The 71,112-nt window shown below is 43.5% G+C and overlaps 5 protein-coding genes across 5 annotated transcripts; all 5 read left to right on the top strand.

The window, feature by feature from the left end:
• Positions 1-3,389: 3,389 nt before the first annotated feature.
• On the top strand, positions 3,390-4,400 carry LOC6553061 (serine protease grass). Its single transcript, XM_001980044.2, is given in 4 exon segments — positions 3,390-3,609; positions 3,662-3,707; positions 3,766-3,935; positions 3,994-4,400. Coding segments are annotated over 4 exon segments (843 nt in total).
• Positions 4,401-5,421: 1,021 nt separating this feature from the next.
• On the top strand, positions 5,422-6,437 carry LOC6553062 (serine protease 7). Its single transcript, XM_001980045.1, has 4 exons — positions 5,422-5,635; positions 5,690-5,735; positions 5,797-5,972; positions 6,034-6,437. The coding sequence occupies exons 1-4, from the start codon at positions 5,422-5,424 to the stop codon at positions 6,435-6,437; spliced, it is 840 nt and encodes a 279-aa protein (XP_001980081.1).
• Positions 6,438-35,764: 29,327 nt separating this feature from the next.
• Positions 35,765-58,109, top strand: LOC6553064. Its single transcript, XM_001980047.3, has 5 exons — positions 35,765-36,250; positions 41,467-41,886; positions 48,943-49,055; positions 54,650-54,884; positions 56,213-58,109. Exons 2-5 carry the CDS (start codon positions 41,665-41,667, stop codon positions 57,563-57,565), a joined length of 1,923 nt encoding a protein of 640 aa, XP_001980083.1. The 5' UTR covers positions 35,765-36,250; positions 41,467-41,664; the 3' UTR covers positions 57,566-58,109.
• Positions 58,110-62,633: 4,524 nt separating this feature from the next.
• Positions 62,634-63,699, top strand: LOC6553065. Its single transcript, XM_001980048.3, has 3 exons — positions 62,634-62,821; positions 62,879-63,333; positions 63,471-63,699. The coding sequence occupies exons 1-3, from the start codon at positions 62,681-62,683 to the stop codon at positions 63,571-63,573; spliced, it is 699 nt and encodes a 232-aa protein (XP_001980084.1). The 5' UTR covers positions 62,634-62,680; the 3' UTR covers positions 63,574-63,699.
• Positions 63,700-64,691: 992 nt separating this feature from the next.
• On the top strand, positions 64,692-66,041 carry LOC6553066. The gene is made up of 3 exons (XM_001980049.3): positions 64,692-64,916; positions 65,107-65,540; positions 65,606-66,041. The coding sequence occupies exons 1-3, from the start codon at positions 64,797-64,799 to the stop codon at positions 65,691-65,693; spliced, it is 642 nt and encodes a 213-aa protein (XP_001980085.1). The 5' UTR covers positions 64,692-64,796; the 3' UTR covers positions 65,694-66,041.
• The last annotated feature ends 5,071 nt before the right edge of the window (positions 66,042-71,112 follow it).

Genomic DNA, 71,112 nt, shown 5'->3' with positions numbered 1-71,112 from the left:
CATTCATTGCACCCGTATGACTCAACTCGGGCCAATTCGCTCCTCGAGCTGTGATTCATTCCATTCGGCCGGCGTATCCCAAGTATTGTTCCTCAATCGCGATAAGCAATAAGCTTTATCGCCGGCATTTCACATTTGGCATTCAAAATTGATGGCTTGCAAAATGCTTTTGGCCTCGGCCAAGTTCGCTCTGCTCGCTGCCCTCAAGTGCAATCAAATAATTGTAATCTCTTTCAAATTGCAGTTAAGTTCTGCTTCCACTTCTTACTTCCAGCCACCCACGCCCACTTGATTATGCTGATGAGCACGTAGCTGTGGCCCGAAATGCACTTCTGGTTGCCCCAAAGAAGAGTGCTTGGCAAACCGAGTTTTTCGGCAATCTTAATTAGAGTAGATAATGCTGATGGCTTTGGGTGCTTTTCCGGCTTGGATTTATTTGCCCAATTCGATTATAAGTAAGTAAGTAAGTGTTGGTCAGCGAAGCGCGCGGCAAAGTGATGCTTAATTCGAAAAGTTTTCCAAGTGCGCTTTTAAGGAAACTGTGGGAGCGTGACAACTTAGATTCTTGAATACTATCTTTTTGAACGCACTTTTGTGACGTATGTTGAGCAGCGTTGTAGTTACGTGCGCTTTTCTGCACCCAATGGCATTAATTTGATCATTCTTCTATAGAGCACTTCTGGAACTTGAATGTTAAACATACCTAGTGGATTTATCGGCGGAAGATTTTCCCGAGAAGTGATCTGGCCTGCTGCAAGCCGCCAGTGGAACGCAGTTGATAAATTGTTTACTTTGAAATTAATTACTCCGCTCATTGTTTTCTTGGCCCACGGAAGTTGCTGCCATTGTCCGCCAGGCAGCGCTGTGTTAGCCACGTTAGCCGAACTCCATTGTGCCGCATAAATCAAGTTCGCAGCGCCCTTAGCAGCGCTTTCAACACTTTTGCGTTTATGGTCAGCCCTCCACCTATTTTTTGTACGGCCCGCCGATCGCGGCAATAAAATTGCATTTAATTACACGAGTGCAGTGGCTTAAGTGGGCGAAAAGGGGGCGGGGATGCCTAGCTGGGCGATGCGGCATGCCGCGTGGGGTTGGCCATTTGGGACTGGGAATTGGCCTTGGCTTGGAGCTCGGCCAGCTCTTCATTGTTGCGCGCATTTTTGAGCTCATTAAACCGGCTGCAATTGTTGCCATGCGTTGCGTGAGTACTCCGCTGCAGTTTCTGCCCTTTTGTTGGCCGGCAATCAATTTGCAGTCAGCAGACTGCAGTTTGCAAAAGTTGCAGAAATGCAAAAACGAAATTATATTTGCGGGGCCCAGGCACATCATTAAAATGCATCGACCTGCAGAGCAAACAAGTCGAACACCTCTCGGCATAAAGCCTCGCCAGCACCATTCCTCCAGAGGAATTTCAGAAATCTCCCAGCATTTCGAGCAGGAAATGGCCCGAACCGTAGTCCATAATGTTTATAATCAGGTTGCGGCATGCATGAGTTTTCCTCCATTCTGGAAAACAAACTGTGCACAAAGAAGTGGGCAATTCTGGCAGAGGTGAGTGCATTAAAAACAAACGACTGCCCATGGGTTTTAGCAAATTTTCAAATGTACATAAATCATACATCCAAGCCAATTTGAAGAAGCAAACGTTTACCCATGTATTTTTTAATCTTTGTGCACTGGCTTGCCTAGAACGTGCTATGATTGGAAGGCGCCCGAACTAATGAAATAGTTAGGCCAATTTATTTCACTCAAAACCATATAATTCCCAGAGAGTTTGAAGTTCTTTCGTCAGTTTTGGCCATGTTTTGTTTGGCTGATTGACTTCAGCATGCCATTTCCATGTTTTTGCTCAACGCCCCAATGACTGCAATGGCAATGGCGGCAGAAGTAGAAATCCATCCCGTACTTCGGCCAAGATGGCGTGTGGCGGGCCCATAAAACGGCCTAAACTGCTAAACAACCGTCCTTCGGCGATTGTGAAAAGGGCCAGTCACACACTCGCAGCGACTTTTTCTTGGGAATGCGCTAAATGGATGCAATAAACCAACTAGAAGGGTCCCCAGTCATTGTTGATGGCCACGCTTCGCTGAACTTTGGGGCAGCTTCGATGCCCCGTCTCTTTCTGGTGGGCTGCGCTCGTCTCTCTCCCACTTATCGGTCTCCGATCGCCGGCAAATGGCAACAATCAGCGTCTGGGAATTGCAACTGCAGCACTGAAAGCTGCATCCACTCCGCTTGGACCTCAGCTTGTCCGACTTTATTGCTCCCGAGGAGCGGGAGCCATCAGCGCTTTGTCGACAGGTGGAAAACTTCATGGCCAATGAATTGCAGTTGCCATGTTTCACATTCCCTTTTGCGGGTATTTAGATTTGGGCCTTGGTATCTCATAAGTTGCACAGCATTAAAACTCAATGTATAAGTTATATAACAATTTATACATTTATATATCGATTTCAGCTTATTTGTTCCTTCTGCTACATGATCGCCCCTGCCAAGGAAGGGTATATAAAGTTCTGCTTCTTTGTTTTCCGCTTTATTTCGTTGCTGGTGTGTTTTGCATGGCCTGAAGCTGATTTCGCTGTTGCCGCAGACTGACAGCCACAGTTGTAACTTTTTTTCTCCGTGTGTTGACGTGGCCAGTAATTTGTGTTGTTGCTGTTTGTTGGTTGGCTGTCGGCTGAAGGGAAACGCCAGCAGCAACAACAATGGCCACGAACACACATGCAATTTTGTGCATTAAAATTTCACACTGCGTTCGCATGTTTGTTTGTTTGTTTGTTTGTTCGTTTGTTTGTTAGCTTGGTTCGGTTCGGTTGGTTGGTCGAATGTTTTTTGCTTTTCGCTCCCTCAACTTTTTTGGTTTTTGGCCGGAGGAGGGCTCCTTTGGCCTGATGCATTTACTGTTTAATTTGGCATGCATTTTGTAGCCGCCTTCGTCCTTTCCCAGCAGCATTTCCGCCGATGTCGCCTGCCAAAAGCAGCTGACAACAAAATGGCGATAGTGTCGTCCACCGCTTCCCCTTAATCCTTGCACCTGGCTGAAAGCGAGGACATCATCGTCATCGTCATCGTCATCGCCTCCTGTCAACAGCCACGTGGGCGTGGCCATGAACGGCTGTGATGGGTGAAAACGGGTTAAAGCGGCAAAGGCACCTTTAATTTGCCTCAAATCTAATTAAGGCAACTCACCTGTCGACGAACACGGGCTAAGAGGAAAGGGACAGACTTCGCAAGTTAGCAAAAATAGTGGCGAGGAATCTTTTACAACAAGCTGAGTGCGCAAGTACATAAGTGACTTCACTCCGTTGATAACCCTCTCTTAGTTGTACGTATTAATAAAGTCGCACGATTAGCCCAGAGCCCAGTCCATTTTATTTCTTTGAGTCGCGATGAAATCAGCCGCCGTTCTCCTCGCAATCTCCGTGTGCCAGTGGACTTGCCACTTGGGAGAAGCTGCACTTCTGGAGCCGAATTGCGGAATGTGGACGCAATCCGCTTACCAAATAAGAATCATCGGAGGCAGTGATGCTGATATCACTTCCTTTCCCTGGATGGCCTATCTGCATGACGACAATCGATATTTCTGCGCTGGCACACTCATAAATCATCGTTCGTATGCTGGACATCCTCTTCAGCACAGTACTAATAATCCTTGCTATAGAATTCGTCCTGACGGCTGCGCATTGCATTGGTGCGGTTCCGAAGATGTGAGTAAATCGCGCTAGAATGATTCCTCAAATGGGAACTGAAATGTTCCGCTTGCAGCACGGTTCGTTTGGGAGGAAGTGAGATTACGCCCAGTGCCACATTAAGGTGCCAATCCCAACCCGAGGACTACCCTGTTAGCTTCATCATAAGCCATAAGCACTACAATCCCTCGATCATGCTAAACGACATCGCCCTACTTAAGCTTGCGAGAAGCGTGAACTTTGAAGGTAGCTTACGACTCCTACACAGCGCCAAAATAAAAAACACGATCCATTTCATTGCAAGACCACATCAGGCCGATCTGCATTATCCTAGAGCCGGAGATCAGACTCTTGCTGGAGGACGGCATGTCGCTCACGGCCACCGGCTGGGGACTTATGGATAACAAACTTCCTGCCTAAACCCTCCAGCAAGCCTTCATCACAGTGATGAACAGGAGTGTATGCAGCAAGCTGTATAATGTCCCGATTATACAAGGCCACATCTGTGCCGGTGACAAGGAGACCAACACTTGCAATGGCGACTCGGGCGGACCACTTGCGGGCTGGGTGAACTACTACGGGGATCTTCGGTTCGTCCAATACGGGGTAGCAAGTTTCGGGGATTTTGCCTGCCGGGCTCCGAGCATCTATACAGATCTGAGCACCTACTCCGGATGGATTAGTTCGGTTGTGAATAGGTTTGGCACATAATTACTGCATAAGTATTTTATGAGAGGTCATCTCAAGTCAAATTAAAAACTAAATCAAGGCAACTAGCAGATTTGATATTTTAGGCGTTGCAGTTCTCTCTGTCCTTTCCTTGGCTTTTAAAAGAACTCGGAAACAAATGAGCTTCATTGGTAAATTCATTTTCCGATAAGTGAAACTTAATCTTGATTCCTGGAAAGGCTCATATATTTTTCCTACAAATAAACGCCGTTCCAATGAATATGCAATTTCCCCATATCCCTAGTAGGGATTACGATGAAGCGGATAATCAAGTTGAGACTATGGTGCAGGGAAGCACTTTACTGCCCCATGAATGAATGAATCGCTCTGCGGGAAAAGTGGAGTTCACATGTTGGTTTCACTTGGTAGAAGATACTCGTACTTCGTACTTTTATAGCAAATTGGAACCGCTATCTTTATGAACGCTGAATCCGCGAGTTTCAGGGGATTTCCAGCTTTCCTGGAAAATGATTCAGATAATAAATTGTTTTCCAGAACCTTCATTAGAAGTAATATGGAACACCATTGCTCTTAGTTTCCCTAGAACTAGTTCTCTTCTCGGGGAATTTTAAAATCGGTGCCACGTATTTTCATCATGCAAAATCTTGGAGAAAAGTAAAATTCAGGAAACTCATTAGTTACCTATTGATATTTGGTTGGGGAGCTGTGGCCAAAACGATGCCACAAACCTGCAACTGAGCGTAAAAAGTTCTTTTAAAATTGTTTTTCAATTATTGCTATGTTAGCGTTATGATATGGTAGTCCGATCCAGCCTGTTCCGATTTATATGTTGCGATATATGTAGTAATGGTTGCTAATGGCTTAAAAACCCTCTGTTTTCTTTAGAGCGATTTCTGAGAATTTTCTTATAATAAATTTTCCAGCTTCCCATTAAGTTTACACTCGCATGTGGTTTCAGCGAATAACAAACTCCCCATAATCGAAGCCTGATAAGCCCGACCTGATGTGGCTCTTAATGCAAAAGAGTGAAATCAGTAGCAAAATGAGTTCCGTTCTGGTAGGGTTTACGTTTCTTCTACTCCCGCTTCTGGGATCGGCTCAATTTCTTGATATGGCCTGCGGGATTCGAGCTCCTAATCCCTTAACTTGGCGGGCCCAGTATGCAAAGATCGCCGGCCTAACTTCGAGTCCCTGGATGGCTTTTATCCACTCTACTGACAACAGATTCATATGTGGCGGAACTCTGATCACAAACCGTAGATAAGGATACCTATTCGAGCAGCAGTTTGTAATTGTTATACTATTTGCAGGACATGTGCTGACCGCCGCGCATTGCTTCCTCGATGATACAGAGCTGTAGGTTTAAACTAATTAATTATTCAAAACATGGTTCATGGAACATTATGTTACCCTGTAGCGTTGCTCGGCTAGGAGAGTATGATAGGGAGGCGAATGATATGTGCCACGGTAGTTACTGCACCTATCGAATAGAAGCGTATGTGGAGACTGCCTTCAAGCACCGACTGTACAATAATGTGTCGATGATCCACGATATAGCCATTCTCCGTCTGCAGAAGAGAGTGCAGTACACAGGTTGGTATTACGTGGACCAGGAGAATACACTGAACCATCCCAATCCCCTAATCCTGCACAGACAGCTTGAGGCCCATCTGCATTGTAACAGATACCAAGTGGAGGAGGCACATCGACGCCTTGAACCCACTGACTGGCACTGGATGGGGCAAGACGGAGAAGGAGAATGACAGTGGCAAACTCAGGACCGTCGACTTGGTTCGTCAAAGACCGGAGGTGTGCGAGCTGTATGCCCAACTAACCCTGACGAGCAAGCAGTTTTGCGCTGGGAACGAGTATAGAAATCTGTGCAACGGCGATTCCGGCGGTCCGGTGGGCGCTTTGATTTTATTCGGAAAAACGAAACGCTTCATCCAAGTTGGAATCGCTAGCTTCACGAACAGACAATGCCTGATGGCCAGCTCTTTCACGGATGTGCTGAGCTATGTCGACTGGATCCGCGCTGTGGTCAACTACCACCAGTAACCACTTGCCTGGCACTGACTTACAAGTGTAATAAAATAATAAATTGCCTTCCGCAAAATAAGTACGTATTTTCAGATTCAATCGCCTGTTCTACACTTGCATCATGTTCAATGCAAGTGCCTCCATTCTGAGCCACAGTAAAACGCTGGGTACTCGAACACTTTTCCCGATCTGTGGGCCAAAAAGGAATTTTCCCCTTTGATGTCCCTAGGGGAATGCATTTCGCTAATTAATTCCTGATATATGGCTGAGAAGCTGCGGCCAAAACGAGGCCACAAACCTGCAACTGGGCGTAAAAACGAGACGTCGGCAAAAAAGCGACAAACAATAACGCAAAAAATGTGAGTTACAAAATGGAGTTTCAGTTGCTCCACTTCTTGCAAATGTACCGCGCCGTTCCTTCTGGATCCTTCCGAAAATTCGCGAGGCAATTAAAATTTAGCAGGCTTTAAAGCTGCGCTCCGGTGACAGATGCCGCGGTAAAACTTTAATGGCGAAAAGGAAATATGTGAAAAAATATGAAAAAGCCAGCAGGCGGGGAGGAAATGACGGGGGAGCTGGGGAGACAGTGAAAGTGAACAGTTGCCAGGGTCTGGGCGATGTATCCTGGCAAGGATTCCGCATCCTCAGCCGTAAGTTTCTTGTTTCTTTTTGAGCGCCACATGTGTCCACGCACACACAGCGCATTGCCCATTCACTCGTCTTAAAGTTTTTCGAAGGATTTTCTTATAAATTTAAATAAAGTTAACTTGTTAGCACATTAAGCACATTAAAAACTGTGACAAACTTTTGTGTAAAACTGCAAAGTGAAATATGTATTTAACAAATAACCATATAAATGTGTCCTTTGAAAGAGTTGCCTAAGCTTTAAATAATAGTTTTAGTACCAACAACATGAAACATAGCCATATGTTAATTGGGCCTTTTAAACTGGTATAATAACACATTAATTCCAGGTTCATTTCTTGCAGTGCACTTACACACTTGTGGCAACGTATTTCCGCCAGGAAACCATTCGCAGCCACCGCCAAAATGTGGCAACAACGCCAGAGACAACGGAGGATGAAGGAAGCTGACTTCCTATTCCTATATGTAGAACCGCGCCTGGAACTCCTCATGCTCCTGCTCCTCCTCCTCTGGTACTCCGCTAACCAACTGCTAAACGCACTGAGAACTTTCCCACACACACACTGTACTACGAGTATATGCCACATTCTGCCGAAGCGAAAGTGCGCGGAAGTAATAAAACATGCGGGAGGCGCGGGGCTGCAACTTTGCGACGCTGTTGCACTCGCTACTGCAATTGTCTGGAAAGTGTTGCGACATTGGTGTTGCACGACGAAGAAGGGGAGGCCGGTGGGTGGCAGCATTTGTGCTTAAGTGCCGCAATATTTGTAGAGCGGCAAATATTTTCCATGTAATTTATGTCTGCGGTTAGAAAAGCATAAGGAACCCATAACTACATAGGATCATCACGCTAAATCACGACTACATTTTTTAGAATCATGCAATCCTACAAATGTATAAACACTCAAATTAAATTTAGAAACCGTTTTCATAACAGAAAGTAAGTGAAATCAACCTTTTTGAGTACCTATGCATAGCTGGAGAAACAAAATAAGTCACACAGTTCCTCTGGCATATTAGGACCTTTGAAATTGGCATCTTCCAAGCGATAATTTGCAATGAGGCAACTGCATCAGGTGCTATTCAGCACGGCTTGTGTTGGTGTGTGTTTGCCAAAACTAAAGTAGAAATTAAGTCATCGAAAGTGAAGTTAATGGCTGGCCGCAAGAGTCAGGATACACCTACAGGCGATTCGAAGGAGGAGCAACCTGGACATGCACAACAGCTGCCGCACAGGCACCCGAGCACCTCGATCCCGATCCCGATCTCGATCTAATTTAGGCGTATTAGTTGCCCCGCAACAAAGGGCAGGGTGCAGTCGAGTAAAGGCAGAGACAATACTTAGACGGACCTTTTGTGCTCCGACTTGTTTCGTTTCGAGGATCCTTGAGCTCTGCGATAAGGCGCTGCTAATGGCTTCATTAGGCTGTGCAGGTTCAAGTGAAGGTTCATCTGGAGGTTCTCATCTGTTTGCCACATGCCGGGAGGCAAGAGCCCTGCGATCCGTGGATCTCTATGAGGACTTTGAAGTAACCGCAGCTGAAGATCCTACGTCTTGCGTCTGTTTAGATGCAATGCGATGATTACAATTCGTTTCGTGAAATCGCTCAAGAGGCAGCGGCTAATATTTGGCATCGCTTGAAGGGTATATGAGGAAAACGGGGCGAAAGGGAAGGGATTTCCTCTTAGAAAGAAATTCCCATAAAAAACCTCCGATGATACAAATCAAATTGCCAACTCATAAAGTGCCATAGATGGAGTGAAACATTTAATGTCGGGAAGTTTTTATTACAATTTTCGTATTCGTCTTCCTTTGCTCCTTGAGCTGGGTGAAATGCCCGGAAAATTCACACCTTTTGGCCACAACAAGGGTCTCGGGCCTGATCTCGCCATTTTATAGCCCCCACTTTCGACTTTAATGGGCAGTTTTCCTATGAAAAGAAATTAAAATTATATATCCACATATACCAAATATAAATACATTATCCAATAAAGATGTGACCCAGCGGAGAAGTCATTTAGGGAAAAATGCACAAATTGTGTTTTTGATTTGAGGCGAACGAATTCCTCGACAAGTGTCATTAAAAATGTTCTCGACTGCGCCGCACTATAAATGTACGAAGATATAGATACTTACAACCGATTCACCATTTGTATGCAAAAGCAGTGTCCGGGGTCTCGTAAAGCATCGTCTGAAGTGAGTGCACATAAAATGTGTAATCACTCGGAGTACTTGCATGCATAAGAAATGTTTCTTTTGTTTGAAGGGTTTCTCCAACCAAATATCTCCCTGCAGTTTTTGGTCATGTTACTTGATTAGACAGAGGAATCGTTAGGACTGCTCATGAACTTGAATCGTTAAATCGTATATCGGAGCAGATATGTGCAGCAATGGTATTCGTTTCATAGCGTTATGATTGCTCTTTGGGTTATGAAAATGAAAATTGAAATTGAAACTTGAGGCGAAGTGAATGCACTTGTAAGTTAATAGGCAGGATATATATATCATTGTTCCCTCATAAAGCAGATGTAACAGTTTTACATGCTTTCTGTAACAATTTACTGCTTTAGTGTTACAAAAGTTATCAGTCTTATTCACAAATCAATTCGCATAGCAATCAACACTTGCGATCCGAAACTCGTTCTTCCTTCCCAAAAAACGATGGCATTTGCAGCTTGGAATCACATTGCTAACAAATGTTTTCTTACAAGTTCACACCAAATGTTCACACTTCACAACAGAAGGCGGCGCCTTCTTATTCTAAGCAACAAAGAGGGAAAAGGTGTTAGAAATCAAAGAACTTGGCGCCGTCTTAAAGATGCAACAAGCAACCAGCCAACGGAGTGGCATGTGTTGGCCACATACATAATTTTATTGAAGACTCCCTTTATGGCCTTTAATTGCTTTTAGATGGCCAATAAAACGTTCAGATTCTGCCAAATTAACGACGGGAAGTTGCAACAAAGCCCTCATAGCTGGAACATAATTAGCGTCTTCTGAAAAATCGGGCCCTTTGAAGTGCTGAAGTCCAGGTGGCGCCACAAAAAATACCCATTGGTGGGAGTATGAATGTTGTGGAATGAAACCACTGTTGAGATTACAAATGCAACCATTTTTGCATTGCAAATCCCAGTCGATTAATTTGTAATTTCAATCTCTGCTGCATTTGTGCAATGTGTAATGCGTAAAATGCCGAAATTCAGTTTACTGGAAAATTATAAAAATTATATTTCCACAATTCGAATTGCACTCGGCCTATGCCTAATTGAATATTTATCAAATGGATGGTCTGGGGGCCAGTTTATGCAAATAATCATGGCAAATGAGCAGCGAATGCCCGGCATTAAATGAATAAATTGTTGATTTCGATTGGGGAATTCCGGCCTGGGGACTTGAAGTGTAGAGAGGGCATGTAAACTCTCGATGACAATTTGAGGCTTATATTGATTATGGGATGCGTATCGCAAGCCCTGCTACTATCTCCTTCAGCTGCTGCACATGGATAAGCATCGCAATTAGTCTGTAAATGGTAATTGTTTACTCGATAAGTTACCTTTTGCCGTCTCTTCTAGGGCCCAAACTCCCTCGATTACCGAGTGTGTGGCTCTAGCTCATTAAAGTGCCGGTCTGTAATGGTTGCAATCTCCTTAAACGATTTTACATACATGTAAGTGTGTGTGCCGACAACAAGTGTGCCTGGCTTGGGTTACCTCTGCCACTTGAAAGTAATTAAGAATCCTTTAACATATTTTCTTATCGCGTTAAATGGCCTGATGATAGAATGGCATGGCACTCATGGTTGGCGCTTAAGGGGGATCAACTGTTTCCTGCGCTGATTAATCTCACATCACTTAAGGATGCACTATTGAAATACTTAGTATTAGCTTCAAATGTGATAACCCTCCTGGCTTCCTTTTCGCGATCCGTCTTCAGATTGCTCCCAAACACGCACCAGCACCTGCCTGAATTATCGCAACCTCTTAACTGCTGTGTTTGCCTTGACCAGCCCACTCGTTCCGAGTTCTACCAGGAATCCCTTTTACAAACAACGCCCCTTCTCGTGGACGAACGTTCAAGTGCTCAATTGTGCAAACTCCCTGAATGGCCAAAGATGGGGCAGACCCGCCTCTGCTTGGCCAGCTGCTTTGCCACTGACTCCCGCGGCACAGTCTCCGATCCTGAGCTCGAGCTCAGACCAAGGTGACACTGGGAAAAATAAATGATGTGTAAACAATATTCAAATAGCAATGAGTAAGGCTTATTCGTAATGGAGCTGGCTTATTGTGATATCATTTCTCGTGCTTCCTTACTGCCTAATATTACGTACCTTCATAACATATGTGTATTTTTTGCAGTGCACCTCCAAAGTCAGAGGCAGAGGCAGAGGCAGAGGCGCAACCCAACGCATTGATGTCGTTTGTCGTCCGTCTGGCTTATCGCCACGCACTTATCTTCCTGGCTGACGACAGGCGGATAATGGTGGCGGGATCGGGATCGGGATCGGGAGGTATGGGATGGGATGGGAACCAGGAATTGGGACTCGGAGTGGGAAAGGCAATGGGAATGAGAATGGGAAAGGCAAGAAGGCTTGAGGAGCCGCGAGGAACGCCTGAGCGATCGCTGCCTAGATGCGATCTTCCTGGCGGAGGCTCCTTGGGCATGTTTGTATCTTAATTTCCAGGCGCGCATACGCGGAATTCTCGTGGGTTGTTGTTGTCCGGCGGCGTCTGAGTTACGGGTAGATGGCGCTGAAAGTGACACAAGTCATAAATTCCTTTTGTTGTCCCTTTTTGTTTGGTAATCGTCCTACTTGAATATTTACCTTCGCACACATGCAGCCGTTTATATCGTTGACAATTTCGCCTGAATGGAGAGCTGAATCAGTTTGGTTTCGGGTTCTTGGCTTTTGGGAATGTTCCTCTTATCTGCAATGCATTGCTCACCGATCTCAGCTGGGCTCTGGATGGGATTACCCAAGGCGATCGATCGGTAGCAATGTCACTTTTCTTTATTTTATTTGTACGTTTTTATTTTTATACCCGTTACTCGTCGAGTAAAAGGGTATACTAGATTCGTTGAAAAGTATGTAACAGGCAGAAGGAAGCGTTTCCGGCCATATAAAGTATACATATATATTCTTTATCAGGATCAATAGCCAAGTCGAACTGGACATTTCCATCTGTCCGTTTGAACGCCTCGGTCTCAGGAACAACAAAAGCTAGAATGTTGATTTCAAATTTAGAAATATATTTTTTTTAATTTTTTTTTTGATGTTATGATGTTGTACAAATTCAATAAAATTTAAAAATTTCCCAAAAAAAAAAAAAGATTTATTCACTTGATCATTTTTTCCCCAGTTTCTACCGATATTGCAGAAAATGTTGAAATTTCTCGTTTGCACTTCCACTAGCTGAGTAACGGGTATCTGATAGTCGGGGAGCACGACTTAGCATTTTATATTGTTTTATCTTTCTTCTGAGGACTTCTTTTGGTCAATATTTGAATTATTTGTTGGCGCCTCGATCAGACAGGAAGTGAGTCTAATAAAATCATTTGTGTGGCTTGATGTGTAGCTAGACTTAGGTGTTTGATGGAATAGATTGACTTGTAGAATAAGATAGGGTTCAAACGTGAGGGTATTGGAAATTATCCCAGGAACTATTCACCCTGCTTCGCTCTGAGATATAGTTGTGGTCATAAAGAGATACTATTTTATTACCTTCACAAGCACTGATGGAATGTCGTGTGGTATACATTTTTAAATAGATGGAATACCCGTCTCTCTATTGCTTTTCCTTCGGTCATTATTCATATCTACACCCCAGCATCGCACTCATAAATAAGTATAAGCCGGGAAAATGCATCCCATTGGCACCGGCTACTACTACAACTTGTTTACAATATCCAATTACCCCCAGAAAGGCCCCCCGAAGTGACAACCAAACAAAGCAAACAAACACGAATCGATCCGCGGAGATCCCAAGGAGAGATCCCAAGGAGATTCCAGCCAGAGCCTCGCATGCAAGGAGTAGATGTCAACAAGTCGCCTGACTGGCAGCTCAAGAAGTAATTGTCGGGGGGAGTGGGGAAACCGACTTCACCTGACTGCCTTCTATAAATTATGGAGAGCAAGTCCCGAGCCCCAAAGAGCCCCATCGCGTGTGTCTTCCGAAGATCACAGACTCCCTCGACTGCAGAGTCCAGCCATCTCACTTATCTGATCATTGAGTGACTGCTTCCAAGTACGCTGAGCTCTCTGTTATCGACTCGGAACCATCTGGGCATCAATAATGTCTTTGTTTAGGACAGCGAGCCTCGTGACAGGTCCACAGGTAACCTGTGCTCGTACCGCCCCCTTGCCACGTCCACGTCCACATCCACGTCCACGTCCCCGGATCTGAACTGCATCTGCGATATTCCGACTTGGCTGGGGAATAAAAATTCAGTGTTGACATTGCGCCATAAAAATAGGAACAATAAGACAGACTCGAGTTCGGTGCGGTTTCCAGGAATTCTAAGGTCTGTGTAGCAACTGCGGCATAGCTAGCCACTGGGCCTCTTCCTACACTGGGAAAATGAATTTCAAACTAAGAAAATTATACTGCACAGTTGGACAGGTGAGCCAAAGGGGGAGGAAGAGCCCTCGTTCGTCTGTCGTTGATAAATGTGAATGTTGACATGTTTGTTTACAGAAACTAATTTCTGGCTCCGTCTGCGGAACTCTCTCCACCGGCAGTATTACCTAGATGTATCTGTATCTAATAATCGGTTGCTCTTCGCCCTCGGAATATGCCTGTCTCTTTCGACATGTAAATTGCTGGGGCTGTCAAGTTTTTCCTTGCTTATTTTCCATTTTCCAGCATTCGCGTGTCGTCCTCCGGTTGAAGCTATTTTTTTGCACCCTACATGTTGTTGGGGGACTCTGCGTACTCTGGTTTATTAATTCGGGGATTTGGGGAATTAGCTTGGAGAGCTTGCTGGCAGTTCTGTTTTGTTATTTGTTTGCATTCGAAATGGACATAAAATAAATTTTGCTTCATAAATATGCATAAATTTATGTATCCGAAATAAATATATTTGTCCAAAAATGAAGCCCCGTCTCCAGGGGATCAAATGAAGCGCATAAACAAAATTAATTGGACCAGGGACTTCGGCCAAAAAAGAAATTGGGCTGAAAACCAATGAAACAGATTCTGGTCAAATTAATGCAATCAAATGTGAAATTGTATTAGGCCTGAAAGTGACCCACAACCAGTTGGCAGTCTTATGAGATTAACTATCTTTCTTTGACTGTTTTAGGTGGCTAACAACAAATTGGCAATTGGCAATTGGCAAACTCAGTAAATTAATTGAATGCCCTGTTCATTCAATCATCCCACTGAACTGGGCCACTTAAATGAGAAATTAGAGCACGATTACAAACAACTTTTGCCACAGCCAAAATTAAATATGCATACAATTATTATGCTGTAAAATATTTATTGGTGCACCTATCGGTTAGGAAAGGATACTTCATAATTGTTGAACTACCAAATTGAAAAATTAAATTCAATGGGGCTTAATTAGATTTGGGGGTCCTGGCTTTGGTTTCCTGATTGCTTAATTCAATCGAAATTGCGGATTGTGGTCCACTCGCAAACTGTGTGTGTGTGTGAAATGCAATATCTTTCCAATTTCCGCCACCAACAGACCACAAATGACACAATTACTGCAGCAACTTGTCAAACCATATGGGGCACATATCAAATCAAATGGCAACTCATAGCTGAATAATTGCCACGAGAGCTCCACTCCGCCAGTTGCGCCTAATTTAGCAAGTGCAATGGCTGAGAGTCGGAAAACGCCACAAGTGCCGCATAAATGTCTTGTCAAATGATGCGACTTTTTCAAGGAGCAGCCAAGGGCCCAACAGCAAATTGCATTATTAGCTGCAGCCGTAAAATGCCCGGGCCAGGCACCCAAGCCATCACCATCATCATCATCATAGTCATCATGGCCATATTCTGAGGATGACTTGAAGACGCGCGGCGGAACCCCTGGATCCTCAGCCCCATCCTCCTCATCGGGGCCCATTCAGTTTGATGTCTGCCTTTTAACGGGAATGTCATGCAAAATACTTGCAGATACTTTGAATATTCTTTCCGTGCTTCACCCGCCGCACTCCTCGATTCTGCCGACGCTTTGACAATTTGCCTCCATTGAGGCCAACAATGGATGCAATTGGGTAGTGGAGCGAGTGAGTACTAGGGTACTAGCTCCAGCTGCATCCACCAAAACACGTTCCCACTGAGGAGCAGCGGGGCATTGTCAAATCATAATTGGTTTGCTCTGATCATGATGGGTGACATCGCGATGGGCAGCGATGGGATGGAACTCCTGGAATTGCAAAGCAAAGCGTTGAAATTACCATTAAAAGTGATCACAAATTAATTCTTCTTGTATAGAAATCATTAGTCAGTCATAAAATGGATATCCAATTTGATGAGAAACCAGATATTGAACCAGAAACGAAGACCAGCTGCTGAAATTTTGCAAAATCATCTCAAACTCCCCCAGAACTCATTCATCAATCAGGCTCAATCCAAAATTGCACGTGCTGGAACGCACCAATGGGAAACTGAACAGTTTGGTCTCGAATCTGAATGTAAGCCACCGATAAGCGATGTGTACATCCCGTTGTGCCCCTGTGGACTGCGCCCAGAGAAACTGTTCCCTGCTGACCATCAAGTGCATCCTGCAACATCTCAATTTCAATGCAAGACGCAGCGGGGCAGTGGCAGGGAAACGGGAAACTGAGGAAGGTGCTCGGTGCTCGATGCTCGATGTTCGGAGCTCCCTTTGCCCAAAAACCCGCCCAGAGCTAATGACAGGTTATCCACAAGAGATGCAAAAAAGAAACTGGGAAGCCACTGGGCAGGCAGGGAAGCTGTTCCAGAGGCCAGAGCTGATCGGCAGCTCCTGGCTACCTGCTAACAGCAATTTTCGGCCATTCGGAGGGGTCCTGCCCCTGTTGCCAATAAGTGTCTAATGTCTAAATTTCTGTGTAGCCCCGAACTCAATGGGACCTTTTACTGGAAATTCTCCCCTTGACGGCGAGACTTCTTGAGTTGCTGTTTCGATTTTCCTTGTGTTTTTTTTTTGCCATTGCATAACCCATAATTACCCAGGGACTGGAAGTCGGATAGAGTGAGTGATGTGATCCGACGCCTTTTGTTTTTCGTTCCCAACTTTTGCCTGGTTTGGCTGGTTCTGGGCGCTGGGCTGGCTGCTTGTCTTGTTTTTCGGGTTTAACAACTAAATTTGAAAATTTGACACAAACAATGTCCGCCGCAGTCGGGACTCTTGACAGCATCTGAGGATGAGTATGAGGATGAGGATCGAGACTCTGCCTCCGGGGAGCCCGATGATTCCGCAGTCGGAGCAGGTCTGGGCATATTTAATTAATTTATTTCCATCCGAGAGTCTGGCTGGCGTCGTGCCTGCTTTGAAGTGTTTCGAAATTAATTCGGATCGTCAGATCGCCGAGGATGAGGATGAGGATGAGCATGAGTATGAGTCTGAGGTCCAAAGATGAGGATGCCCTAACCGCAGGGGTGCTAAGCACTCCACTCCAATTTCTGACTCTGGACAAAGGCTTCCTGCGAGGCGCGTGATTTCTCGGCTCTACTACGCATCTGATCCCTATATATATATTTTTTCGATTGAATTTCTCGTGATTAGCACACGAATAAGAGTTGGGTTTTTGGTGGGGGCGTGTCCAGTGTTTCTGCTGCCTTGCAGCGGGTTTCATGATCACACGAGTATGCATCCGATTGCCTGATATTTATTTGGGTTTGGAGCAGCAGCATAAGTCAGGGTTTATTGGTGTTATTTGGTGGGGCACAGACTGGCAGGATTCAAGAAGCATTTTCTGTATTTCAGCCAATTTAAATCCAATTTGTTACAAATGTTAAACGCTCAACAACTTAATTGGGTCTACTTTAAATGGGTTTCCAACACGCTGGCTTTCCCTAAAGTGCAACTCGGTTTTTAAGATATGGCTGTTAGACATTTTTATCCTTTGAGATTCCCAGAAGTGACACTTTCATTCCCTGCGACACAGCACACACCTCCCAAAATTAATCCCTGTCATCTAGAATCCCCAAACTAATGCACCAAACGCCCTAAAATGATCCCCCTTTGGGTGAATAAGCCCCCATTGCCAGCTTGCACATCTGCTACAGATTATATAATTATACAATTATATTTACATTAAAAATCTGTTGCTTTCAGTAATTTGTTACACAAATCGAGAGAAAACACACAACATCCAGAGCTCATTGAGTTCCGAAGAAGTAAACACATGTTTCTGGGGAATCCACCCCAGCAGAGGAACTTGCGGTCCACGAAATGGACTGTAAAACAATTCTTATTTTGTATTTTCCGAAATTCGTTCTGTTTTTTGTTATTTAACTTTCGAGCGCGTTGACAAAGAATTCTGGACAAACAAACAGGAAACAACGCAGAGGAGCACCTCGATCGCCCCGGGGCGACATTTGTTATGTCAATTCCCCGTGACAGCCATCAATCCAGTATCCAGTGTGCAATGCTCGACGGCTGTCAGCGCTTTTCCTCTCGGGGGACCTCCCTGAAAAGATCCCACCTTGTCTGAGGGAACCGTTGAAGACCTTGTCTTAAGTGCTTCTCCCTGGCTGCGCTGAAAATCGATTTCTGCGGTTGCGAAAATGCATTAGTTCCGTGCGGCATGCCTAATTGCGTCCCTTCAACGCGGGTCTGACTGTACTTTTATCTCCGGCAAACTACTCAATCATCCTTCAAACCGTAGCCAGTGCATATTTCTGCCAAAAATTGCCACAGGTAACTGTGGCCACAGTGGCCGACTACCTGCAGCACTCACTAGTCAATTGGGAACTGCGAAAATTGTACGGAATCGCTTGGGTTTTTCGGCCCATTGTTGCGGTTTTCCCAATGCGGATATAAAATAATATTTTTCTTATTTAATTTTTAACAACTCGGAGTTTTCATTTGCTTTGGTCGATTCTGCTCCAGCCTTAACTGCTCATCAGACCAACTGTTATCCTTGGCCCTCCACGTTTTTTGGGATCCTTGCAACACATGTTGTCCTTTTAATTTTTGTTTTGTTTTCCCCTTTGCTGATGACAATTTCTGTTCTAGTTTTCATGTCCCTGTCGTTCAGATTGTTATCTTAATGACTATATACCTTTTTGGACGGGAGACCCACCGAATGTTTAGTGAAAAATATTTCATTTCGTATTTTATTTCAACAACTGTTCTGCTCTCGAATCCTTTTGTTTGGCACACATTTTCCACTTGGCCAGGGATCTTGAAAAGGAAAATGTTCAAGTGCTTCAGCGTTTCTAGGGGTTTTCTTTTGCGCAGTGTGGGTTTTCCGGATTGATTTATCAATAGGCTTAATGCAATAATTTGTTTCTAATACGTGGTTTTTAACAGAAGGCAGGTAGTCAAAGTCTGGGATTTTTCGAGTGGTTCTGGCGACCAGATGGAAGAGATCAACTCCGATGGTCTCTCCATGGCTTAATTCTGCATGGATTAACTTTGAGCAGAAATATTTCTGGTTAGATTCTTACATTCCGGTGACCTGTCTGACTTTTCATGGCGCCTTCTATCCTGGTGGCAGCAATTAAACCCATCTCCGAGACACGTTTATTGCGCACCATTGTTTGACTCTGGGGGCCACACACATGGAGCAACCCATTCAAGGTGTCCACGAGTGGCGTCATCCATTGACGCACACGTACGGATTGAGGAAACCCAAGTTCAGCCCCAAATGGGGAGACGCTCCCTTCAAAAGTTGCGAAGGGGGGAAGCGTTCAAATCCCAAGCTGCAGTTCCCTTCAAGTACTCATTCCCTATCACTCACAGTCCCTCTCACTCATTCATTCATTGCTTTACATTTAGGTTTTATGCAGGGTATTTCGAAATAGGGGTATACTGTATACAGCCATTAAAGGTTTATTGGTATTAAAATTATTTCAAATTTTACTTCCACCAGCGCGATTTTATAAATCATTGCATGCATTACTATATGATTACTATATTCAAGCATCTTAAAATGAGGAATAAAATACATTTAAATTTGAATATAAATAAATTTCTTGGTAAAGCTGATGAACAAGGGGTATCTGGTAGCCAAAATCCCCAACCATTTCTTTCTCACTTGTTGTTACTGTTTTCATTTCGCTTTCAAAATGCGCCTCCCTATTCCCCCCGGGGCGGCAAAAACTCGACGCACTTTTCCAGTGCGTTTTGACAAACGACTGACATTCATCAGTGTCAGGCGAGTCCCAAACCCCCCTCCGCCACCCGAGTCCCTGAAAGACCGTACCCCCAAATCCCCTCATCCACCACCGCATTGCGGAGCCCCAACAAATCAAAGGCGCATTCCAGCCGCACTCCTCTCGTTTTTGTGCGAGTGTCTGTCAGAGCATCTGGAGCGCATTAATCGACACATTTTGTATGAGTTGATCAGGCGGCACACAAGGGCAGGGGGTGGCGGGGGGTTTGGGGTTTGGGGCTCGGGGAGGCACTAAAAAAACCAACGCACATCCTGTACAAACGCTTTGAAGCCGCCCCCCAAAAAACAGAAAAAAGGGAACCGAAACAAAAAATTATAAAACACTGCCGCATGAGCCGCACAAGCAACTTTTATTATAAACAAACGGGGGCAGCACCTACCGCCCCCCCGCTCTTAGGAGACACTCCGCCACCCCGCTCCCCCGCCCGCACCCCTCGCAAACGCGACTTGGAGCGGCAGTAAATTTTTGCATGACAAATTGCCGATAAGATCAGCGGCAAGCAGCCAGCGACAACGGCATCACTTCCACTAGCATCCAAAAAAAGGGCAAGAAAAACTTTACATTGTTTCGGTAATTCTCATATACCCTTTCCAAGGACAATTAGGACTCAAATAATTTGCAATTATACTTAGGCGTAGCGCCTTATATTTTGGGATCCCTTACAAAGGATTCCGTCATAGCTTATCAATGTATAATAATAAATATTATCTATCTTAGCCCCATTTTTCCGATAAACGGTCCCAGCTTTCGTGAGTTATGATCGTTTTGTTTTAATTTATGCTGCACTTGCAGTATTTGCGAAAGCCTTTGTTTTTATCACTTTGGTCCTTTGTTAACCAATTTTTAAAATCTGGCTGGTCTCCATGGTAAATCAGAAGACATGCCTTACAGTCTTCAATAGAACTAGTTGGGCATTATAGGGCTACAAGAAAATATGTTTCCTAAACAAATATTAAAAGCGGCAATAACTATGTGTTCCAACAGTAAGTTAAACATTCTTCAGGCAATTTTTACTACTTGGTGCAAGTAACACATACACTAAATACATACATACATATGTACATACATAGATGCATACATACATACATACATACATGCATACATACATACATACATACATGCATACATACATATATACATACATACATACATACATGCACACATACATACATACATACATACATACATACATACATACATACATACATACATACATACATACATACATACATACATACATACATACATACATACATACATACATACATACATACATACATACATACATACATACATACATACATACATACATACATACATACATACATACATACATACATACATACATACATACATACATACATACATACAAGCATACATACATACCTACATACACCGGTACATACACCGATACATACACTACACTCACTGCTCGACCGCTAAGAGAGATTACTTGAACTACTTTGCGACTCAAAATTGAAGACATGCCTTACAGTCCTCACTAGAACTAGTTGGGAATTATAGGGCTACAAGACAATATTTTTCCTAAGCAAATATTGGAAGCGGCAATAACTACGTGTTCCGACAGTAAGTTAAACAGCCTTCAGGCTTTAATTAAGACAATTTTTACTACTTTGTGCAAGTAACACATACACTACACTACACTATACACATACATACATACATACATACATACATACATACATGCATACATACATACATACATACATACATACATACATACATACAACAATTTAATAAAATGAATTAAAAGAAGGTGCAAATTATATCGAAAAGCAATAGTTAGAAAACTAGCTTAGTTGGGGAACATGGAAATATTTTATATTTAACATTTATTATTTCAAGTCGACTCGAAGGTCATATAAATATACGACCCCATTACAATTGTAATGTCCTCCCCGTGGTGTTCCCTGGGCACCAAAAAATACATATATTACAGATAATTAATAATACAAATATTTTTATGTAAACGGTAGCTAATTCGAGCGGCGATTTTAACTAAAGAATATTAAAACAACTTCTTAAAAAAAAATTAAAATCGGGAAGAGAGCAATTACTGCCGCCACCAAACAAGTGGCTGCATAGTGCAAAACCAATGTATGGCCGTTACGCATCTTATTATTCTAGTGTCTTCGGTATTACCCTTTGCTTTAAAGGGTAGCGCCAAATTAAAAGGCCGGAAAACTTTGAGCGGTGTGACGAGTGATGAGTGCAATGTTCTTCTTTGGCCATCCATCTATCTCTTTTAGCTCGCTGTGTCTTTCTCTTTCTGCGAGGGCTTTGTCGTGACGTCGTGTGCTGTGTGGGGGCTTTTGATGCGGAGTTTCTGCTGCGTGGTGCGGTGCGGCGCGGTTGTTGTTGCACAACGCAAACAATTTGGCTGCAGCTCGTTGAAGCACAGTGGTTGTGAGGTTAGTGCAATTGTGAGGTTACTAAATTATGGAGATCCATCATAAGATTTCGCTTTCCTGCCTTCCATGGTGACACCTCAAGTAGGAGGTAATAATTCCCACTATAAATATGTTTCCCTTGACGATGTTGCCTGCGTTGTGATAGCGTTTCTGCGAAAAGTTTGTTGCACCGTTTTTCCAGCACCCGACCCACTGTGCTGCAAGAACCGCCCATCAGAGGGGCACGTAACCGTTTTCGCCCCGGGCTGGCGTTGCAAAAGAAGGGAGCTCGCCTCCGAAGACAAGACTCAAACTGAACTCAAGCCAAGCGAGTCGCGATTCGCGATTCGCTATTCGCCATTCGCAATTCCTTTTAACGATCGCTCATTTAACGCGTTTTGCTGTGCATCGTGGCTTTGATGAAGACATTGAGCCCCTCTTCCCTCTTTTCTCTTTCCTCTTTTCCGCGATTCCCCCCTCCACGTATGCAGGCAAATTGAGACATTAAAAAGGCCAGTTTCGCTGGTTTCCTTGGGCTTCGTGCTGATCTTCGTGTGGCCAGGAAATTTCACGGTATCAAAAGGGGGGGAAATAATATGGGGGCAACCTGAGCGAACGGAAGAAGGAAAGCAGAAACGAAGGGAAATTTAATTAAGGGCGTTTTCATTTCATTTGTTTTCATCGATGCGAGATCCTCGCGGAGTGAATGCCACTTCCAGCTGCATCTTATCTGTGGTCAGAGGCGGTTGCATCATCCAGGGTCTTTTGGACATCCTCAACGCAGCGTAATCATCATCAGTTGGTCATCAATGCGCTATCAATGCTTACGCATACATTTAAAAAGCATATTAAGTTACGCCACCCTCTGTTACACGGGGAGAAAAGGTTGTAGATTGGTTCGGCCCAGGCCTATTGGGATCTTTTACGCTTTAATAATATTATAGTTCTACGTTGTTCCTTCTTAACTTCAGAAATGGCATTTTGTTTAGAAGAGACTTATATGAGACTAATCTCCAAAATATACAAGATATTTTCTCCCAGTGCATAAGCCGCCCGCAGATCTCGCCTGGGTCCTCCCTTTCACAGGGCTAGACATTAACAAATGATATTTGATTATGAGACAAATTGTATGAAGCGCCGACAGAGTGTGGATCTGCTCTCTATCTCTTTCCCCGCACATACAGCCATCTCTCTCGCTTATCAGTGGCCCGCCTGCTCATCCTCGCACTCCCTGCCTCCTGGGGATCATCAGACACTAGATGTTTGCTTTTAATTAGGCAGCGTGAAGTGATAGAGGGGGGTGGGAGGGGGATGGCCACGTTAACGAGAATTTATGGGAAATTATTTTTTGTTGTTAATTTTTAATATTTCCCTGATAGCAGCCAGCGCTTTTCCAACACCCCCGTCCCCGTCACCGTTCCCGGCCGCCATCCTTTGTTTGTCGAACTCCTCGTTTTGTTTGTTATCGCATTAGGAAGGCGACGGGGGCGTGATGCACTCGTATTGCTTTTCTTTGCAATTAAATCAATTAACGCCGGCCTGGGTCAAATGCTTGCAACTTGTTCTCGTTGTGGTTTCGAGTGGGTTTTGTGCAATTGAATTGATATTAATGCTGGATTAATATCGCAATAAATCACAAATTAAGTGCACTGCCCGAGCAAACAATAAAACTGCGAGCATGATGATTGGAAAGTGTATGGTTAATCCATTCGAATTCTACTTTTAAACTGGGCTTAAATTGGTGGAACGTATTGGGTTAAGTTCCTGTGAAGCGATCTTAGAAATGGCTCACCTCAAAGGTGCATTTAGCCAACCTTCGAGTGATGTACAGCCCAATCTTCTGAGCACCAAGCCCCACAACTGTGTGACTAACGCGAATTTGGCTAACCGTAGAACCAAAGACATTTGGCAGAACCTTAGGGTATCTTAGGCTGTCTGGCTGGGAACTTGACCTTGACACCTCTGGAGAGGTCGGTGGAAAGCCGAAACCAAATCGGAAACCAACTACCCAGCTGACAGCTACGCCATATGATATCACACTGTTTTAACCGTCGATAATTTGTTTATGCTCGGTCATCCCGGCATTAGATGGATTCCAGAAACCAGCATGCTGGAATCTCTCCAAGGCTGCAGTTTAGCAGCATCCCAAGGTCGTAAATGTGCAAGGGCAGTACGAATTGGCAACTAACTGGGCTCATAGAAAACGGGGACAAGCTCATACTGTGGTGGGTAGGTTCGAGGGATTTACGATCTTTGCCACGTCATAAACCATTTGGGCTCTTCTGCGACGAGGCCAAGCAGCTACAATGACAAAGACCATAAAAATCAATTACGACACGTTTGTCCCTCAACTTTGACATGACCATAGAAGCCATAGAGTTCCGTCTTCTCTGCTAGCTGCCTTTCCCTTCGACTTCGACTTCATCTTCATTTTCGTTTTCATCTCGGATGCTGACTGCGACTCTGACACTGAGGATTTTATGACAACTCATCATAGCGTGACATGCCTAGGAATACATGGCATCGGCTAGTCCATAGAGTCCGTCTATTAGTCATTAAAGCGTGCATTGTGGTCGGTGGAGGGAGGGCGGAGATCTCTTGCTTTCGGTTCTATCGGAGATCTTGGGTGATTAGATCGGATTGTGGAACCAGAGGGACAGAAATATCAAAGTCACTTTCGGCGTAGAGAGAATAACACCAGTACATAGCATTGCGCGTTCCCAGTGCATAAAGACAATTTTAAGATTACGGACTGATTGGAGTTACAGCTAAAGGTCTTATGGCATATGTATCTTATTTTTGAATGCGTATCTTGTCAGGCGATGCAATGAGGGCCAAGTTGGGGTTGGGCTCAGCGTGAGGTTCCGTTGCGTGCTGCAGATTGCCGTGTAAATTTTTCACGCTACCATTATCTGGGCATCGACAAGTTTACAGCTCAATTGGCGTTAGTCGATTCTGGGATAGTTTAGCCATGCTGGATTGAGTTACCAAACTCCGTTTGAGTTCTGGCTGCCCATGGGTCGTTTTTTCCAAATTTTTGGCCAATATCCTGGTGAGTGGGTCAGCGACACTAATTTGCAGCTAATGACGTCGGTCGACCGTCGATAATTGAGTGTGAACATTTGCCCAGGTACCCGCTCGCGGTCAAGGACATTCAAAATGTTTCCGAATTCCCGAAAATAACCCGCTGCTAGACCAGCCTCGAAAACGCTCAGAAAAGTGGTTAGGAATCATTCTCGCCCATTAATTCGTTGCGGTAACGAGGTCGAAACGGAACCGACCCACCCGCAGCTTCTTCTGCTGCACTCGGGCTCCTAATTTCATAAATCCTGCGCCATAAAGTTATATTTAAACATTTTCGAATATCAAACTAAGTCCCAGGGAATCCCCGGCCCGTTGGGAGCCAAATGTTCATGGCTAATGCCACTTCCATCGGTGCCTCGCCGGCCCCAAAGGGGTGTAATTACGAGCCATAAAAAGCGACCTGACCGAGAGTCGACTGAAGCATGCTCTGGGTATTTTGCGCCTCGACTGCGTCAAAATATTCCAAATATTCTGACACACTCATGGACAGCACGGGAGTGGGTATGCTACACTTGCCAAAAAGGTGAGCGTACCCTGGAACAGATACCAACTCAAGTGAGCCAATTCACAGGCAACCAACAGCTGGCCACGCAATCTTGAATGAATGGAAACCTTACAATTGGCTAATACAATAATATACTGCAGAGGCTCAACTCTTTTTCCAGTGCACAACTCTCTAGCTCACCTTGCAACCTCTCGTCAACGCTGTTGGTTACCTTTGACCCCCTTTCCGCGCCAGGATGCTTTAATCAAATTATGCTACTGTAGTGAACAGCGGTGGCCTTGCAAGCGGAATTTTCCGCTTTTCGCAGGCCACACATTTTTGCCAGCGCGGACATCAATTTTAATTATTTGAAGAAGGAGCAGGTTTCGCATTTCACACGGCCGAGGTTAAGGTTGTGGTTTAGGAGCTTTTCGCGGTTTTACCCGCCCGATTAACGCAGACTAACCAAAATCTGCTCAAAGAGATGCCCCAGTGGATTTCCCAGGGAAGCGAAGCGGCTTCTAAGATGCCGCCCCAAAAATAGTTTTGAGGTAACTATTGTTTGTTTGTTTCGCAGTCAAGCATAAACATTTTGTGACAAACAATCAAACAATTTGGCCTTTGATGTTGGATCGGTTCCTCTGCTGATTTCTGGCGAAAATCTCCAACCTCAGCGGAGCCTCCTGAGCCGCCTACGATGTGACTTGGTCTTATGTTTAATTGTGCCAATTGCACAATGAAGTTTTCGGCGTCTTGTGTCCCTTTGTGCACTGGCCTGTGAAAGTGTCCTTTGAGGTTTGGTTTCTCCTGTGTTTGCTCCCTACCTGTGCGCCCAGCCCTCTGGCCTCAGATGAACGCCGCCCCAGTTGAGATAGGAATAGTAGAACGATGATGACAATGTCTGAATGTCTCAATCGATGCCCTGTCGGTGGCTGCCTTTGACCCCAGAATTGAGTTGTCTGTGCGGCAGGTTAAAGGATTACCTGCTTATGTGCCGACCAGCTTCCAAGTCAGCACTTTTTCCTGCCCTCTTTGGAGCGAACCATCATTTGTCAGCGGCCCAAGCAGTCGAGCAGCCTAGTCGCCTGTCACCTCCGCTGTGGTGACACCATAATTTCTCGGCTAACTCTGAATTGCGGCCTTAATTGTTTGACTGACTTGTGGAAATGGGTAACAGAATCAATGCGAGCTGCCCGCCGATTGTTTATTGACCTTTGAGCCAGCCGACAAAGCCGATCGGCTGGGATGAAACTGCCGTTTAATGGGCTACTTTAGGGCCCACAAAGGATTACGGATGGAGCGAAAGGAGCTGGAGAAGCTGGAGGAGCTGGAGGAGCTGGAGGAGCAGGGCCATGTACAAGGCACCGATAAGGTTGCCTAATGAGAAGCGAAGGTGTAGCCACCTTTATTGTCTGTCCCGACAAAATTAAGGCGATAATCAGACTCGAGCCGAGTACAATTAGTCGACGGACTCAGGTGGCAAATCAATCGCGTATAATTCATGGATTATTTTGTCTGGCATTTAGGCGAGCAAAATGGGTGAGAGCGATTGGATGAATGGGAAATCCTGGGTGTTATCGCTGGATATTTCACAGGAATTCCACGATTACGCAGGCAGTAGAAGTCTGGATATTATTGTATGCATAATGGGGGCTGAAAGGTTTTGACCCTTATCCAAAATTTGCTTCAATGCACGAAGAAATTCTCAAGATGCATATCCAACTGTGTAACTCAGCGTAGGTTGGTCTAAATAATTTACGAGTGCGAAGTGAAAAGGCTTCGAATGAGTATGCTCATGAAAGCAATATCAATTACGGACTTCAATTCCATTTTACTTGAAGCAATTAACGCAGCCAGCAAATGCGATTCCATTTCCCCAAGAGACTTTCACTTTCATTTCCTCGCCCCCCTCGTTTTCTCAAAGGGGCAACACTTTGTGCGAGACTGTCTCAATTTGACACTTTGCAACTTTATTTCGCAGTGCCAGCCCCCCGTTTTGGCCCACCTAGCACCCCTTTTTTTTGACGGTGCACACACCATTTGCCGGTACAATGTAAAGTGCCGTTGGAAAAATGTTCGAAATTTAATTAAACTACGCTACTTGAAGAGTGTTTGCCTTGGCACTTGCAAACAGCCCGCTGCTCGCTGCCCGCTGCCCGCTCGCCCACTTTTCCGCTTTTCCAGCTGTCAGTTTTCCACACCCCTCCCCACCTCGGCAGCTGTTAAGTGAGCGTTGCCAATTTCTGCATGCGTCACTCAAAAAGCAGCAACACCAACACCAACAGCCAGCCAGCCAACAACTCAACTCAACTCAACTGAACCCAACTCTTTTTTGCCGCAGCTCGGCCAGGAACCCCCTGGATTTTTGCCTCTTTTAGCCAATTTGCCGCGCTTTTGTTGTCCAATGCGACAGAAGTGGCAATTTCTAATTAAATTATTCAGTTTTTGGCCCCGCCAGCAAAAAACCCAACTTTGATGGCGTCCAAAGGGGGCGGATACCGCTGCGGGTGGTCCGACTTCCATGGCGGCCTTCTCACTTGCATTTGAGAGACAGTCGGCAGTCCAGCTGTTTGCCAAGTTTCCTTATTTTAATTTGGCGCTCCTCAAATTTTTATGAAATGGCTTCGTGAATATTTTCCTCGATTGCCTTCTTCTCTGTGAGTTGCTGAAGTTTTCTTTGTTAAATCTTGGCATCCGTTGCTTAAATTTCTCATGGGTAATATATTTTTGAGTCTGTCAAGAAGTTTCTGAAACTCCAAATATGCTATTTTTCGTGCTACTTAAATACGAACTAAATATTAAATAGATATTGTAACTAGGCTCAAATCTCGACTTTTCAGAATAAACTCGAATTTTCTCGATGCTTAAAGAGCTCGAAGCAAACCCACCGTTTAGTCAGCTGCAAAGGAAGCCATCATTATATCCTAATTAGATTGCGATATCTAACAATTTCACCGCAATCCGTTTGCAGCAAATAAAAAGACTAAAGAAACTTTTCTTATCACATTGCCAAAAGGGGAAAAAACTGGGAAAATGCGGAAAATTACATTTGAAGGAGGGGTGGCGAGGTGGGGCTAAGGGTAGAAATGGCGAAATAAAATTGCAGACGCAGTTTGAAATTGAACAACAAAAATGCATTTAGAAAATATGAAAAGAAAGGACGGGGCAAAAAGGGAGGATTCCAAGGCAGGGAATGGCAGATAGACAGGCAAACTCTGGCTGGAAAAATGTGGGAGGAAAATCAGGAGAAGGGCGAACCCACTGCCAGTTGTCAGATGTTGGGCCCGAAAAGTGTTTTCCACTTCTGCTGGCTGTTGTCTCGCCCTGGTGCGAATATTTCCGTTTCCGCATTTGCCAAATATGTTTGCCTTGGACCCTGCCACGCCCTTGCCGCCCTTACCGCCCCCTCGCTCTGGTGAGACAACAAACACTCGCACTTTCGAACTTGCTTCTCTGGATTTGAGGCACAAACTTTTATGGCCATGCATCGCACATAAATGAAAGTTTTCCTTTTTTTGCCCGATCCCGGGTCCTTGTAAAATGTTGCCAAAGTGTCTTGCAAATGGTCATGTCGCAGTTCCCTGATGAGGGGAGGTGTTTGCCGGGCAGTTTTATGTTGGTTGCACTTCAGCCCAAGGGTCAGCGGTCAAGGGGAGTGAGTGAAATCAAAGCTTTTGTCAGGCAAAACAAGGAGACCGGGTGTGGAAATAGTCGACTGAAATGGGAATGGAGTTAACTGAGGATAATATGTGGTGGGGCAGCAAGTTTAAGTGCGGCCTAATGTGGTTGTGCATAAAATAAAATTATTCAGGCGCAAACTCCTTGTGGAACACACTTTGCTTGAAAACGCTTGCTTCCAACATCAAGGACTCTTGATTAGATTCAAGGAAGTATGAGATAATATAGTTATAGTTTAGAACGTGAAACAGGTTTTAAGTCAAGAGTATAAGTTACGTTTCTAATGAAATGATGACTTAAATTAGTTAGACGGGATTGGTTATTGACCCTCTCTTAAGTGCGAACTAATCCATCCAGTTGATTGGCAAACTTCGCATATATCTTCCCTGTCCATCGACGCCTTCTCCCTCAACTGACATCATGGCACCCGCATCGGGGTCATAATTCTTCGCATTTCCCGCTCTTTGCCCCACCGAGTGCACTTCAGTTACACGCCTGCTCCACCCTGTAAGTTCTTAACACTTCCTTTCTGGCCAGGCCAAGTCAAGGTGGAGAGGCCCCACATTGCCCACTTCCACTCCGTGTTACTCCCCCAACTTAACTGGTTTCCCCATTGAGACTTAATCGTTTAATTGCCTGGCATAATTACGAAATGCAGCTCATCATCAGATTTCAGCTTGATTTCTTTTCACTCCCTCCTTTCGCAGGCTTCTTTTCCGCTTCTCTTCCGCTCCTTTTTTTCCCCATTTCCAGCCAAGTTTCTCGGATTGCAAATTGACCCCACAACTCTCACTTAAACCCGCCCATTCGACCATCCACACCCCCGAAATAGTCATCGAGCTAAATTGTCCTGCCGCCTGTGGGCTTTCCCTTCAGAGGAAAGATAGAAAAGAAGCTGACGGAAAAGAAGCTGGAAAAGTCGGAGGTTCATAACTCACGTCGATCGGAAAAGGGGGGCAATGAGTGTCGCATGAGGGGAGCTGGAAAGCTTATCTAACTGCAACAACTATAATTCGCTTTCAATTGATTTTGTTGGCACTTTTTTCACTCTTCAGCTCAACACATTTTTCTTCATTGATTTTCCCGTTTTTCTGTTGGACATTTTCATAAATCGTTGCCATCCCCAGTGTTTTTTTTTACAGGGTGGGGCCTTGACACTTGTTACAGTGTGTCCAGCCCACACCAGATTTCCCGGCCTGGACAAATGTGCATTAACGCCTTTGACCTGCATTTGCCGGCTATCCATTTTGGGGGTGGCTTTCCCTTCGCTGGGGGGAGTGATTGAATTTTGGTTGTTTTCGCAAATATCCTTGTGCCTTGTAATGCACAGCTGACAGCTGCTTTTTCTTCATTAGCCAAGTCAACCCTCGGCCGGAAAACCGTCCTCCCCCCCATTCAAATGGAACCCCCTTTTCCTTTTCGCTGGCCAGCGTCTTTTGTTATTTCTTTCGGTGGTGATTTTGAGGCGACCTTTTAAATTAGTTTACATGGCTGCTTGTAATGGGTTTTTCCTGCGCCTGCTTCACACAGTTGGGTGGCAACTCTGTTCGATTTGCTGTAATTTCATATGTCTCAGCCACAGGCGGTCTTTTCGGGCGGGTGGATGTGGGGGCGGGGTCACTGGAACCGGGGGCAATGAACTGTAAGTAGTTTTGTGGGCAAGTGGCCAGTTGGTGTGGCATTATCTTGCGGGTAGAGGTGAACGGGGACGGCTTAGCTATTTATGCTCAATAATTTGCAGCCAACTGGTTCATAATTAGGGATCAACTTTATTATAGCTAGCTTACATATATTTATTTGGGAAACGTAGCTTATTAGTAAGTTGTGTGCTTTAATTGTAACCTTGGAACGTACAAAAACAGCTAAATTGCCCTTAAAGCTGCTAATTCAACAATGTGGAGCTGCAATCCTCGATAGATCAGGCTTTTAGCAGTTCCGAACCGCCCATAAACTGCTGCCTCTGGATTTCTTTACAGCCAAGTTCGCCATAAATAGCCACTACTTACAGGACATAAAACACACCTCTGTGTGTGCCTGACCCCGAACAATTTATGGCCGCCACGATAGCAGAGTCGCCACAAAAGGGGGTTTTGGGGCCGAGTGGCGAGTGTAATTATCAGCGGCATTAACACCTTTAATTACGGCCAACTGCAGTGTGGAATGTGGGCCAAAACCGGCAATGGCCAAGGTGGGCGTAGTTGAGAGTTGGCTAAAAATGGACCAGCTGAGTATGCAAATCACTCCCCACAGCCGAACACACCCACTCGCATTAAGGTCGCAGATCGGACAAAACAATAAGGAAGCCCATTGCCCCACATGGACATTAGAATAATGCAACAAAAGCGTATCAAGGATATGCATGCGAGTGCAGAAGGCACCGGGTTGCCAGCATGGCAAAGAAAAACCATTGGCAAATATGCTGAATACTGGACACAGTTGGAGAGATTTTTGGACCAGTTGGGAAATCCCCTCGACGCCCCACAAAAGGTGCCACAGTTGGGCGCTGATTTACGAGCCATATACATCTGCAATATATGGGGGACTAACAACTATATAGGTATGTTGCTATCTTTGTAAAATGCAGAGAAAAAATCAGAAGTAGAGAACCGATAACTCAAACATTCAGTATACAAACGGAATGCTTTTTGGAACCTATAGTTAATTGAGTTCTGAACTATGAATCACCGAAATATGTTGTTATAAGCCACATTTATGATTTTCTCGATTTGCGTTTGCAGTATAATTATTTGTTCAGTGCACCTATGCTGCGTGTGTCTTCCGCTCCTGGTGACTTTGCATATTCCACTTGGCCGGAAATTTATTAGAAGAGGTCGAAAAACTGTAAAGTCATGTGCCGAAGGACGTGCAGGACACACTTGCACACCTCCAGTCGGCAACCTGTCCCCAGCTCCACCCCTTGCTTACCCCTTGCAACCTTCCGTTTCCCGATCCCGATCCTGACCGCACCGCATATACATACATATATCTTACCGCTCTTTGTATCTTCCTGCCACTCATGCATATGCAAATTGCACTGGCTGGCCATGTGACCCAGTTTGATTGTGGGCGTACAGCCCTCCAACCCCTGCCCCTCCTCCGCCTCCGCCTACGCCTACCACCACCCCCTCGTCCTTGCCACAGCGCCACCCAGTTTTCGTGCCTCGTTTTGTTTGCGTATTTTTCCCCATTTTGTCGCTGGAGCCTGCCGCTTCCCATTGTCGATTGTTTTTGCCTGTTGATGTTTTTGCATGACAAACAAAAATTATAATTGCACTTGAAATTGGCACATTGGGGCGGGATGGGTGCGTTTGTGTTATCTCACACGGGAATTGTGCGAAATCATTCGAGAGATTATTTCAGAGTTTCATTTCCCTGCTTGCTACATGCCACAAACGGAATGTGTAGAACCTTGAACTACATAGATTGGGAAAACTCCCTGCGAAGGTCAGAAAGTTTGTGAGTGATAACGATAAGACATGAGTACTGTCTGTATTCTTTAGATATGGATACTGATAAAATCCAATCTTTTCAATGATAAATCAAAACAGGCCTTTAAACGTTTCATTGAAGTTTAGGTAATATACTTTCCAGTTTATAAAAGATATTCGAATTTTTTTAGGCCCAATGAATTTATGCAATCATTGACTGTGAGTTGTATATTCGGAGAAGCATCCTTTTGTTAAACAACTTTGTGGGAAAAATAATATTTTTCTTAGACCTAATGAAGTTGCAGCAATAAATGTCAAATGTGGAGGGCACATGAACAGCTGTAAAGTAAGCAAAATCTCAATTGAAAAGGGGAAGTGGATGGCTTGCAGGATGTCCAGCCCAATCGCAGAGAATCATTAGCAGGACCTCCCTTCAGAGGCGGGGAATCGGACTCAAACCCAATCTAAATGTATTTATGCAGATGGTTTTGAGCGTTCCGAAATATTTTTGGCTGGCTTACTTTTTCCGCACACAGATTTGAATATTCACGTGCGTGTGTGGGTGCTTTTGTGTTGGGTTTTCGGCAAACACATTTTTCTCCTCTTGCCGTTTTTGGGCCGTATCACTTTGACAAACATGCAGATTATCCCGGAATTATTAATTATTGTATCTGCAAACAAGCCTCGCCGTCAGCTGTCTTGTCGTGTGTTCATGTGCGAGGAGCTGATATACATAAAAGAGCATTTTGTTTATGAATTTTTGGCAACCTGCAAACAGGCTGGCTAATTTGAGATTTGTTATCTAAATTTTACAGGGCAACCTTGGAGAATTTTGTGAATATTGGCATTTAATAAAACAATTAAGAATTGGCATTGGATTTAATTGGACGGACTTAAAGGTACATATTTTTGAGAAATATTTAATCTTGTTCTAAACATTTCCACTTATAAGATGAAATAAGAAATTGTATGTATATACATGTTTCGTAAGTTTTGCTTACCAGCAAATACTTTCAAAACTATTGTACCCACGAGCTACTTTTCAGCGTTCGCATTTTCATCCGAGAGATAAATGTGAGCTTATAGGATTTTGGGATCTTTTGCAAAACGTTTGTTTTGGCTGGAGCAAAAGATATTTTTTATGCATTTTATATGTACATACATACATATACATGATATAATTTTAAGTCGGTCTTCTTTTGTATCTCTGGTTTTGGCAATTTCTCATGAGTGCTGGCAGCCTTAAGATACTTTTGAGCTTGCATCTTTTTGCGGTTTTGCTCCAAAAGTTCTTCGAGTTTTCCGAATGTGCGTGTGGTCGCCATTTCCCAGCACTTCCCCGCACTTTTCCCCCCTTCCCTGGTCAATCACTTAATGCGCCTTTAATTTGCGTGGCCTTTTCTCTTTTGGCCCCAAGTTGCAGGAATGAGCCGCTAATGTGTTTCGGTTTGGTTCCCGGGAAACAGGCGAAGGCAAACATATCACTTGACGCGCCTAATGAGTCTGGGAGGGGTGGGCTTTCCAGGGGGTGGGATTTTCCGAGGGGGGCAGCATGGATATTACCGTTAGCGACTTTGACTAAGTTGCGGCCAAAAGCATTTGTCGCTGCTGCTGTCGACAAGTAACTATTTATAAAGAATTTCCCCCGTTCTGTAAACAACTTGTGCATGCACAGAAACAAAAAGTTGTTTGAATAAAATATTTTTGATTATATGGGCGTTCCATTTATTGAAAGAACTAAATAGTTCAATTTTCATTTTTGTTACCTTTGCTGAATAATAGACACTGATTTAAGTAAGTATTTTAAAACTCAAGTATCTATTGCCTTTGAAATTTTAAATGAAAATTCCTTGCAGTGTAGCCCATTCAAAAGATAGGCCACAGCATTTTCCACTCTACACCTAATTTTTTCATCTGCTTTCAGCAACTGGCACAATGGAATTGCATTGAAAACAAACAGTTAAGAATGTTTATAAACAAAACATAGAAGGAATGCGGTGGGTGGGAGGTGCAGGAGTGGGCGGGGCTGGGGCCAAAGTGGCGCAGAAGGTGAAAGTATAACGATAAACGTAAACAGTAAGTGGAGGTGCGAAAAAAATGCGTAAACACAAATCGCATTGCAACAAAAAAAGAGTGTGCACCAGCCAGCAACATGTTGCTAAGGCGCCAGCAACTTCTACAACAAATACAAGAGAGAGAAAGAGAGGGAGACCGAGAGCGAGAGAGCCAGTTCATTTTCGAAGTTCGAACTTCGAAAGAGAGTTCTTCTTGTGTGATATGAAAAATAACATTGAATTTTCATGCCGGCTGCTGTTGTTGTTATTGCACTTTTACATGCAGCTGAAAACAGCAACAAAGAATAAAAAACCAGGAAAATGCTGAAAACGCTGCCTCCCCCTGTTTTCACCACCACTCCCATCAGACATTGACCTTGGCAGTGGTCGTTGTTTTTGTTGCTCTTCTTCACTTGATTGAACGACAAAAAGTTGTTATTTTTACTGACCGGTAAATAAAATTGGAAATGGATCCCGATATGATGAAGTACAATTTAGTTTCTATGGAACATTTTCGAGTGATGCATTTTTAATGGGCAGGTGCAGTAATTGATACCCTAAGAGGAGTAAGTTAAGCTTATTATTCGAAAAGCCAAATGCTAAATCTGTTTTCGAGCAAGAGTCATAATTATTATCGCTTGACTCTTTTAATCAGCTTTATGTTTTTGTGTTTCTATATTGTAAAGAAGAAAAATCCGGTATTTAATCTCCAAATTTAAGCAGTTTATAAATACCATTTCAACATTATGAAAAAAAATTTTAAAATGTTAAAATCAGCTTGCTATATAAATAAAATGATAGCACATAGCAAACAAGGTTTCTTTTGTGTAAAACATAATCTTAAATAATATTGATAACTAAATTTAAAAAATTTTTGTTGATGGTTGCTAAACTGTGGGATTTGTGTCTTTTGGCAAAAGCCCGAGTTCAACGACATCAGAATTTAAGTGCAAGTTAAACAAATCTTAAACATTCTTTGGGTGGAAATAATCGAGCTGAGCAGGGGTAATTTAATAAAAAAAATGGGTAAGCAATATTTGAAGTACATTTATTTATGTGCATCATTGTTGTTGTCGGCAGCAACGTGAACAATTTTCCAGCGCCAGCGAACGGCAACTGCAACGAAAATGTGCGAAAAGGCCGATTAGAATGAGCCCGAACCACAATGCGTTCATCCTCTCTCGGGAAAGTTCATTTCCCCGAACTCTCTCGATTCGGCAACCGACGTCGATGTTGCTGTCGTGCTGTTGCCGCTGCAGATGTTGCAGATGTAGCTGCCGTCGTCAGTCACTCGAAACGAATTTGGAATTCAGTTTTTGACTCGACGTCGCAGTAAACGGACGTGTGTCTCGCGTGTTGCCACAAGAATCGAAAAGAAAACTCTGAACGGAATACGAGACTTTTTTCAAGATATGTGAATCAGTGGATTACTCAAAACGAAAATAAATACCAGCGAATATAATAATCACAAATTACTAGCAAACGATAAGCGCGCCGTGCAAACAAATAATAGTAAATATAATACCACAAATATTCTGTGTTGAGTGATACTCGAAAAGTTGTCAAAAATCAAAGCGAAATTCGCAAGGCAATACATTGGATTAATAATTGGCTTGAATCCGATTTGATTAGCTAGCAAAAGACAAGCAGAAACAGTTTATCAAACCACTTGACAAATATCCGTTGGACTATAAAAGCAGAAAAGCGGGTAAGTGGGCAGGGAAATGGGAAATGGGAAATGGTAAATGGAAAATCAAACCTGGATATGCCGCAGAGAAATTGAAAACTTTTACGCAGCGGATTAGTTGGCGATTTGGGTTGAGCTTCTGTAGGCGAGTGACAATCTTCTTAGCGAAGATCAACGGAATTTCCCTTTGATTCGGAAATTACAACATCAAAATATGTTTAAAGTTCGGTTTTCTAATCTTCAGAGTGCGGTGACTAATTGAAACGAACAGAAATGCATTTCAGAGGAGTGAGGCCGTAAAAAGTGAGATTTATGGGAGGAAGTTGGGGGAATTATTCAAATAAGCAAGTGAAGGATTATATCCGATTCCAAATCAAAATTCCCCGAAAGTGTGCGATGTGTCTATCAAACAGATATGTATGTTTACCCATATAAAATTACAAGCGAGTGATGAGCGCTTTTTGTGGAAACAGCAGATAGTTGTGCAGCTATCAGTTGCGCCATACGTTGCCATAAAGCCCAGAACTCTTGTGGCGACCCATGCGGCTCCAAGAGAATGTAAACAAATCATCTCTGGGTTTCGCTGGGGCTGCGGCTTCTTCCCTTCTTCAAAGCGAAGCAGCCGCCACAGACCCGGGAAATAAAGAGGAGAAAAGACTGAGAGGCACCTTTAATTATAACCAAATACTAGTTGAGGCGACACCTTTGTTTACCTGCATTTTTGAGCGCTGGTCTTCCATTCTGTAAATTTGTTTAAATTATTAGCAAACGCGCAACAAGTGCAGCCAGTCGAAGTTCATTATTTCATTATTTCGTTATTTGATTATTTCCCCGATTCTCCAACGTGTAAATCCTTTGGTAAATAAGTAAAGTAAACCCCGCCTGTCGACGGCGCAACTCATAAATTCACGCAAAATAAAATTTATGCTTCGACGGGAGTTGGGGAAGTCGGACAAGAAGATGCACGAAGGATCGCGATAAGATCTGGTCTTAAATGAGTTGTTAAACGGGAATCGTGGCCGCCATGGATATAAATAATAATAACAACTCGATCTGGAGTGGCGTGGGTAGCTCGAAAAGTCCCCGGACAAGTGAACTGCTTGCGGTCACAATGTTCTGAATTAGGAATCGGTTTGAGTCGTGTGAGTCATGTGAATGGGAATTGGAAGCATTCTACCTGTTTGGCAAATTGAATTTTAATTCGGAATTGAGTTGTACACATGTCGGCCCTTTTTCACAGGATTTCCGCTCGTTGTTTAGCCTTTTTTCGAATGAAATCCCTCGGCTAATTAGTATGCCAAGCGTGTGCCCCTGAAATTTATAAGCCAACTGACTTTCCTCTGTAGCTGAAACATAAATTTCAGTAAAAGTGTCGTCTGCTCTAGTGCACAGAATGAAGTACAGGCATTTTTTAAATCGATGTACCAGTGATGAATATGTGAGTGCAAACAGTGGCTAAAAATATCTTATTTGCTTTCCGCGCAGAGTCTGCATCAAAGAACTAAGTTCATTGAATAGGGCTACTTATGGCAATTTCTAAGCTACTTACAAGGTAAACTCCGCTCAGACCTCAAACAGAAAGTATCTTATGCAAATAAGTCGCTATATGGAGGACAGAAACAAAACATTGGCGCAGGAATATTAAGCAGTAAGAAATTGTAAACACAAAGCAAAATATTTGTTATACGCTTGTAAATTTATCGCGGCAGCAAAGTCCAGCCAAGCAGAGGAAAGCGTAGGAAAAGCGAGAGCGCACATAAAGGCCGGGGAAAATTCAGGAGGCTGTTTTTCACGCTCAGCTGCCCGGCGGCCGAAGAGGAACTGGCAAAAAGGAGGCGAGCAGCTTGAATAACAAAAAAAAACTTTATCACAGTGCTCGCAGTGCTGGCAGGACATGAATTTCCCCCACCATCCCCCATCCACTTCTCTTTCAGCCTTAATGCTGAGTGACATTGATGTGACATGCCGTCATCTTGCCTCTCCTATTGCCCTCCAATCTTTGCTTTATTTAAAAGTTTTCCTTCCCTCGCTTTTTTCTCGCCCAACGCCTCGGGGGCGTGGCAAGTTCTGTTTGGTTAGTAGAGCACTCACACCTTGTGGACAACAAGGCAGCTCGGGACCCTGGCCCTCGCAAATAATAAATGATATGTAAGCTAAGTCAAAAGTTGCCGTAGGTTGGGTAAATCACAACTGAGGGCTAAAACCGGGCCCAGATCTCAGTAATTTGTGTGTGTGCCCAGGCCCTGCGGCTTTTCCACAGATTAAAGATGAAAAACTAGGGAAAACCGGCTTTAATGTAGTTTAAAATGTGTGCAAACAAATCAAAGGAAACAGGCCTTTTACTACAAAATGTTATAGCCCACGGATAAAAGAGTAATTAAATTTGGAATACTTTTGAAATAATTACAGTATCAAGTACCAGTTGGATAGTGCTTATCTGAATCACATAAACCCCAAAGATTTTGCAACCATTATTTCCGAGGATAATTCCAACTGTCTGCCACATTTGTTCCACTTACGAGTCCGACAATCCCCCGCTGCGATATCAGTGCCCTAACTATAATGTCTCAATATGCGAGCCACAAAAAGTGGAACGAGTGCGACAGGGAAAAAAGGAGATACCAATTCTTACCTGAGCCTGGTTTCCATGGCCCAGACAACTACGACGCACCCATATCAATTTCCTCTGTGCGACCCAAAACGAATTAAAATTACACATAGACCGGCGGTCAAAAAAGTTGTGAGGAGGGAAGTGCACACATACCCTATAGACGGTACGGATTTCGGAGATCCTTGCCTTGAATCCGATGGCCTGTCGCCAGTGCCGGGGAACATTTATCATGGCAGCTAATAAATGCGTTTCCCTTACCTGACCGACACGAACCCAATTGCAATTGAGCCATACAGCCATATAGCCATATAGCAACCCCCGATATGAGGCCTGACTTTTGGGCTGTGTCCATCTAATTTTACATTTCCATTCTCTCTTCTTTTTTAACAACTTCCCAATCAAACAATTCAATTATGAAAGTGTATAAGTTTGAGCCAGCTGTTCTTGTACTTGAACCGCAATTGTCTTTGTCAAGTAGTGGAAGAAGTTCTCCCGGAATAAATCAACTGCGCGTTGAAAGTGCGTTGAAAGTGAAAGGAAGATGGGAGAAATGGCGTTTATTTTGGGGGAGAAATGGAAAACCCTTTAATTGGGCTTGAAGTGTTTGAGTTATGATCAGCAGGGCGGGGATTCATTATCCCGGAGCCGATTCGATCCGATCCCAGCTGGCTCAGCTGTCCCATAAGTATGGCCAGCTTTAAAGCAATTATCCGAGTGGGCCCGGCTTTAAGACAATTATCAAAGTGCTTTTCCCCAGCCTCTGATTTGGGAGCCAGCCGTTCTTATCGAAACGAGTTGCCCACGCTAATTGCCCCCCGAGCTCCTGCACCTGATTCGGTTAGGACTTTGATTTCCATTACGCTTCCTTTTGAGCCTGTCCATAACATTTCCGTTTTACGCTTCAGTTAAATCCGTTTCTTGGCCGAAAGGGAACGGGAGCGGGAACGAGAACGGGATTGGAATAGGGATACGGATGGCATGGGATAGCATGGAATGGTTTGTATCCCAAGCCAGTCGACTTAATCTCAAAACAAATCGATTTCGTTGACTGTCTGTCTCGCATTTGGGTTTTCTCGGGACTCCCTCTGCTTAACTTGGCTCTTTTCAACACGATTTATTTCATTATTCTCGGCCGTTGGTTTTTTTTAAGTTTTGTCTGCTCAAGTTAATCACCCAGACCAGACAATTCAATCGATTTTCAAGAGAGCCCGGCCGTAACTAAAGCTTTAAGTTTGGCGAGCGCACATTTTCTTGAAATTCAATCTTGTCTTTTGAGATTTCTTTTCCGTTTTGATTTCGATTTTACTTTTATTTTCGTCTGATTTCTTTTGTTATTTATTAGTTTGGTCTGCGCTGGACTTCAATTCAATTCAATTTTCTTTACAACATTTCATCTTTGACATGTTTTGTGTGTCCGTCGGACTGTCTGCTTGTCTGTTTGTCTGTTTGTCATTGTGTTTATATCCAAGAGCTCCTCCACGGTTCTCCTCCCGTTTCCTGCCGCTTCAGGCCGTTGTCGTCTTCGTTTTTAATATCTTTTAATCTCCAATGTCAACAGCGGCTTACATTTGATTGCAAGACAACACACACAGATACTGTGTGCATACACAACATACACATACACATTTTTTGTCGAGATCTTATCAGGCTGCAGTGCCTCGAATCGAATCGAGACTCTCTTCGCCGTTCCTCTCCAGAACTGTCAGCTAATTAAACGAAGCCAACTGGCAACATATGTTGAGAATGGGAATAAGATTCAGCCTCAGAACGAGATTCAGAATTGGACTCGGTATTGGAATCGGAATCGGACTTGGAACCACAATGCCAACCTTGGACTTGGACTACCCCACACAACAGATGGGGAATTCTTGGGCTGTCAGTGCAGCTGAGCTGCGAGACAAGTCCCACAAACAGCAGCCGAATGTTGGCGTTTCGATCAAAACCCCGACCACTCATGTATCTGTATCCGTATCTGTATCTACCTACTGCGCCTCATAATATATCGGATTGCCACGCAGGACCATCAATCATCCGTCCTAACTCAATTGAACCCCCGAAACCTTAACGCCGAAAAAGGTTTCACCAAGTCAACCGTTTTTTCTCAATTATTTTGTCAGCATATGTGTGAAGAAAAAACACAACCGCAGCCAAAAAAAGGATAATAATAATAGAAGTATTGAAAATAGAAAACACGCAGCACACACGCTGGAAAAACCTGGGGTAAAACAATTGCCAGTGAGTCGACGGAAATCGGGGTGCAAAGGGATAAATATAGCAGAGCTGGCGAGCAAAGTAAATAAAAATAAATAGCAAAAAATGGAAACGCATTAAGGAAATCAATAAAAATTAACATTTGGCCACAAAGGGGGTGGTGGTGCTGTAGGGGTGCCAGGAGGTGGTTAGGTGGAAGATTTTACTTCATTTGATTTCATTCTTCAGTTTGCATTGGCTCACAGTCGTGTTCGTGGGCAGATGCGCAGGATAAGGCCAATTAAAGATAGAAAGTCCCGCAATTGTTACGTGCCAGGACATCCATGTGTGCGATAATTAGCACACAAAAGGAGACAAGGCCTCATGCTGAGTACTTTTCAACTAACCAGACCCCTTTTCTCCCTCTATCTTTCAGCTACAAGGCCGCCAATGAAGGCTGTCCAGATGACAGCGATCGGGCAGCGAATTTGACACGCACCCAAAAACTGCAAAGCGACCCGCAACCGAACCGGGAATCCAAGCCCCCTATATAGATAATCCCCGCAACCCCGAAGATCGAGGAGGTATACCACCCATATACCACACCCCGTCCAGCCGAGATCACACGTACTCAATGTGGAAAATGCTGGATATGATGGAACTGTCCGAAGCAGAGCTCTTCATGTTCGACTGCGACGATTGCTCGGGCACGCCCCTTGCCCCACCGCCCCAGTTCCTCATCCCACCGCCCCCAAGGCCGCCGGCGCTGGCCGAATTCACGGTGGTGCCACAGGATTGCAACGAGGAGCAGTTGGCCCAGCAGCAATGGGATAGCGATGTCTGCCAGGCAATGCCGGTAAGTCGGAAAACCCACCCAAAATATGATTAGCACATTAGCACACTCAGAATATTTCCTAATAGGAAATACACATTTTCAAGTGCTCGCTAAATTAGTTGAAAAGAAAACCCTATGCATTCAAAGCTCTAAACAGTCGGGAATATACTGCATACTAATCCGCCGAGTTTTCATTCCTGACCTTCGTTGACATTTTCTTCCCCAGTGCAGCTTGGGCTGATTATAATTTTGAGGGCGTTGCAAATGGGATTTTCCAACCCGACCCCACGGGTGGATGATTATGCAACCCAAGCCAACCCAACCCAAACCAAACCAATCCTACCCAACCCAACCTAACCATCTCCGCAGTGCCATAATGAGGCCTGCATTTTGGCACAGCTGTTGAGATTTTCCCCTGTGTGTTGATTTTCCGCTTCCCGAGGCGAGTTGCAAGTGATTTGGCTTTTTGTGAGAGGTGTCAGAATTGTATGTTGCACTATTGAATTATGTGCTGTATGCATATTACAATAACAAAGCCTTCTTGTCGTTTTTCAAGTGGTGGGTTGTGGCTGTGGGCGTGGCCGGGGAGTTGATTATGAGCTGGTAGAGCTGAAAATAAATGTTAGCAGTTGAGTAGCACTCGAAATACACGGCGCAGGATGCGAATTGATTTATTGAAGCAGATTTGATGCCACCTGATCGAAAATCTGTTCGATTATGTTCGCTAAGAGGATAATTGCTGTATTGCAAATTATTATTCGTATTATTTTTCCTGTTAACTAAAGTCCCTGTCGTGCAAAATATTCGTATTGCGCAGCACACTAGACTTAGCTAAAATACTCGTTGACCTCTTTAAGGCCATTAAACTTCAAGTCTGCCAGGCGAAAGCACAAAAAAGGACTCGATGAAAGATTGCCAACATGCCACGCCCACTCGAGCACACACAGCCCGAAATTCGGGGGCCGGCAGGAACCGCAAGGAATCACTTTAAAGCAAAGTGAAACAAATTTCTTTTCGTTTCAAGTCCTTTTGGCCTTCAGTTGCCGGAGGAACAGCTGTTGCGCCTTGGCGTGTTGTTGCTGCCCTCATCATTATAAGGACGAATAAGGACGATGCTGGCCATCCCCTTGGCCCGTGGAAGCCCAGTAACAGTTACAGTGGAAATTACAATAACAATGAAAAGTTAAACGGCAGCAACACACAAAAAGGACAACAAGGAGCATTTTTCGGCCGCCAGTCGTCGGCAACATATGGCCCGAAATCAACCCTCAACTTTAAAAGGTTGTCAGCGGTTACAAAGGCAAAAAACAAAATAGATATTTCTATATAATTTTTGGCCTCTGTTGCCCTCTGCCCGAAAACGGCCAGCTAGATAATTTTCCATGTGGCAGAACTGTAACTCGGCACTCGTCTAATCTGGGGCAAGTGTTTGTTTAGGCGCTGATGATGGCTGGGGGTAAACTTCTGGTAAAACAAAGATCAAATTCCACATATCAACAGCGCAGCGGTCATTGATAAAATTTCACGTGCTCCAAAAATGGAAAAATAAAAAAAAGCGACTCCAACCCCCAAATCTTTCGACTCCAAGTGTTTTCCACTTAATTCTCAACATGATAAATTTAAATAAATATAACCCGAAACGAAACGCAACCGAAATGGGGAAAAATGTACGTGTATCTGTATAAACCGGATCTGTGTGTGGTCCCCGTCATCTTAGCGCATTTTCTGTGTGGGCACTTGAGGCTGTCGCCGTTGATTTATGCTGACAAATCAAATGTTAATGTTAACATGCAGTTTATGTCAGAAAGTGAATCTCACGGCCCTCGTCTATCTGGAAAAGTATCCAAAATCCAGCCACGAGATTGTTATGGATCTGGATACACTCGTATCTAATATGCGTTTAGATCAACGGGGAATGGGAATGGGAATGGGAATGGGAATGGGGAATTGCAATTGCACATAAATCGCAGGTAAACACATTAAAATCTCGACGAAATCAGCTTAAAATCAATTTGAGCAACCGAATCAATTTAATGGATTAGCGTTGACGAATAAAATTCAATGGGGAAAGCTCCGTCGCCCATCAAATTGATAAGTTTATCGGGAATTGTGCCAATTTGGGAGTGTGTGAGTGTGTGTGTGCGTGTGGGTGTAATTGTCAACTGGCTGAGGGAAAAGCGAGCGAAAACGGAGAAAGAGAGGAAAGCTGGAAAAAGTCGAGGAGGCGAGGAAAAACCTTTAAAAGGCAAGCGGAAGTGGCATCCTCGCCAGACATGCGAAATTAAATTTCCACCAAGAGTGTGCGGGTGAGTGGGTGTGCGGGGGTGTGGGCGAGCTAAGGAGCAAAAATACTTGACAAGCAGCTTCTGATTTGCTCCAATGGGCGTGGCAGCAAATAATCCTTTTTCCAGCTTTCGCTTCCTTCTTCCTCGTCGCAATGTACTTGCGTGTATGTGAAGCTCGCCTTTAAGCAGACGAGAAACTGTTGAAGATGATGGCAAAGGAGGGCGTTGCGGGGGCCGAAGGACATCCAGGCTTGGTGTGTAGCAAATAGCATGACATTGATATCAAATGTCGTGAGAATGCGGAATTCCTCAGCTACTTCTTCGTCTATATATGGCTAAATTCTGTTGCCTTTGGCTTTTGTTGTAGTCTGCTTTTGGGCGCTTTGGCTCTTGGTTTTCGAGGAGTGGGTGGCTGGGCGAGTGGGCGGCGAGTGGGCGGGAGCGAGTTGGCATGGCATGACAAGGCCGTTGTTGTTGCTGCTGCTGTTTAGTGTTGATGTTGTTTACAGTTGACGTAGCCAGACACAGCTGCAGACAGTCGCAAAAATCAGGCAGGGAAAGGGAGCTGAATGAAAAATATTTGTGTGCACAAAAATTGAATTTTCATGTGGGGATAGATGTCCTGTTGAAAATATTCGGGCAGTTCTTGCTCGAATAAGTACGATATTTCTGCATAGGGCTGGAGAAACCAGAAAATGGCTTTCAACCTCAAGCTGCCTCAGGCAGGTTTACATTAATTTGTAGTGCAGATGATTTCCCCCCATCATCTTGTTAAATTCCAAGTAACCCTAATGCCTTTTCCATTTTCCGTTGCACTTTTCCACTACCCCATTATCGGCGCCATCTCAGCCACAGCCAGAGCCACAGCCACAGCGGCCCAACAAGTTTCGCAACTCATTACACCCCCGAACATCTTATGGGAATGGGGCTCAATCACGAGCTGTTTCCAAACAATTGCGCTGCCAAGTGGTTACAAAAACCCCGGGGGTTTCAAGGAGCGCCACTGGGGGAGGGGAGCAGGAGGAATCCACCAGGTCGATTCCCGATATGCACGTGCAGCGAAATCGAACTTGGTGCGGGGTGCTGAAAAAAAGAAAGGGGGAAAAAAGAAATAGAACGTAAAGGCGCCATCCACACATGCATCGCATGTTCGAAAAACTTTTGCCATGTTATCAAAGCAGCCAAGTTCTGGCCTTTGTTGCTGTTGCTGTTGCTGTTGCAAAATAGTTTTCATCCTGCAAGTGGCACGTGCTTGTTGCTGGCTTTTCCTTTTGTCGTGTTTTGATGGTGAAAACTTTTGTGTTTTTCTCATCAGGCACGAAAATGAAAACGCGCTAGTCGTTGACTTTGCGAGCGAAAAGTTGTTAACTTTAAAGTTTCAGGAGCGGTGAGAACTTTGCCATAGGTACGGCACTTGGCATACGTATGGGTGGCGAAATTCATTTTGACGACTGATTTTGATGACTTGCCAAACGGTCTTCCAACAATGTTGTTCCAGCTTTTTTATGCACTTTGGGCACACTCAAAGATTTGGGTCAAAGGCAAACATTTCACTTAATGGCCTACTCAAGCTGCCTGCTGCCTGCTGCCTGCCGGTTGCCATTTGCCGGTTGCCGCCCTTGAGCCTGGTGATTTTTCACGATTTAAAAGTTGCCACAAGGCCGGAAAAACATTTTCCGCACACCAGCCCACAAAAGCTCACACGCATAAAAGTAAACAACATTTCCCAGCTTTCGCCGCGTTAATCTCACTTTGCCTTATTCCCGCTTTTTATTATTATTATTTTTTCGGGTGGGTGTAAACTTTAAGCCATAATTTTATATTCCGCCCCACCCGAAACCCGCCGACTAATGGCTTTTGTTGTCTGCAACTTGAAGGAGGGCTTAATTATTTTATCGGCCAAGTTGTTCTGGATGCACCGCAAGAAATGAACGCGCGCAGTTGCCTTATAAGTTATTTAGAAAATCAGACAATAACAATTAGAAAAACTTATCAACATGAGTTGATGAAATTGATTTTGAATGTGTATTGAAATAATCTATTTTTCCGAGTGCCCACTGTTTGTCTTTCGCTTATCGCTTATCGTTATCTTTTGCTTGCCTACCATGCCTACTCCTTTTTTCCAGCTTTTCCTTTATTTTCTTTTCTTTATTTAATTTAATTTATGGAATGCCCAGGGGCCAGGGAGTGTGTGTTTTTGAATGGCGGGTGAGCGAGGGGTGAGCGGGCGGTTATTACAAACGGCCTAGATGGAAAGCCTTCAATCATACCGGTGGCACTGCTTATCTGGGCAAACACCGAGCAACTCTACTTCTGTTGTTATCGATAATGCGACTCTGTTTGCCTTGCCGTTTGTTTTTTTTTTTTTTTGTATTTCTGTATTTTCATTTTATCTTCGGGTTAATCCGTAAGGCAGCTGCTGGAAGCGTTTCGGTGGCAATCGACAACTGTCGCAATGCATACAGTTATATACTGTTATTGCCCCCGCCTCGCGATTCCAGAAACAAGCTCCACGCATTTGTTTGCTTGCCCCCAAAATGGGCAGTACAAATAGGTAAACGCCTCGCGAGTCCAACAGTAACACATGTATGTATTTTAGATTTATCGATTATCAACGCACGCAGGCACACACAAAGCAGTTCAAAGTTGAGTGGAAAATGTGTGAAGCGTACGAAATGAAAGCGGGAAATGTTGCCGAGGCGAGACAAAAGGAAATTGTTTCATTTTCTTTGCAGCGACGGCGGAATATTGTGTGACGCAAGTGTGATTTCTACAAATTCAATTGGGAGTGTGGCAGAAAAAGAGGGCTAAGCTTGACTGTAGGGTATCAAGCGGGGCACATGCGTGCTGACGAGGGCTTTGTGACATTGGTGGCACTATCTACTAACAAGTAAATATGACATAATACCCTAAAGTATTCTATATTTTTCCGACCGCTCGTACCGCTCTTGGCAATTCATTGGATCCGTCCAATGCTACAATGCTCCAATGGTCCAAATTCAAATGAAACGAAATGATCGAAGCCAAAGAGAAAAGACTGAGGGAAAAAGTCGTGTCAGGTCTCATTAATCAATTTGATTACGAGCATTTGAGCAGCCCTCCTGCCAGATTTTCAGCTTTTGGCGTTGCACTGCACACACATGCCACACATAATTGTTTAATTTATTATTATTTGTATTTGGTTTTCGCCTCGCTACGGAGTCGATTTGTCTCTGAATGGGTTTCAAAATAAAAATTTCTTCATTTTTATGTGTGTGCGTTTGGCTTGGCTCGTTGATAAGCGATCCAAATGCGAGCAGCTTTCGGGGAGCCCCCCTCTTGCCCTTTTCCCATTTCCCATAATTTCGATAATTTAAACAATTTCGCCATGTGGAAGGGGCGGCTGTGGGGCTCCAATATTTTAATGGCTTATCTCTGGGGCTAGATGGAAATGCTCTCTTGTAATGCTGTTTGTTTATGCTCTCGATCCGAGGCCGTATTTGTTGCTCTCAATGCAATATGAATAATATTTATATTTGCCGCGAGCGCATGATTAATTACTGCAGCCCAGCTGATAAGCGTTTGAATCGCTTTGTGAGTGAGTGGGGCGAGTGCTTCCGCATTTTGCCGCAAACTGTGCCACTCGCGTTTGTGTTTGATGTGGGCAAATAAATCAAAATCGGAGAGCTGGAAAAATGCTTTTAATAAATTAGTGAATGCACAAAATGCATTACGAATTAAAGAGTAACCTACATTCGAAAACAAAGAGCGCCGCCTAAGTACACACACGCATACAGTCGCCGGCAAAATTATTTGCACAGCTGTCAAAGTTTGACCCCAATTTCTGTGTTTGGCGATGCTGCGTCGCACTCTTTCTCGCTTTCTTTGACCCCGTCTCGCTCGCACGCTCTGTGTCTCATGGCCAAAAAATATTTTCCGTGTTTTTGAATGATTTATGCCGCATGAGCGTTTGTAACCCGAACGACAGGTGCATTTGTGGAGGAGTTTTTCCCACTTCTTCGTTTTGGCTTTGCCTTTTCAAGCTTGCCTCTCGGGTCAAACGCCCAACAAAAATGAAATAAAATGTAAAATAAATAGAAATACTTAATGCAAATATTTCACATTCGGCTTATCTCTTTTTGACAGAGACAGAGACGGTTGAAGGCGGCGACCTGATAGGCAAATGTTTTAGGTCAAAAGATTGGGAAATGTATTTGAAAAAATATCTAATATTTAAAACGTTTTGATGTTTTCTAACTTTTTTATTTAATTTCCTTTTTTTCCTTTTATTCTATGTTTCCATTTCCATAGATAAGCCATTTCCCCTTCGTCCTTATCAATCTTTATTCACTTCTCGTATCAACTGATTTCCCTCATTTATTTCCGACTTCATTATTTATTTAGCAACTTTTTTGCATGCCCAAGCATAAATTCAAAGGCAAATTGCCCACCTTATCCCTACTCCAGCTGACCTTAATTTCCTGGGCCTGGTCAAAAGAAAAAAAGAAAATAGTTGAAAAAGGTAATACGCCCACATTGCCGGCCTGAATTTGAGGAAAAGCCAAAGTAACCGAAAGGTTAACAGCGCAAGTCGCGTGCGCTGCGCTTTTGTTTGCATTTCGTTAGGCATATTTACGAAAATATTTTCCTCCTTCCCAACAGCTTGGTTTTCCTTTTGGCCGCGCGTTTGGGGCCTTTGTTTATATGCAAAATGGCTTTGTGTTTGAGTTGAGCGTTGATTTACTCACACCCAACTTTTACTCTTACTTTTACCCCCGACTAAAACCCACGTTTCCCCTCCATATCTTTGCAGATCTTGGATGCCAGCCTGTACAGCAGTCAGTCGTTGGCCACATCGGCCATGATAGCCGTCTTCTCGCTGCTCTTGGTCTTGGTTGTTCTCATCTCGTCGCTGATCGTTTGGAAGTAAGTACACTGAACAAATTGTATGCCTAATAGGCGCACTTTAATCCGGTGACCAATTGAAGCATGCTTCTATTTAGATCTTAACTTGAAGTCATCTGTGTAAAATAGGAATTTGAAGTGGGGAATTTCTTTCGGTGTCCTGTGCACAGATATCCGCAATGACTCAATTACTTGGACTGGCCCACACTCGATGATTTTCCCCTGCAAACGCGTTGTGTGGCTTTGTCTTGACTATTACAGCGGCTTGTCCCCTTCTGGCAACTATTCTTTTTTCCATTTTTTCTCTTTGCTGTGCCGCAGTGGAAGCTGCAGACTTTTGAGGCTTTAAAGGAGGCGTTAACCATTGCCTGCAACATGTTGCTCTTTTGCCTTTATGATTTATGTGGCTCCAAGCCGCAGAAGAAAAAATAGAGTTTCCAGTGGTAGATAGCTGAGATGCGATAAAGAGGCGGAGTTGCTGCACTTCGTAGGAATTTCTTTCGGATTGCGCTGAGGCGAAGCTTTCCCAAAATGTTAGCCACGTAACAGGTTTAAGTGCACGCAATTCAAATTTGAAAACTAAGTCCCCAAACTCAATCCTAGAAATTACAAGCATAAACCATAATTTAACACCTCCCGAAAAACGTAATCAACTCAGTCGGGTCAGAGGATAATAAATTCCGTACCAACGCTGGCAAATAAAATACAGTGCAGCTAAAATCGCGGTAGCTAAGAGTGTTGAGCCGCAAAAATGTTCACGCCGTATAAAAAATGCAAGCAATGCATAAAGATTATAAAACTATATCAAAAAATGCATGCAAACATGTGAAAAATGTGGAAAATAGAAGAAAATAAACCGGAGGAATAAAAACCCATTTGCTAAAGCTGTCGAAACAGGGCTAGCGAGGGAAAGGGACGGGGCCAATGAGAGAAAGAGAACGAAAAAACGCGTTGCCAAACGAAAATTAATGTAGTCTACTTTTGAGCGGAGCCACACTGACCTATATGGCAATGTAAACGTGTGCGTGTGGGTGTTTGGCTGTGTGGCTGTGTGGGTGCACTTAAAACCGAAACTAAATTAAATTGAAATTTTAAATAAATGTTGCTGCAGCAGCTGCAAGAAAAAAGCACGTGAGAAATGGCTCAGGCACACACACAAATCAACTTTTAGTTGGTGGTAAAAAAAAACAGGACTCACATGCACAACACACAAGTAAAGATATAAAACAATTTACTTTTACAGTCTCCGCAAAAAAAGCAAGCAAAACCAACAAAAAAAAAAACACTCGAAAAAACTCAGTCGGATTGCAAACGAAATGAAATCTGCTGCAGAAATAAACCACAAAAGAGGAGCTGCAGAAAAAGGGGCGAATGAAACGAGTCCTGGACATTGTTTGCATGTAATGCAGTGTGGAAACAGAGCCATGAAAAGCTGGGAAAGCTGGGAAAGCTGGCAAAGATTTTTGCACGCACAGCAGAGTAGAAACGAGGAAGAGCCGGCTAGATAATGGCTATGGGCAAGGCCAAAGCTTTACACCACATTTTTTGCCCAGCCCTTAAAGGGTTAAAGAGGAAGGCGGAAGATCCTTAAGGATGTGGTATATCGGGAGGATGAGCTCATGCCCCCCGCTCATTAACATCAACAAGTGTTGAAGTTATATGCTCCGAAAAAAGCCCAAGGCTGTCCCAAAATCGATTTTCCTTTCACCAACAATGCGCAACTTGTTCGGCAATATTCATGGGTCCATGGGAAAAGCGGAGGAGTTATGGCTACAAGCGATTTTCATACATATTCATTAAAGTTTGCTGACCGCACGCACGCACAGTGGGTGGAAAATGGTTGGGAAATTCGGAAGGGGGCGGTGGCGGTGGCGGAGATGGAGCTGGAGATGGAGGAAAAACAACACTGACTGTTGTTGTGCTTCATCATTTTTGAGGTTGTGCCTCGCCATAACAAAGGCAGCAAAAAACACAGGACAAACAGGCATCTTTATTACATAGTTATCTATGCATGCGTGTGTGTGTCGGTGTGGGTGTGGGTGTGGGTGTGGGTGTCCCAGCTTTAAGTGTCTAACTGACCTCCCCCGAAAAACGGTGTCCGTATGTGTGCGTGAGTGTGTGTGTGTTCGTGCCATTTTTGTGGCATTTATGATGTGGCACATTATTTTTCTTTTATGTGTATGCGTGTCCTGGACCCTAGAAGCAGAAAAAAGGAAAAGCTGGGCAAATAAACACACAACTATGAAAAGCCATAAATAAAATAGCAACTAATTTTGTTTATTCGAGCTTCGAATCAAATCAAATAATCATAATGTCACTGCAAGAAAAAGTTAGAGGCTTTGCTTCGTGGAATTCCGAAATCTCTTATTTTTTCCATCCGCTGTATTGCGTTAAATTCTTTATAAATAATTAATTAAAATGCCCCGGACAGATTGCCCCCAACCGATTATCGTATAAAATTCAAACCATAAATTGCATTTATTATGATGCATTTTGCCCTTTTTTTTGTGCAACCCCGCTACATTTCCGCTGGTAATTACCTTAATTATTTTAATAAACCGCCAGAGAGTTTTCAGCACTCTCCGATTGCCACACACTTTGATGCAAATGTTTGCATACTGGAACTTTATTAATTACACGAGATTCGAGTGCCACTCCATACCAAAAACCATATGCAACACGTGTGCGTGTGGCGGCAACCGACAAAAAATGATGCTCTTTGGAAAAAAATCTGAAGCCCTTGTTATTAAAATTGTTAACATTGTCGCCAGTTAATAATAATTCAATAAACGTATATGCTTAATTTGTAAGCAAATATTTTCGCCCAACCAATGCTGGGAAATATTTTACAAATTTAAGCCGCCAGCAAAGTCAAGGCCCCGGCAAAATGTTCATTCATATTAAATGAGCAGGGCAACCCCGAAAGCCACGAGAAGTAAAAGTTATGCCAGCATTAACATTGTTGCCTGGTAAATAAGTAAAATCAATTTTTTCCACCGCCTATTTGACTTGGAGTTGAGCGTATATGGAGGTTGTTATCAAGTATGCAATGACAATCACAATTTCAGCTGATTACTGCCAGGGAGCGTGGCTCAACACGGTTGCCTGGACGATTTCCGATTTAATCAAATGCAACTCGGCTCTTCCAGAGTTGCCAAGCTACTGTGTGACTCACGCCGTCAACAGCTGTTCCTTCCTCTTTTCCTGCTCTCGGTAATTTGATGCCTAGTCGGGTCTTGCCCTGCGGTTTTGTCTCTGCGGTCAGTTTGTTTGTTGGCTGGCTGGCCGGCCGACTGCAGTGAAATTATGCAATGGTCATTCCGATGGGCCTTTCGAGTGTGGGGAGGGGGGAGGGGGGCCATGGCAAGGGGCGGAGCAGACCACCAAAGTGGCGGTGCTGGTTTTGTGGCCGGAGTAAGCAGTCAAATAGCATTTACTTTGACTGCAGCTCAAACGAAATTATTGCCTGGGAAAATGTATTCATTAAATGCAGCACATAGTTGACCTGCAAACAGAAACGAAAGTGTGTGCCTAGCGAATTTTTCAAGATTTTCTTATGGCTTGGGAAGTATATCGTCTCGAGTTTTGAACAGGCATATTTAATTTTCAATTCTTGTGCCAGCTTGCTCCTCCACTTTCTCTCCGCCTATGCAGTTTTCAGTTTCTGTTTCCCTTGTTTCAATCTCTTTTTCAGCAATTTCCATATCAAAGTATTAGCAGCCCGCTTCTGGCAAAGATCTCCGCCCTTTAGCAATACCTTGGGAATATTTGTAGTACTGCTCCTTATTCTTTTGCCCATTTCCATTTGGTTTCCTTCCCTTTGTAGTTTTGCTTTTTTACGTGCCGAGCTTTAGTATTTGCAACCCCCAGCAGACGCAAGTGTGAGTGTGAGTCTGGAACTTTAGTTCAGAGTTCATAAATAAAAGATTCACTTCTTGCCAGGCAGTAACTCCCTCACACGCACACATTTGCAATAACATTGTTGCCCATTTCCCCTTTCGGTTGCCGGCTACTTTTTATTGTAAATTGCTTATGCCAAAGGAAAACCCGTGTCTGTTTCTGCCCCCCAAAGGTATTTCGCATTTCGCATTTGGCTAAAGCCTCGCTTCAACCCCTTTCTGCATATATCGAGCATACAAATGGTTTACTTTCTTGCCAAATTGTACGACACTCTGGGGGATGGCGCCGAGTTCCAAGGCGTCTCTTTATGGCCAGTTGGCCATAACGCTTAGAAATCAAACAAGCCTCTCAAAGGGTTAAGCCAACAGGGCCTGCTCCTCCTCCTCCTCCTCTACTTCTCTACGGCTCGCATTCATCCTTGATTTCGTTTTTACGCCTCGTAAGTGAAATGAAATAAAATCAAGAGGCACGGGCACAAAAGTCGAGTGCGGAGTGCCTTGGCTTGTGGCATGCCACATTATTTAATTTACTTTGAAGAATATTCCAGCAGGCAGACAACTGGCAAGATGCTCCGTTCCCATCCCCCGTCTTCACTCCATGACATCTCCTCCTTGTCTTACTCCCACCCAAAAGTCAACAAGCTGCTCTTCAACTGGCTAAAATGAAATGTGAGAGGCGTGTGTGTACTGTGAGTGTGTGGGCTGTCTATTATATCCTGCAGGGAATCTGGAATATTATCCACTGCCAAATAGAGTTTGTTAGTCAGCCAAAAAAGACTTGGAGTATGTAATCTCCAAAGACCGCAAAAGCTTTAATTTTAATTTGATCAATAAGCCCTCACCTAAGCCAGCTCTTCTAAACTATAACATTCAATATGCAATGCGCTCCAGGCTTGAATTCAATTTATAAACTTTAAAGTCCCACAAAAATGTAGTACAGAAAATCCTAGGTAAAAGCGAATTCGTATATGCCTCTTCATTGTGCTCGGGAAACTCGGAAACTCGGGAAAGTAGGCAGGCATTTTTAATGTCTTCCCACAATCAGTTTTCACGTGTGCGTCTGTGTTTGTGTTCGCTGAGGGTTTTTACGAGCGACTTCCGTTTTGACATCGCAACATGTTTACCTACAAGACATTACAAGGATGTTTGGGGCTCATCCTGCCCCAGTTACGTGGCGTCAATTTAATTTCACATTTTTCATTATGCTTATGGCTGCACGACGGAGGGAGTCGTTGGGTGGTCGTCTCCTCAAGGCTCTCTGTTTTCTTTGCCAGGGGCAACACTTAATTATGTTCATTATTTTCATGGCACGCGGTTGTCGCTCCTGGGGAATCCCAGCTTCTCGGGCTCATCATCATTCTGACAAGCCCGACGCTTTGTGCTCATTTAAATTGAATTTTTGGCTGTGAGTGGCTTGTGCTGCTTTGGCATTCTTTATTAATCAAATTGTTTTCGGGCAATTTCGCAAGGCGGCAATAGCCGGCCGTTGCCTTGTTTACCTGACATTTATCAAGGCTGCTCTACACCCTGTTGGTCATTACAAATCGATTTATCATTGGCTTGGGCCAGAACTTATGGCTCTATTAGGAGGAGGGGTGGCGAGCCGAAGGCGACGCTAAATGTTTGCTAAAGTCGAGCAACATCATCATCATCATCAGTCTTCTTTAGCCATCGCAGAAGCACTTATTAATCGCTTGCTCTTTTCTTCTTTTGCAGAAACAAGCGGAAGGTGCAGAATCTGCTGCCCTGCAAGACACCCAACCGAGGCCCCCTCAACGGAGCCATGCCCCTGGGCGGCGGCACTTTGGGATCGGCGCACCACCATCATCATCACGGGATGTACGAGGATCCCGATGCGCACTTGGGCCACCATAGACCCCTGGTGATGCATCGGCATCACCATCACCAGCAGCTGGCGCACCATCATCACTATCAGCAGCACCACTCCGAGGTTAGTATCTCTGGATCCATTATGAAGCACATATCCTTTCGGGAGTTCCCACCCTCGCTCGTCAGCAGCAACTGACAAGCATTACGACAATCGCTGTCAAAACATTTCGCAGTCATTGTCTCGCGTTCAGGTTACCGCTCTGTTTTTGATCCTGTCACATGCAATTCAATTGTAAGACGAAACCGCACTTCCTTCTCGCCAAGCATATCCCTTTCTGCATATTATTCATTTGTGTCTATGGTCCTTTATGCCCATTGTACGCCTCAATTTACACTTGAACTTGACATGGCACAACGTACAGCGACGGACATATTCATAAGATATGTGCGAGTATGGCGTATCCTGTGCGCCCCTTCCCTCAGCCAGCTTAATTTCAGCTCCTTTGTGTGCCTAAATATTTTACGACTCTGACGCCTCGCGGGCTTTTTCTGACCCAAAACGTGTTTTCTTTATGGCGCGCTCGCCCTCGGGCTTATTCCATTTTTTCATATTTTATGTTCGAGTTTTGCGCTTTTCGAGGGACACCTCTCCCTCTTTATTTTTGCGTATATTTAGCTTCAAGTGTGTGTTTATTTTATTGCCTGATAAACAGCTCCTGCTGGAGGCTTAGGTATATTCCAGTTCAATAAGCTTACACATTAAGCCTTCATTTGAAGCTTTTTCCTGCCTTAGACGCATGTCTCGCATCAATTAGTTCGAGTATTCGACCTAGTTTTTAAAGTTCAATTGGTGCGGGGAAATAACCCTTCAACTTTTACTCTCAATGCTTTAAATGGGTCGTTTTTAGCTGCTCTGTTTTTTTTCTAACGCATTTATTATTCATTTTCTCGTGGCATTTTAAACTTCTTTTTTCTACCTTTGTCAGCTTTGTTCTGTTTCAACAACTGCTTATGCTGCTCGGTTGCCTTCCCTTCGTACTTGCCCCTTTTCCTTGCCCCTTTTCCTCCTGCCGCATTTCCCTGTCCTGTCACATTTCAAAGTCCTGCCCGAGGGTACGAGGCAGTAAAGCGGCTTACCAGGAACAACCTTCTTCTGCCCGCAAGAGGGTTGCAATGCCACACGGGGCACAAAAATGGCATAATGACGACCTCAACATTCGTTTCAAACATTCTCCTTTGGCTGGTTCACTAAGCTTGCATGGAAAATTGTTTGGTTTACGGAAAGTGCAGGAATGAAGTACTCTTAATACAAATACTCTTAATATGATTGCCAGCAATGCAAATATTTTTCGCAGTGCAGCCAAGAAAGTAAAAGTAACGCCAACCGCTTTTAAATTCTTTTTTCTTCTACAACATGTATCTAATTTATTTTTCCTTCTTCCCTTACAGCTGCTCCAAGGCAAGAGTATTCACTATCCCAGCGGCTATCCCATGACGCGTTCGCCACCGTTTTTGGTCAGCTCCTCACCTGGACCCGATCCCTATCGCTCCAATGACAATGTCTACGAGGAGCTGGGACCGGGACGCGTTGATTCCGATGGTGAATCGGAGCCGCCACTGCACTCCGACGATGATTTCGCCGAGGACGAACTATCCCTGCCTGGCGAATGCAGTTTCCAGAAGGAAACCAACCTGCCAGCGACGGCCGGTGCCACGCCCTATCACGAGAGGGCGCTCGAGAGGGCGGCGGGCAGCAGCAGCAGTGGCACAGGCGCAGCAGGAGGAGCGGCAGCAACTGGAGCAGCGGCTGTATCCGCGAATCTGCCACAGGCTGTCCAAGAGCGTCACAGTGTCCTGAGCAGTGGTTCCTCGACGGGTCAGGACACCTCCACCGCGACAGCATCCTCTGCTACCAATAACAATCACGAGTTGGCATCGGGATCGAGCAACCGCCGTGCAGCCCGCACGCGACAAAGTCGCAGCACTCAGGATCAGGATCTGAACAACAGCACCTCCACGGCGGATATTGCTGACCTGGCGCCTCTGTACGACAACCGCAGCAATCTGATGTCCCTGGGCTACGTGGCTCGCTCCACAGCACCGCAGTTCTATAACACTTTGGAGCACGAAGTGGAGCGCAGGAATCGGATTAATTCGCAACTCAGCAAAGCCCCAGTGCCCCCGCTGTCCACGATTTACAGGGAACGCATCCGCTACCCGCAGGCCAGCCAGCAGTATCCTTCGAGTGTGGCCAGTGGCCTGATGGCCGCCACGATGAGGGCGAGAACTCAGCCGAGGGTATTGGATCGTCGACTGGCACCACATCAGCATCAGCACCACCGCATCCACGCTGCACCAATGGCCCAGGAGCCATCCTACTGCTACGCGGAGCCCATGTACAATGCCAACTATTACTACGAAAGTGCTGGTGGCGCCCGACCCTACGCCTCCACCTTGCTACCCACTGCCGCGGACTACAGGCATCCCTATGGGGACTCCAGCTTTGGATCCGATTCGGGATACAGTCACCATACGCCTGCCAGCTCGATTGGGCGACAGGACTATGACGTAGCCGAGCCCCAAGTGCTAGCCCAACCGAAACCGAGCAAACTTAGTTCAGCCCTCAACTTCAGTTGGAATCTCAACTCCAGGGGCAAGGGCACCAGTGGAGGAGCTATCGCCAAGACCTCGGGGAACAGCAGCAATAGTAGTGCCACCAGCCCAAACAACAACGGCAGCGCCTGCTCCACCGTCACTTCCCAATTGGAAAACAACAATACTGCCAGTCTCTCACCAGCGTAGATAAAGTAAAATAAAGTATATAAAGTATACAATATCCTTGTAAATAGGGGTTTTGAAGCCAAGCCCTTGTACAGTTAGTCATATCTCTCGAGCTAAGCATACTAAATATCAAAACTGTCCTGCGTGTACATCGTCAAAGCAATAGTTGTTTAACTTATACATACTAAACTCGAAGCAGAGAGCCCAAAGTTTCTTGATAGGATTATCGCAGATGGTTGCCATACCACCAAGTTGTCGCTCTGTTTCAAAAGCAAGAACTTGTCGCAAAGCAAAGAACTTATAGGTCCTAAGTGTTTTTCCAATGTGATTGCCAAATTCTACATTATAATACTAAACTAAATTGAAACCTGCAAAACAAATTTATAATCTAGTTATATAATAGATATGTCCATAATGTTAATTTTAAGTTCAACTTTAACTTTAGTTTTGTTTGTTATTTTAGTTTTTAAGTGAAGTACATAAAGAGAAGAGCTCCTACGAAAAATAGTTGCACTGAAGGTCAACAAAAATATACCAAAATATTAAAAAAACAAAATAGAATCAACGAAATGGATTTTTATTTTTTGACCTTTTTAACATTTTCAGTTTTATATATTATGGGTTTTGCAACGGGCCGTATTATCCACAAAATTTTGCCCATTCCAATTTAAACGAATACCAAATTTTTTCATAATTCACAGTATACTTTTCGGAGCAGAAATAAAAGGGACATTTTTTTTAACAGCATACTTCTCAGAGAAACTGTAATGTTAACCGCTTTCAAAGGCTCTTTTAGCTTACAGTAAAAAAATCTCATTTCAGTTTTGTGCAGCGGTCTACTTTTCACAAACATATGTGCAAATAATATTGTATTGTTGATTTAATAGTAACTTTGTTGGATTTTGTTAAGCATAAATGGCAGTATGTATTGCATTTAACCGCACCCTTTGATTAGCGACAACCAAAGGCTCTAAAAAGACTGTTTACATATAAAAGAACAACATATTTTACTTATTACCGAAACAATAATATACTGTAAAACCTAAATCCTAGTTGGTAAAGCTTTGTAATGTATCTTGGTAAGGAATCCATGCAAGAAGCGCAAGCGAAAATCAGATAAAACACCCATTAGGTATTTCGAGTGAACCATTTTAGCGGGTGCCCTTGTCAATGAATCCCCGCGACATAGAGAACACTTCCTAGGTTGTAAAAGAATTGTAAATAGCAGAAGGGGATCACTGCCTCCCCCTGCCCACGTAATCGGTAAAAATATCCATATATCCTTATCCTTATAGTCCCCCAGCCCAACGTGCCCCTTTGCCCCAGCGATGTGTCAGCGGAAGCGAAATGTTAAATTTTCTTATATGAGCACAATGCAATGTATCCTATAAACCGTAGTCTATACATACATATTCGTACGTAGAGTACACATAGCATAGAATTGAAGAAACCCAGGAGGAGATATGCTTATATTGATAAGGGCCGATCCCTAGACCTCCCCTCCCACGAGTAGAAACTTAAAAGGATTTAAACTTAGCCTAGATTAACTTCTTCAGCCATCAGCCATATGATATGCAATTATTGCTTTAGATCAAGTTCAAGTCGTTGTGATTTTTGGAAAACAGCCTATCAAATCGTGGTCTCTATAAACAATATAAGGCGTATATATACAGAAACGGTATGAAAGACCCAGACATTTAAAATGCAGTAGCACAATCATCGAGCGAGTGACAAAAAACGAACAGCAGCTTACAAGGACTAATCCTAAAATTAACTAGATGTATGGTTAACAGGCTATGATTTTATACAAAGTAGTACGAGTATATTATTAAATTCCATATTTCTTCTCTTTCAAATGGTTTCCATTAAACTCAATTTCTACACTATTTTCATTTGAATTTTACATATCAACGATCGTATTTATGTAATATAGCACACCTGGTTTCTAATACTATCAATATCAGTACAAACACTATATTAAAGTCGACGAACTTTTATCCTAATCTTAAACCTTCCAAGCAAACCAAACTCGATAAGAAATTTTCCTCCATCGCAAATTGTACATACGGACGTGAAAACGAAAATGTTGCTGTAGCTCTTCCAAACAAGTAAACAATAATTATAAAATGTTTAAAAATTCCATAAAAATCTATGTTAGGCAGCAAACTAAATTACCGTAGGAATGTAAATAATTGTTTTCATGTTAATTTACTAATAAATTTAGGACAGCATATCAGGCCAATGACTCTACTTGAAGATCTTTCGTATACCAAATCATTTTCTACAGCTTGGATTTTAGACTATGTGGAGATTATTTTCATTTAAATGCAAAGTGAAATAACTAAAAGGAGCGATTTAATCGAATTTATAATGTTTAATGGCAGTTAATCGAAGTAAACAGACGTGGAGAACTTAAACATCAATATAAATATCAATTACATTAATGAAATGATTAGCAATTAATTATGCCCCCAGCAACTAGTTAGTTTATACATTTTTTGTAAAACAGATTAAACAATTAGTTACACCTTTTTCTATAAGCAGATATTGATAATAATTAAAAGAAAGAAAAAGAAAATCCAAAATCCAATCAAATTATGAATTATTAAAAATTGGCGTTTTATTTCCCGTAAGCTGACGGGTGGAATTATTAACGGATATGACGAGCGCAAATGTGATTTGAAAACAAAAGAGATTTTTGTTCCTTCAGCCTTCAAAGACTTCAAAGATGATTTTCTTGAGTGTACCGCAATACTTTCTCTGCCGCAAACCCTTTCTCCGAAAAAGACTGCCTCTTTTAATAGGACGCGTGAATCTGCAACAAATTAAATATGCGCGCGTGAGTTCCATGGAGAAAAAAGGGGAGAAAGTGAGGAAGTACGACGAGCTGTACGGCTGAGTTTGTTTTAGCGCTTTTGCATGCAGTTAATGTGCTTATTTTAAAATTTAAATTGGCTTGCGCAGTGCGCACTTGAGTGGCAACTCCACAAAGAAGTGCGACTCGGGTGGCAGGATGTGTGTGGAAGGATGCACACTCCTACAGGACTCGCTTTAGTGGAAAGTTTGCACAGCTCCTTCTTTTACTTGGGGTTTTGCATAAAGCTCATGGGGTAATTAACAGTCACTTGCAGTGGTGGAAATGAGGAGCGATAGCTGGAGCCAGTGCGGTCGTGCCAAGGATATATGTATATGCATATATGCCTGCCTTGAGGAAACAACTTAATTATTTTCTCAGGGCGGAGGAGTGCTCTTTTGCAGCAAAGGGAAAGGAGCCTGGAAGTGTGCGCACTGTTGATAAAAGCTACTAGTCCGCTGTAATTGATCTTATAACGAGCCCATTTGAGCTATTTGGGGCAGGAGGAAAGATAGTAAACCGCCAAATCTAAAATAGTTTCAATTTTCGAATCTATTGTTGTGTACGCACACGTGTCGCCACTTCTCAGATGATCCGCCCACACAATGGACCTAAATAGCTGAATTATATTCAGTTGACTTGAAGCAATTTAATTAGAATTGAGCCAAGTTCACCTTCAAAAGCATAACGAAACTGACCTAGCCAACAAACATAGATGGCTTGCCAAAGGTTGAGCATTTAGAATACAGTCAGAAAACAATTTTAACATGGTAATTACAGACAATTTACAAAGGGTCATCATTAGTCAAAAAATATTCAAAGCTGGAGCCAAAAAGTTCAATTCATGCAAAAATTAAACATGTTTCCAAATCGTATTGTTTGTCTTTCTAAACAATATTTTACTAGAGCTGCAATTAGCTCGGTCTCCTGGAAACCTCAACTCCTTTCTGTGTTAATCAAAAGTTGCAGTGTTCTCTCACTTTTATCCCCGAAACCCCTCACCTTTTACCAGCAAACTCGGAAAGTTATACTGCCAGTTGTGCCGGAGAGCGTTTTGTCATTCATTACAAATTTTCACACATGGCCCAATTAAATTATTTAGCCCCCTACACACGCTCACCCAGAATAGTTTTAATTAAATAATAGATACAAGCTACCTCAGCTGCGAACTCCAGCTGTGGGCGTGGCACTATTCTGCCAACTGCTAAAACCATGTTTTTTTCCTCATTGGCAGTCAACTTTTGGCAGTTGGAAAAGTTTTCGGGGACAAAACGACTCCCGAGACAAAAGCCTATGGCCGAATCGCGTCGAATGTGTGTCAACTGTACCACTTGTACAGTCGGCACATGTTCATCAACCCCTCTCTCTCTCACTCTCTCTCTCTCTCTCTCTGTCTCGCACACCCATCCCCAACTCTTTCTAGGGGAGCTTGTAAGGCATTTAAAATTAATGTGCTATGGAGGTGTTTGGGAGCTTACAAGACATGTCGAAGACAAGTCGAGGACATGCAGCCGTTAACATAATCGCTCTATCTAAGAGCACACTTATTCCCACCCACCACGAGGCGCTATTCAACACTGTTCGAAGTAGTTGAAAGCTGAGGATTTTCTTCGAAAAGCTTGTGGTGGGCTTACCTAGATAAAAGTTTGCCTTAAAACTGGTTAAAGTTGTTGCAATATGGGTCAGTGTTGAACAATGGGGGGAAGAAAACGGTAAAAAACTCTCTAAATAAATTTCACACAGCATAAAGTGGCGAATTGCTAAGAGTTTATCAAACAATAGCATTTCATTCATAGCACTTTCTTGGTAATGAAATGAGAACGAGTAGTATTGTCATACAATTGTTTGCTAAACACTCAACCTGTTGTGTGGCACAAAGGTCTTACTGCTTATCTATCTGACCGTAAGAAATTGTAGGCACATGTTGCGCAATTATCATTTGTCGCGTATATTGGCAATTGCGCCACACAGTAGCCATGATAATGCATACGTAGTGTCACAAGTCTTTTGATATAGATATAGAACATCTAATGATAGGGATTTATTAAGATAATATAGGATTATTACACTATGCGTCTTTTCACGAATTACCATTGATAGTGGTGTACACAAAGTGCAGCCCTTTTGATTCATTTTATCATTTTTTAATCGTGATCACGCACTGATGCGATAACAATTGATTGATTACCGACGTGTGTCAGACAATTAGCTAATTACCAACCGTAAAGTATTCACTTCTTCAGTTCTGGATCTGAAGCCGGGTCACAAGCAACACCTTCACAATGGTGTCAAGTAGCACGAATGCCTTGGGGCTCCTTTGCATTTTGGTTTTTCTACAAGGAAGTATAACGATCCAGGCCCAGAGTGGCGATTATGTGGCGCTTTGTAACGTGACCACCAGCATTGCTGTTGACCTTAATCTGGTAAAAACGTATGCACTTTGGTGAATTTGCAAAGACTAACTAGACATTTTGGCAAAGTTCTCGGGAATTTGGTGGGAAGTGGCTCGGCAGCCGTCCGGCATCGATTTTTGCACCGAGGTGAATATTACAGTGCTAGACAAAACCGAGGACAATGTCCTGATCGATACCACGTATGCCGTATCTCCTGACTACCCATGGGTGAATCAAACCATGAACGCCACCATCACTGTGGAGAATAACAATGTGGCCGAGGATGGTTTCAACTTCACCTACTGGAACCCACCTGGCTACACTCCCTACACAGTGTATAAGGTCCTGTACACTGACTACACCGATGTGGCCTTCCTTTGTGGCTATACAAATCAGACTGATAGCGACACGTCATTCGGAATTATCCTTGCTAGGGATCGCACCCCCACCACAGAGGCCTTAAATAAACTCGAGAGCCTGGGCTCCAGTATATCCTCAAACTTTTTAAATGGCACCATGTCAGTCATAACTCAGGGAGCATCGTAAGTAGGCATTTTAAATTGGCACTAAATAAAGTAAATGGCTATATGCCAGCTATAATATATTCACAAGCAATTAGAAAAAATTGCTGAAAAATGTAAATGGTCCCCAATATATCTTATAGTTTTGCTTTTTTCAGTTGCTATGCACCATCCGGAGCCAACCCTTCGACCATTATTTCCACACTGTTGATTGTCATGTCACTTATTCTTGGCATTTCTTCTGACCGTCAAATAATTTAGATTTTATCATGCAATGAAGATAACTACCACTTTTTCTTATCGTAAATGTTTATTTAAATTGTGTTGTATGTAATTTCCATGTAAAGCTCAAAGAAATAAAAACCTATTCATTATCGATGTAATCAATTATTCGGTTATTATTTTATTAGAAAAGGATTTAGCTACCATAAACATGATTTTATGTCTGCAGAAACTTTCGAACTCTTGAGAAGTAAGAAAAGCTGCTGATTGTTAATTATTAAAAATGTTTTCTTATCGAAACTTGCGCTTCTCTCGTCTCTCGTCTCCCGTTTCTGTTTTTTTGCACTCATGTTTTTGTTTTCACAATTGACTCAGTCTGGCGGCGATAAAAAATTTAATCCAGCAATGAAGAGGTTTCCTCTATATATGTATATTTTTTAGGGTGATAGATCACAAAAATGCTTTGATAAAAGGCCCAGCGAGGAGGGCTTCAATTAAATTACTATTTGTTTTTGGTATCTACTACTGATGATAAGAAAACTTACCTTTCTTACAGCATTGACGATCGTAAGAATGGGAAATGTCGAGTAATGCTGAATAGAACACCAAAATTAAGACGGGAAGTTCGATAAAACTGAAAAAGAGTAAGATATCTGCAACGTTTCAAAATTCCCGGTCAAAGACGTAATTCGGCCTCGGAAACGAAATTAAACTTTGAACCTTCAAAATAAAATATCTTTAATATCACACATACCATTTTGACGAACTTACAACGTTTGTTTATGCCTTTAATTTGGACATTTAAGCCAAGAGATAGCTATACAAATTAAAAGAGGACAACTGTACCTTTAATGGGGTTTCAATTGATATCGGGCCTATTGACCACCGAATCTATTTCTGGCCAGCAGAATCACTTCCTAAAAACCATGTCAAAGGGCTTAGCAGGTAAGTCAACCTATTGGCCAATGTGCAGGGGAGTTTTCAATGCAATAACAACACCACACTATTCGTAGAGCCCCGGGGGATTAGTCATTCCACGGAGCGATAACAGACGTCGGATGTACGTAAATCGGTGACAAAGCAAGGCGTTCCACAAGTGCAGGCATCGATAATAGCAGCGAAAACATGGGAAAAGATATACGCCTATAAAAGACAGTTGTGGGTGGGAAGCCAGTTCAGTATTACGGTGCACTCGCAGCGAACCGATCGCAGAACCGGGACCTCAAAGCGGCAGATACAGAACACACATAGACAGTGAAATCATGTGCAAAAGTGCGATCGTTTGCCTGGCCATCGTGGCCTCCTTCTCGCAGGTCTTGGCCCAAACCGCAACGCCACAAACCTGCGCTCAAGCCACCGGCATTAGCTTCAACCAGAACGCTGTGAGTGAAAGAATGTTTATGTATTATTGCAGTCATAAAAAACACGCAAGTCTACAAGATCTCAGCTAGCAATGACATCGGTTTTGCTCAGAATTGACAGGACACCTAAATTCCAAAAAAGGAGGGAATGTCATACGTCTATACTTATCGTGAAATTATAAAACATTAAATATGTTTTCTCAACTTCCAGTTCAGCGGCCAGTGGATCGAGTTGGCCCGCAATCCCGCCTCGACTGTGTCCTGCATTACCCTTAACGTGGCTTTCTGGCAGAACACCAACATGCTGGTCAATGTCAGCCACACGAGCAATGCCGCCTCCACTTTGGTGGACGTCTACGAAAATGCGAATATCACCCTGGTGGAGAACAACTCGGCCGGATACAATGTGACCCTGGTGAATGGCCAGAAGAAGGAGTACGTCTTCGTGAAGCTGCTGAGCTACGTGAACTCCACCTACCTGGTTGGATGCACCTACACCGATGCCAGCAACGTATCGACCAGTGCTGGATTTATTCTGGGCAGATCCTCCTACACTCCTGAAGGCGTGAAGACTGCCAACAATGATGCCGCTCTGTCCTTCAGCAATTTCCAGGCCAACACCTACGGCAATGTCACCCAGTTTGGGTAAGTTCTATTTCAGGTTGCTATATCTAAAGCCCTACTTATTTCGATTCCCAATCATCGTTCAGTTGCCGCGCCAGCTCCGCCGGACAGACTGTGCCTCTGACCCTGATTTCTGGCTTCCTGGCCCTTGCCCTGCTGCTGATCAAGGCCTAAAGAAGGAGATGTGCCACCATAAATGCAGAAAACAAACAATATTCAACCACTTGCCTAAGTTACTGCATCATTCTCTTTATTTAGTTTTTAGTTGTCTTTAAACACCGCGCTCTAAGATCGGGGCAAGGCAAAACGATGTCAATAAAAGTAAGCCGAAATGGGCGAGGGTCCGTAAAAAAGCCCCTGAAAGCACTGAAAATAAGACAATTCGATAAAGGCCAAGATGAGGTGTCTCAATGCTGTGGTGCAATCAGCGCTTTAATTTGCTGGCAACTTGTTAGGAGCTATGCGTGATAAGATAAACGTAAACGATAACGAAATATATGGCTGTGCCACCAATTCTCACAAGCGGTCATAGATGTTCTATTTTTGCCTTATGCTTTTTTGCCTTCCTTGCTAATTTCTAACAAGCAACTCATAAATCAATCAGCGGTCGTGTGTTCACTGGCAAAGCAATCCGATACGTTTTGCCACTGATTAATTGGAAAATCAGTGCACTACAAACTACGTTTGTAATTACTACTATTTAGGGGCGCTTTTACTACGTTTTTGGTGGGATTTAAGTGTGTTTATCTGTTCGATTTCATGCCCCTGTGAGGTTTATTTTGCGATATAAGCAAATTGGCTTGTTACTTGTTGTTACGGTTTCTTTGATAACTTAGAAGCACGATACATTGGAATTCGCTCGAATCTGACAATAATGTCTAAAAAGACAAGAAATTTCAAACTGATAAGATCAGCAGAAACTGCTATCATTTTGACATACATACATACAAATATTGATATGTATGTTGAACTTGGATAGATAGTAATGTCGGGTAACTACCTCAGGAATATATAAATCACTTTCTTCACATTCTTCGTTATCTTTATAGTCCAATATTTTCATAAATACACGCACATTGCGTTGCAAGTATCTCGTTTAAGGAGCACTCAATCCATTCATTTACAAGCAATTTTCTCTCGAACTAACAAGTGCTGCATCGTACTCGCTAAGATGTCCGAAAAGTAGTCAACTACAATCCAGAGAATACGAATATTCAGCAGACACTTAATTGTCAAAAAAAGAAAAGCCAGTTGCGAATGACAGGAGGACTGAGACAACTGAGTTAGCGCACACACTCGATGCTGTGATTTGTTTGCCACCCCGCTGCGGAAAATAAAACACTTAAAGTCCTGGACAAGTCTCGAATCAGATACAAAATCCTCGGGAGCTTCTGCCTCTTACACACTTATCCAGCTTCGGGCTGGCTGTTGCTGATTTCTTGTTTATTTATTCAGCTCCAACCCAATCAGGCCACCCACACACATCCCGATCCTGATGCAAACAAACCCACACGAATGTAAACACAAGGCCACTAAATCACTGAACACTCTCAGCTTTGGCATTTACACCACCACCCCCATCCCACCCACAAGTCCATCCACAGGACTACGCTTCCTGCTCCTGCTCCTGCTCCTTCTCCTTCTCCTTCTGATCCTGCGACTTCTTTTGTTGCAGCGCTTGACCCGCGGCTCCGGGCCCTCTTCTTTTTGGGGTTTGTTTATGTTTATTTGTTGGCACAATTTGGTTACATTGTTTGCTTACAATCTACTCATTGTTTGCAGGATTCGTTGTTGTTCTAAGAATCAAGTTTACATCGATTAGGTAGCAGTAAAATCTGTTGCCAAGAACAACACAAGGAAAGGGCGAAGAAATCTATAAATTTGCGTAAAGGCTTAACAAAATTTCACCACCTGAACTACGTAGATACTTTCCAAGACGTCAATGTAGCTTACAAAATATTCTACTGCTCTACTCTACTCCTGACAACTGCGATACATACCTTAAATACATGTTACATAGCTCCATATTTAACTACCACATCCGAAAATATCTCTTAACAAGTCATGGCATTCTTACACCTATCCCAGTAGCAGTATTCATGGCATTTCTGGCAAACAACTAGACAATAATTACACAGTCTCAAGTAGCTAATCATCCAAGAAGCCCTACTCGGCGCAGAACCAAGCCCAGACCAAAGTCAACCGCATCAAAGTCCGGGCCAGAGCTCTTGGTCAAATGCCAGACAAACAAAGGACGCCTCCAATCAATGCTAATAGCAATCGTCCTGCAATATCCTCAAAGTGCTTCGGAAACCGAATGCCAAGAACCACACACACACGTACATTCAATGTAGCCAAATGGGCGAGTTGGCCCAGTGTGAGGAGCTGGGCAGACAAAACTATTAATTAATTTCCCAGTCACTGAAGGCCATCGACTTTGGGACCTGCCGATGCCGTTGACATTTCAGCCAATACAGCTTTCGCAACTGATTCCGATCTCTGGGAAGGTGTGGTGGTTTAACGAATGTGCAGAATGGCATGAGTCTAGTTTTTATGTAACTTTGGGGAGGCGAACATTTTCTTAGACATTCATTCAGCATGTTTCTTGGCTCTTCCTTGGTCCTTAGATATGTATGGAGCTTGCTGTTATCATATAAATTGAAATCTTAGCCAAGTTTGTGGCACTCAAGTCTCAAGTATTTGGCAGTGGCAATCGTCACTCAAGTGTCGCTGCTCCTAAGCTACTTAGAAGCACTGAGAAATATATTGGTAGCCTTATTGGTATTGGAAACCTTATATATGGCACTTCTTGGATTCACTCCGAAACATACCCACCATATATATTTATACCATACCATATTTAGTGATTTAGTCAGTTTTAAAGCGTTTTAGTGTATTTTTTTCACTGCCTCTTCCTTCCTTCGAAGCCCAAATTTATGCTGATCTCTGGCCTTTCGTCTAAGCGAATCTATTTGCATAGATTTCCAAAACTTGGCAACAAAAACATGATTCGATTTCCACTCGCCAGCTGATAATACCTCTCAATATGCTCTATGCATCTGTTTATGCTGTGCCACAGGTGGGGGTAATTGAAAGGAGGTCCTCAGTCATTTACATTCAATTAACAGTTGTAGAACAGAGCGAATTGCCATCTATGAGATACTTGTATGTCTGGGCATTACTGGCCGCCCACCCATATATATTCATATAACAAGGACAACAGCAAGGACGTAGTACAAGAGGGGTCGGGTCAGTGACATATTCTTGTTGAGAATTTGGGTTATCGTGCGATTCTCATTTAAGATAAGTCTATAAGATATAGTAAAATTCAAATTAATAGTAAATCTTTCAGAACTGATTCATTTGAAACTCCTCACGATCATCAATTATTTTTATTGTTCATATACTTTAATATTTATTACCCTTTTGAGCGCCGCCCATGGGCAATTCACATTTGTGCCTAATTTATGCCACATGAACTAAGGCTTTTGTGTAATGGAACTGTGTTTAGTCTTTAGTTGACTTTGGGCTAATGCATAGATAATTACAGTTCCAGAGAAAGTGTCTTACGGATTAAATATTCATCAGGCTTTGATGAACCCTAACGAAGAAGTATGATAAAGGCGAATTAATTCCAGTTCAAACACACTCTATTTCTAAGGTTGTGCCACTAAACCACCTTGAATATACGACTTCCACAAATATTATCAAAAGAATTATTCCTTATCGATTTGATTTATTAAATCAAAAACTACTTATCACATTATTTTAGCTGCACTTTATGGGGACAGACATTTCCTCAGTTTCTTCTCCTATAGAAAAACCACCTTTTGTGCACTTAGGACCAACATTATCGCCCTTCATTATTCTGATATCTCACTTCGTTGTCTTAAAAGGCGAACGTGTGAGTCCCCTTTTGACAGCTCGTCACATCTGCAATTAAAGCAATTAATTAAGTTGGTTTACCCCATCGCACCAAGCCGCAAATCTCCAACTGCAAAAGAAAACGATAACCCAAAGAAGTGGCTTTCGGGGCACTCACCTTCAACCCATCCCAGAAGCATCATTTTAAATGCCAATTACAATTGGAGCAGCGGCAAAGGGGATAAAGGATATGGGCTATGTGCTATGGGAAATGGGATGTGGGATATGGGAAAGGTGCTGGCGCAAATTGCTGCAAATCCATTCCCCAGCACTTTTGCTCTGTTCTGCTCGCCGTCGATTTACACCACTTCGTCTCTATGAGAGTGGGCTGTGTTGGCACAGGCATTACTCGTAACGAGCGACATGATCATAAAAATAAACGCAAAATATAACACAAAACGCAAACACAATAATGGCCTGGGAGTGCCTTAGTTTTTATTTCTACACCTGTTTACAAACAAAGCAACAAAGAGAAAGCTCAACGAAGGACGAGCAAATTTGACTGCGCCAGCACGCACACAATTAAATTTCCGGTACAACACCTACACGGGCATCCCCCGAAAAACCCTACAAAAACCCTCGAAGCCCCTCAAAATACACTTTGATTTCCGTGCCACAACTTTCTGTGTGGCAGAGTTAGTGTTAGTGTGTGTGTGCAGCGTGTTTGAGCCATTAAAATTACGCCTAACGCCTAACGGCGTTGCACAAAACACACCCATACAGTCATACAGACAAATACACCAAACAAAATTCCAAGGAGTAAGAAGAACATTTACACTCAAACACCTGAATTCGCCTACATTTATATTTCGACTCATGATAATTTACCTGTTAGATAGAAAATGTCCTATATTTAACCAAATCCATTTGCATCTGAGGGCCCATTCGGTTGCCTAAAATATCTCTTTGCTTAAGAGCATAAATTGCCAATTTTCTCGGTGCATAAATAGGAGAAATAGGAGACGTAAAAATGTGCGAGGCTCACGCGGCGTATGAGTATTTTTTTGACTCACTCTAACTGCTCCAACACGTTTCATTTGAAATCCATGGCACGTTTGCTCCAACAACACCACCAGCACCCGGAGACACGGAGCAATTTTCAATATTCCCGACTGGTGGCGGGTGGGTGTGGCAGAGGCGGATATAATGCGGCGACGACAATGTTGCTGTCAAAATTGGCAAAAATCGACAAGGCCTCCGCGCTAACTAAAAATCAAAGGCGTCTTTCCCACTTCGATTCCTTGGAGGGCAGCTACGTGTGTGGGCCATAATATTTATGCTGCTGCACAAACACCCAAGCAAACTCGAGAGCTCCTGCAAACTTAGGCACACTCACAGGCGTACGCACACGTTGCGTATGCGTAATATTTGCCCGGGATTATTACAGGCTGGCACTCGAGACGCCTCACGTCGCAGCCCCAATAAAAATGTATATATGTTTATGTGTGTGCCTGCACTTAATAATAAAATTTCGTTTAATTTCGAGTTTTGAATTACATTTTTATGATTCCTTTCGCTCTCATTTTTTGCATTTCTGCCGCTTATTTATTTTTTTCGCCAGGTGTTTGCCGTAACGTGATAAAATTTTAATTATATTTGCTGCAAAGGAGATTGGATATTTATGCTGCTGCTACTCATTGCGTTTTGATTTCAAATGCTTTTTTGCACA

The sequence above is a fragment of the Drosophila erecta genome, unplaced genomic scaffold, assembly GCF_003286155.1.
Source record: "Drosophila erecta strain 14021-0224.00,06,07 unplaced genomic scaffold, DereRS2 tig00000000-arrow-pilon, whole genome shotgun sequence".
NCBI classification, from domain to species: Eukaryota; Metazoa; Arthropoda; class Insecta; order Diptera; family Drosophilidae; genus Drosophila; species Drosophila erecta.
Note: the sequence above shows the minus strand (reverse complement) of the source record. Positions and strands in the feature narration are given on the sequence as shown.

What these genes read in the sequence shown, in the direction of transcription:
- LOC6553062 (XM_001980045.1), top strand. Translation starts at nt 5,422, where the DNA reads ATGAGTTCCGTTCTGGTAGGGTTTACGTTTCTTCTACTCCCGCTTCTG. An exon ending in CGGAACTCTGATCACAAACC is followed by an intron (nt 5,636 to 5,689) that starts GTAGATAAGGAT and finishes TACTATTTGCAG; the next exon opens with GACATGTGCTGACCGCCGCG. An exon ending in GAAGAGAGTGCAGTACACAG is followed by an intron (nt 5,973 to 6,033) that starts GTTGGTATTACG and finishes AATCCTGCACAG; the next exon opens with ACAGCTTGAGGCCCATCTGC.
- LOC6553064 (XM_001980047.3), top strand. Translation starts at nt 41,665, where the DNA reads ATGTGGAAAATGCTGGATATGATGGAACTGTCCGAAGCAGAGCTCTTC. An exon ending in TCGTCGCTGATCGTTTGGAA is followed by an intron (nt 49,056 to 54,649) that starts GTAAGTACACTG and finishes CTTCTTTTGCAG; the next exon opens with AAACAAGCGGAAGGTGCAGA. An exon ending in ATCAGCAGCACCACTCCGAG is followed by an intron (nt 54,885 to 56,212) that starts GTTAGTATCTCT and finishes CTTCCCTTACAG; the next exon opens with CTGCTCCAAGGCAAGAGTAT.
- LOC6553065 (XM_001980048.3), top strand. Translation starts at nt 62,681, where the DNA reads ATGGTGTCAAGTAGCACGAATGCCTTGGGGCTCCTTTGCATTTTGGTT. An exon ending in TTGCTGTTGACCTTAATCTG is followed by an intron (nt 62,822 to 62,878) that starts GTAAAAACGTAT and finishes ATTTTGGCAAAG; the next exon opens with TTCTCGGGAATTTGGTGGGA. An exon ending in GTCATAACTCAGGGAGCATC is followed by an intron (nt 63,334 to 63,470) that starts GTAAGTAGGCAT and finishes TGCTTTTTTCAG; the next exon opens with TTGCTATGCACCATCCGGAG.
- LOC6553066 (XM_001980049.3), top strand. Translation starts at nt 64,797, where the DNA reads ATGTGCAAAAGTGCGATCGTTTGCCTGGCCATCGTGGCCTCCTTCTCG. An exon ending in TTAGCTTCAACCAGAACGCT is followed by an intron (nt 64,917 to 65,106) that starts GTGAGTGAAAGA and finishes CTCAACTTCCAG; the next exon opens with TTCAGCGGCCAGTGGATCGA. An exon ending in GGCAATGTCACCCAGTTTGG is followed by an intron (nt 65,541 to 65,605) that starts GTAAGTTCTATT and finishes ATCATCGTTCAG; the next exon opens with TTGCCGCGCCAGCTCCGCCG.